The sequence below is a fragment of the Hemitrygon akajei genome, chromosome 5 (genome assembly GCF_048418815.1).
Source record: "Hemitrygon akajei chromosome 5, sHemAka1.3, whole genome shotgun sequence".
Lineage (NCBI taxonomy): Eukaryota > Metazoa > Chordata > Chondrichthyes > Myliobatiformes > Dasyatidae > Hemitrygon > Hemitrygon akajei.
This window is the reverse complement of record NC_133128.1, coordinates 7,822,017-7,894,105: the sequence shown is the minus strand read 5'-3', so window position 1 is coordinate 7,894,105 and position 72,089 is coordinate 7,822,017. Positions and strand designations below refer to the sequence as shown.

Below are 72,089 nucleotides of genomic sequence, written 5' to 3'. Positions count from 1 at the left end.
GGTAAGTATATAATGGTCAAGTATTTGGAGGACAGACGATGTCACCATGTACTACCCTGAGACTCATTTTCTTGCAGGCATTCACAATAGAACAAAGAAATACAATAGAATCGATGAGAAACTACACAAAACACTGAAAACAATGTGCAAAAGAAGAAAACTACAAATACAGAAAAATCAAGAAATAGTAAATAATAAATAGTACTGAGGATATGAGTTGTAGAGTGCTTGAAAGTGGGCCTATAGTTTGTAAAGCATTACACTGACTGCTACAGCACCGTGCCATGCCTTATTCCAGGAGGGAGGATGTTTTCCAAAATTTAGCATTATGGCACTGTTGGTCAGACTGTCTGTGATCGCTGGTAGGACGGGACACAAATGTGGAGAAACAGCAGACTCTGTCACAGTGACCACTGGCCATGACTTGACCCCAGCAGCAGAGAACTGGCAGACATCAACGGAAACAGGAGTTTAGAATAACAACAGAGTTACACTGAGACAAATTTTTCTACACAAACACAAGGACTCAGCTTTCAGAACTAATCAAGAGTCCAAATTAAATAATCATAAAATGTAGAAAATCCATGCCAATCACAATTAACCTGACAAGATTAAAAGACAGCACAAGCTGTAGAGGCCCATAGGGGTTCACAATATGGACAGAATGAAATCCATATGGAGATGAAAGGCCCTGGGTGCACTTGGAGCACAAATGCAATTTACCTCAATTCAAAAGATTCAAAGGTTCATTTATTATCAAAGTATACAGCTCTGAGATTCATCTTTGCCAGATAGCCACAAAGCCAATGAGAAAAGATTGGCAACACAACTTCAAACTCCAAATCCCCCCTCCCTCACACAAAAAAACCAACAAACACAGAACAGGAACATCGCCCCCCCCCCCCCCCAAATCCACCTCCCTGCACAAAAAACCGAGAAAGATCAGGTAAAAACACAGAATATTTAAAAATGTAAAACTGAAAAGAAGTCCGTAGTCCAAGTCCATATCCATGTCCGTATCCAAAACGCAGAATAACCTCGATAACAGCGGCAGGCCACACAGTCTCCCCTCTCTGGCAGCAGAGCTACGTTTTGATGTACATGTGACAGATAAAACTAATCTAATCGGACCTAATTTTGAACCCTTCCCCGCAACTGAATTAAACAGAGCTTCCCCTAATCCCACATTTTCCAGGAGCTGTTTCCCCAGATCTGTTAATTCTACGTTGACTGGAATATCCTCCAAATCTGGCCTTTACTGCTGCCCTCCCCTGATTTGGCAATTTTCTGGAACTCACCACGAATTCCCAAATGGTGAAAGCCGTTTGCTAATCCTCGGCTCACTGACCTAGCGGCTTTAAGATGGTGTTGGTGAACCTCAGGGCCTTTGGACTAGTTCAGAATGCTACCAGCTTGCTTTTATTGTTTGCATGATGGGTTTATTTTCTCTCTTCACATTGTGCATTTGAAGCTCTTCTTTCTTTTGGGTATCTTTGTTTTGTGGCTGCCTGTTAGGAGAAAAATCTCAATGTTGTATTATGCATCCCTACTTTGTAATTTGAAGATCCCCCTGTAATTTTACAATGTCATCAACACCAGATGTGTTAGTATAATCCCCCTATTTACTATTCATCGTCCTTTTCCCTCACCTACTATTTTGTTCTAGTCTTCCCATTCCTTCCCAGTCCTGAAGCAGGCTCTCAGCCTGAAACCATCAACTGTTTATTAATTTCCATAGCTGCTGCATGACCTGCTGAGTTTCTCCAGCATTATGTATGTGTTGCTCTGGATTTCTAGCATTTGCAGACTCTCTTGTGTTTCTGGTTTACTAACTATGCCTTGGGCATTCACATTCAAAGTTCAAAGTAAATTTTTTATCAGAGTATATATCTGTCACTGGCGGCGTAATAGCATTACACTAAACACTATGCTCCCATGCCATCGTGCCGTCACCTTTCCCTCTCCCCACCATACTGTGCTCTCTTGGGCTAATATAAAATATATGAAATAGATGTGAAAGGAAACTATTCGTCAATTCAATCCTGATCAAGGAAATACTTCAAGAGTTGAATCAAGATATTAGGAGAACTTTGGAACTGACTATCAATTTGCCATCATCATGTGTAGATTTGAGGCAGTGGTTTGAGAAGATATGAGTCAGTTCATAGAATGACAGGAGAAGAGAATAAGATAATACATGACTAAAGAACTTCAGGTGATCCAAATAAGACTATAGACTATAAGATATAGGAGCAGAATTAAGCACATTCACTCCTTTGAGTCTGCTTCACGAATAAGAGGGAGATGGAAGTGTTTCTTTTTCTCAAAAGGTACTGTATCTTCCTCAAAATTGATTGTCTTTATAAATTTTAAAGTTTAGCTTTATTTGTCCCCTGTACATAAATACTTACAGTGAAACGTGTTGATTGTGTCAAAACAAATCGGTGAGGATTGTGCTGGGTGTCGCCACATAGCATGCCTACAGGTCACTAACCCTCACCCATGCATCTTTCAAATGTGGGAGGAAACCTACGTGGCTGTGGGTAGTACATACAAACTCCTTACAGACAGTGGTACGGTACGGACCCTACAGCTGGTGCTGTAAAGCAATGTGCTTACCGCTGTACTACTGAGCCTCTCCAGTTCGAAATCAGTTGAAAGTATAGACAGAGAAATGGCATATGTAGTTTAACAGATGGAGGGTGAGGTGTTGCATTTTGGGAGGTCAAGTATACTGGGAATGTACTGTGTACAGTAAATGACAGAACTTTTAGGAGCATCAATATACAGAGTTTGGTGGCAGGGTGGAAACATGTCTCTACCAAAGGAGGTATAAGGTGCTTTTCCCTCCACAAGCCTGCAGGACACCCTTGGGCAAGATGTGGCATCTGCTTAGCCCTCTGATCAGGGTCACATGAAGCTGTGGGAGCAGGTGGTGGATGGTTGTATGAGCAGCTGGTGCATATCACAAGTCCAGGTTATGTGGCCATTTACACCAGGAAGACAATCTCTGAAGAGTATTGATCATGGTTGGGGTCACCTATCCTGTAAAGACACTGCCCAGAAGAACCACTTCTGTAGAAAAACTTTGAAAACCAATCATGGTCATGGAAAAACCCTGATCACCTACATCACATGGCATGGCACATAATGAACAAATGAATATTGCTCATGTAAAGGCCATGATCGTCTACGTCATATGACCTGGCCCATAATGAGTGTAAGAACATTGACATACACAGGCCAGTGCAATATTTGTGTTAACAACCAACACAACGTAAAGACATTAGGGACATTTGAGATTCTCTTAGATAGGAACATTAATGATAGAGAAATGGAGGGCTGTGTGGGGTGTCTGTTAACTTCGTGTTAAATATTGTTTGATCACATCATATAATCCTGTGATATTTTAAAAGAGCTGTCTTTGAACAGATGTGAAACACTTCCAGTTGTGCTGGGAGCTGACTGTACTTTCAACACACACAAAATGCTGCCATATTTGGGTTTGCAGATGACACCACTGTCTTAGGCCGAAACAAAGGTGATGACAAATCAGCATATCGGAGGGAGATTGAAAATCCGGAAGAAGGTGGTGTGAGAGAACAGCGCGGCCAAGGGCGACATCCTTCAGAGGCTTCACTCAACTATTTCTTTCACTTCTTTTATGTCTTCTTTTTCTTTCGGTTGTGGTTCTGTTACTATTGCAGCCTGTGATCTACTGTTCTGTGCTGGTGATCCGGGTTCTTCTGGTGTGGTTTTGGTTCGATTGAGCGCAATGGCGCTCTACAGTCTCCGAGGGTCTCCCGTCCATTCTGCTCTCCAATGTCCGTGTAACCCCTGGGTCGCCTCAGGCATCGCTCAAACTCGTTCTCGTCTAGGGGGAGCAGCCTTCGGCCCCGCCAAACTGGGTAATCAGCTGGTGTGGATGCTGTGTGATGTCCCCGCCTCGCCCAAAAAACAGACAGTACACCTTATGCGATTAAATGAGTACAATTTATAAAGATTACTATAACTAAGCAATTACTAACGATACAGTATATATGAAGAAGAAAAAAAAAGAAAAGGCGCCAAACTTATCAAAGTCCAAACCACTTCGTGCACAACCGTTGGAGCTCAATTACTGAAGTCTTCTGGCATTCGATCCCCTCCGAACTCCTCGACCCGCCTCCTGGGACCACCCACGGTGGTCGACCAGACGCTCCACACTCCTCTGTCTCAGTCTCCTCTCCTCACTGAAAACCTTGGGCCGGGGACCCCCGCTCGGGGTCCGTTCCGTCGCCCAGCTTCCAGCATCCCGTCCTCTCTCTCTCACTCCATCGCGCCGACTCCCCAAAATCCCCGCCAACAATCAGTTTACAGTCCCAAACAAGCTTCCAGCACTTATCATAACAAAGACGCCAGCATTCCTACTTTTAACAAAACAAAGACGCCATTTTGATTACATACACAGTAACAAAGAAAAAGAAGAAACCCCCTTTACATCCGCTTCCTGGACAATAAATTGGACTACATCCGACTCCGATGAAATACCCGGTGTGAGTACAGAGTCTGCTGTGCGTATGTTTTCACAGAGACAGGGCTCACTGATGGAATTTCAGACGCCGCCGTTCAGCTGGACGGGCTCGCCTTGTTTCGTGCGGACAGGGACGCAGCTCCCTCCGGTAAGACTCGCGATGGTGGCTTGTTTGTTTACATCAATACAGAATGGTGTAAGAACTCTGTGCTGGTTTCCAGACACTGATCATCGCTAGTGGAGTTTGTGGCTGTTAGGTGCAGACCATTTTATTTGCCACAGGAATTCACCTCTTTTCTTATATTCGGTGTGTACATTCCCCCCAGTGCTAATGCTGTAACTGTATGGGGCATTAGCGAACTGCAGAACGCGCACCCTGATGGACTGTTTATTGTCGCCAGTGATTTTAACCATGCGAACCTTAAGTCAGTGCTCCCCAAATTCCATCAGTACGTGGACTTTGCAACGACGGGGGAGAACGCGTTGGACCTGGTTTATACAAACATCCCTGACGTGTACCAGGCAAAGCCCCGCCCCCACCTCGGTTACTCAGTTGCTCCAGACCAAGCAGGTGAAAACCTGGCCAGCAGGAGCCATCTCTGCTCTTCAAGACTGCTTTGAGCACACTGACTGGCACATGTTCAGGGAGGCTGCAACCGATGGCGACTCTACCAACTTAGAGGAGTACACAGCATCAGTGACCAGCTACATCAGCAAGTGCATTAATGATGTTACTCTGTCCAAGACCATCACTATACGTGCCAACCAGAAGCCATGGATGACCGCAGAGGTGCGTGCGCTGCTGAGGACCCGTGACTCCGCCTTCAGAGCAGGCGACAAGGCAGCCCTAACAACAGCAAGGGCCAAACTGTCCCGAGCCATCAGAGGGGCAAAGCGTGCTCACGCCCAGTGAATCCACAGCCACTTCCAGGACAGCGGTGACATGCGGCGCATGTGGAAGGGCATCCAGGACATCACCAATTACAAGACATCACCTGACTGTGCAGGTGATGCCTCCCTCCCAGATGCGCTGAATAACTTCTACACCCGGTTTGAGGTGGAAAATGACGTGGCGGCGAGGAAGTCCACCCCTCCTGCGAATGACCAGGTGCCGTGTCTCTCTGTGGCCTATATGAGAAGAACCCTGTGCAGGGTCAACCCACGGAAAGCTGCTGGACCAGACAACATCCCTGGTAGAGTGCTCAGAGGATGTGCAGACCAGCTAGCAGATGTTCTCACTGACATCGTCAACTTCTCCCTGAGCAGCGCCACCGTTCCAATGTGCTTCAAGGCCGCCATCATCGTCCCCGTGCCGAAGAAGTCTTCAGTGTCCTGCCTAAATGACTACCGTCCCGTTGTACTTACATCCATCATCATGAAGTGTTTCGAGAGGCTTGTCATTAGGTGTAGCAAGACCCTGCTGCCCCCCTCACTGAACCCCTTGCAGTTTGCGTACCATCCCAATCGCTCAACAGATGATGCCATTGCCATCACCCTCCACCTGGTCCTAACCCACCTGGACAAAAAAGACACATACATTTGAATGCTGTTCATAGACTTCAGTTCAGCATTCAACACAATCATTCCTCAGAAACTGATTGGAAAGCTGAGCCTACTGGGTCTGAACACCTCCCTCTGCAACTGGATCCTAGACTTCCTGACTGGGAGACCTCAGTCAGTCTGGATCGGGAGCAGCATCTCCAACACCATCACACTGAGCACGGGGGCTCCCCAGGGCTGTGTGCTCAGTCTACTGCTGTTCACTCTGCTGATCCATGACAGTGCTGCAACACACAGCTCGAACCATATCATCAAGTTCGCCGATGACAAGACCGTGGTGGGTCTCATCAGCAAGAATGACGAGTCAGCTTACAGAGAGGAGATGCAGTGGCTGACGGACTGGTGCAGAGCCAACAACCTGTCTCTGAATGTGAACAAAACAAAAGAGATGGTTGTTGACTTCAGGAGGGCACAGAGCAAGCACTCCCCGCTGAACATAGAAGGCTCCTCAGTAGAGATCGTAAAGAGCACCAAATTCTTGGTGTTCACTTGGCGAAGAATCTCACCTGGTCCCTCAACACCAGTTCTATAGCAAAGAAGGCCCAGCAGCGTCTCTACTTTCTGTGAAGTCTGAGGAAAGTCCATCTCCCAACCCCCATCCTCATCACATTCTACAGGAGTTGTATTGAGAGCATCCTGAGCAGCTGCATCACTGCCTAGTTTGGAAATTGCACCATCTTGGATCGCAAGACCCTGCAGTGGATAGTGAGGTCAGGTGAGAAGATCATCAGAGTCTCTCTTCCTGCCATTATGGACATTTACACTGCACGCTGCATCCACAAAGCAAACAGCATTATGAAGGACCCCATGCACCCCTCATACAAACTCTTCTCCCTCCTGCCATCTGGGAAAAGGCACCGAAACATTTGGGCTCTCACGACCAGACTGTGCAACAGTTTCTTCCCCCAAGCTATCAGACTCCTCAAAACCCACAGCCTGGACTGACACCTTACTGCCCTATTGTCCTTTTTATTATTTATTGTAATGCCTGCACTGTTTTGTGCACTTTATGCAGTCCTGGGTAGGTCTGTAGTCTAGTGTAGTTTTTCTCTGTGCTGTATTTTACGTAGTTCTGTCTAGTTTTTGTACTGTGTCATGTAACACCATGGTCCTGAAAAAACGTTGTCTCATTTTTACTATGTACTGTACCAGCAGTTATGGTTGAAATGACAATAAAAAATGACTTGACTTGAGCTGGGAAGCTTCAAGTGAAATGTGCGGCCTTTCATGAATGTGAAGCCTGGAGGTGGGGTGTGTGCACATGATCACCTCCATTTCTCGCCGATCCTGCTGATTAAAGCACTGAGGGAGACTGAAATCATCGAGGCGAGTGCAGAAGGCGAAGCGGGTGTTCAGCACTGTCTACCAACCTCTCGCCTGCTGCTGCTGGAGGTAGGTGTCTGCATGTGATGAGCTCTCTCTCCCTCATTTGCTGCTCCCAAGGGAAGGTCCTTGTGTTTAAATGAAATCTCTCTCTCCCTTGATGCTGTCGGAGGATGGTGCTGGAGGAAGTTTAGTTGATGAGGTTTGTAGAATGGACTCTGTAGTTCACACTACAATCTCTAGTTTCTGGTCATTCCTTTATTCAGTTGTTATTTTGGGTGATTTTGAATTGGGGCAGCCTGCAGATAACGAACACTGAGCTGAACTGAATATTTCTGGATTCTTTTCAATTTCATATTCTGTTTTTCGTTTGTTTTTGTTGCCATTTGCACGATTTGTTTCTTTAGCGTGGGGGGAGGTGGTGTTGAGGTCTTCTTTGAATGTTTTTTCTTTGATTTGTTGCTGTCTATGCAGAAGACAAATCTCGGTTTGTAACTGCATACATACTTTGACAATAAATTCATTTGAACTTTTGAATCTTTGCTATCACAACAACAACTTCTCTCTCAATGTCAGCAAAACCAAGGCGATGATTATTGACATCAGGAGGAGGAAAAGATGTCACAGGAAAACAGCGTCCATCATCAGGGGCCCTCACCTCCCAGGACACGTTCCCTTCTCACTGCTGCCATCAGCAAAACGGCACAGGTACCTCAGAACTCACACCATCAGCTTTAGGAACAGTTATCCCTCAGCCATCAGGCTCTGGAACCAGTGGGGAAAACCTGATTCAACTTCACTTGCCCATTACTGAAATGTTCCCACAACCTATGGATTCACTTTCAAGGTCTTTTCATCTCATGTTCTTGATATTTATTGCATTTTTTTTTCTCTTTTGCAATTGCACAGATATGCACTCACTTTCAAGGACTCCTTGTCTAATGTTCACAATAACTTAACTAAATAGAACTATAACTGTAAACAGGATCAATGGACAACAAACTGCAAATACAACCATAAATAAATAAATATAAATAAAGAGCATGAAATAACAAGATAAAGTGTCCTTAAAGTGAGGCCATTGGTACTGGCAACACCAGAAACTGAATCTCTGCATCTCTGTATCAGTGCCATATGTCATGAAATTTGTTATGTAGCTGCAGTTAACTGCAATACATAATAATTTTAAAAACTAAATTAGAATAAGCAATATATATATATATAAAAAATAAATAAGTAGTGCAAAAAGAGAACAAAAATCAGTGAGGTAGTGTACATGGGTTCATTATCTGTTCAGAAATCTGATGGTAGAGGGGAAACATGGTTCTTGACACATTGAGTGTGTATCTTCAGGCTCCTGTACCTCGTTCATGGTAGCAATGAGAAGAGGACACTTCCTGGGTGATGGGGGTCCTTAATAATAGATGCTGTCTTCTTGAGGCATTGCCTTTTGAAGATGCCCATTGATGCTGGGCAGGCAAGTGCCTATGATGGAGCTGGCTGAGTTTACAAGTTTCTGTAGTTATTTCCAATCCTGTGAACCCAAGTCACTCATATTGTAACAGTGTTACATTGACATTTCTACCTACCATCCCCCCCAGATACCTAGAACATAGAAGATAGGAATCTACGGCACATTATTGGCCCATTGGCCCACAATGTTGTGCCACCATGCAACCTACTCTAGAAACTGCCTAGAATTTCCCTAGCACATAGCCCTCTATTTTTAGGCTACAGCAGCATAAGACCACATTGGTCTTGGGGGGGGGGGGGGGGGGGGAGGGGGATAAAGGGTGGTGAGGGGCTTTGGAAAGGAGTAGCTAATGTGTATGTGAGGGGGGGTAGATGGCTTAATGGCTGAAGGTATTGATCTGCCTGACAACTTAGGGAAGTAACTATGTTTGAGTCCAGCAGTCCCGTTGCAGATGCAGCATAGCCTCTTCCCAAATTGGAGAGGAACTAAGAGTTGATAATATCCTTCATGATATTGCTGGCCATTTACCATCACCTTTCTGAATATAGTTTGTCTTTGATGGCAGGTAGACTATATTGCAATATGCAGTTTTAGCTTCCCATCACAGAGCTTCCTGTAATGTCAGCTTCGGTAATATTATTCTGTATATGTTGTCTGTATTGGTATTTGTGAATAGCATCTCCACCACGATAAACAACCCCAACTCCAATCAATAGGTCATGTCATCCGAATGCTGAACTTACTTCTCCCCAGACAGAGAAGACCATAAGCCATAGAGGCAGAATTAGGTCATTTGGTCCATTGAATGTGCTCTGCCATTTCATCATGGCTGATCCATTTCATTCTCAGTCTCACTCTCCTGCCTTATTGCCATATCTTTTCATGAATCTAACAACATCTGCCATAAATCTACCCAATGACTTGGTATCCACAGCTGCCTGTGGCAATGAGTTCCATGTATTCACGACTCTCTGGCTAAAGAAATTACTCCTCACCTCTGTTCTAAATGGACATCCTTCTATTCTTGTCTTTGACACCCTCACAATCAGAAACATCCTCTTCACATCTACTCAATAGAAGCTTTTCAACATTCAATAGGATTCAATGATATTTCCCTCGTTCTTCTGAATTCCAGTGAGTACATGTGGAGAACCATCAAATGTTCCTCATATGATAAGCCGTTCAATCCCAGAATCATTTTTGTGAACCTTCTTTGAACCCTTTCCAATATCAGCACATCCTTTCTTAGATAAGGCGCCCAAAACTGCTCACAATACTCCAACTGAGCCGTGACCAGTGCTTTATAAAACCTTGACATTACATACTTGCTTCTATATTCTTAATCCTGTCAAAATGAATGCTAATATCGCATTTTCCTTCTTCATCACTGACTCAACCTGCAAATTACCCTTTAGTGAACCCTATGTGAGGACTCCAAGTCCCGTTACACCTCAAATTTTTGAATTTTCTTTCCATTTATAAAATAGTCTACCCTTTTTTCCTTCTACTGAAGTGTATGAGCATACACTTCCCAGCACTATTACATCTGCCACGTCTTTGCCCATTCTCCAATTGTGTTTGTCTTTCTGTGCCTCTCTGCTTTCTCAACACTGTGTGTCCCTCCACCTATCTTTGCATCATTAGTAAGCCTGGCCACAAAACCATCAATTCCATTATCCAAATCACTGTCATATAATGTAAAAAGAAGCGGTGCCAGCACAGACCCTATGGAACACCACCAGTCACCGGCAGCCGGCCAAGAAATGCTCCCGTCATTCCCACTCTTTGCCTCCTGCCAATCAGCCAGTGCTCTATCGATGCTAGATTCTTTCCACGGTTTCATAGCTTGATAAGCAGCCTCATGTGTGACACTTTGTCAAAGGCATTGTGAAAATCTAAGTACACAATATCCACTTATTCTCCTTTGTCTATCCTGCTTGTTATTTCTTCAAAAAATTCTGACAGATATGTCAAGCAAGATTTTCCCTTCAGGGAACCCTGCTGACTTTGGTCTATTTTATCATTTGCCCCCGAGACCAAGACACCACATTCTTACCAATTGATTTGAATATCTTTCCAACAACTGAGGTCAGGCTAACTGGCCTATAATTACCTTTTACTGTCTCTCTCACTTGAAGGGTGGTGTGACTTTTGCAATGATCTACCAGAACCATGCTAGAATCCATTAATTCTTGAAGGATCATTACTAATGCCTTCACAATCTCTTCAGCCACCTTCTTCAGAACCTTAGGGTGTAGTTTATCTGGTCCAGGTGACCTATCTAACTTCAGACCATTTAGTTTCTCAAGAACCTTCTCCCTAGTAATGGCAACTTCTACCTCCTGACACATTTGAATTTCTAGGATTATGCCAGTGTCTTCTACAGTGAAGACTGATGCAAAGTACGTAGTCAGTTCTTCTGCCATTTTCTTGACCCTATTACTACCTCCCCAGCATCATTTTCCAGCACCCCTATAACTATTCTTGCCTCTCTTTTACACTTCACATTTATGAAGAAACTTTTGGCATCCTCTTTAATATTATTGACTGACTAACTTCTTATTCAATCTTTTCTTTCTTTATTACTTTTTCAGTTGCCCATTGTTGATTTTTAAAAGCTTCCCAATCCTCTAAATCCCCTTAATTTTTGCTCTCTTTTATGCCCTCTCTTTGGCTTTTGTTGGCTTTGACTTCTCTTGTCAGCCACAGTTGCGCCATCTTGCCTTTACAATACTTCTTCTTCTTTAGGATGTATATATCCTGCACCTTCCGAATTGCTTCCAGAATCTCCAGCCATTGTTGCTCCACCGTCAACAACATCAGTAAGCCAAAAGAACTGATTGTGGACTTCAGAAAGGGTATGATGAGGAAAAATACACTAGTCATCACAGAGGGACCAGAAGTGGAATGTTCCTACGTGTCAGTATCTCTGAGGATTGGGAGGCTTTAAACTAATTCGGCAGGGGGATGGGAACAGGAAAGATGGCGAGAAGATCCAAACATCAGAGGAGCAGTGGGACTTAGGTGTCCTCCTGCAAGACTCCCAGAAGGTTCAACATGTACAAACAAGCTGGAGGAACTCAGCAGGTTGGACAGCATCCGTGGAAACGAGCAGTCAACGTTTTGGGCCGAGACCCTTCATCAGAGTTCCTCCAGCTTGTTTGTACGTGTTGATTTGACCACAGCATCTGCAGTGTACTTTGTGTTTACTCCCAGAAGGTTAATTTGCAGGTTGAGTCTGTGGTAAAGAAGGCAAGTGCAACATTGGCATTTATTTCAAGGGGAGTAGAATATAAAAGCAGAGATAATGCCAAGCCTTCGCAAGACACTAGTCAGGCCACAGTTGAAGTATTATCATCAGTTTTGGGCTCTATATCTCAGAAAAGATGTGTTGTAATTGGAGAGAGTCCAGAGGAGGTTCATAAGGATGATTCAGGGAATGAAGGGGATAACATATAGAAGACCCTATTGTTTCCACCTCCACCACTGTTGCTGGTGCCCATTCCACGCACTCACCACTTTTTTGCGTTAAAAAAACTTAGCTGATACCTCCTCTGTACCTACTTCCAAGCACATTAAAACTGTGCCCTCTTGTGTTAGCCATTTCAGCCCTGGGAAAAAACCTCTCACTATCCACATGATCAATGTCTTTCGTCATCTTATACACCTCTCATCCTCCGTCACTCCAAGGAGAAAAGGCCAAGTTCACTCAACCTATTCTCATAAGGCATGCTCCCCAATCCAGGCAACATCCTTGTAAATCTCCTCTGCATCCTTTCTTTGAGGTGACCAGAACTGAGCACAGCATTCCAAGGGGGTCTGACCAGGGTCTTATATAGCTCTAACGTTACCCCATGGCTCTTAAACTCATTCCCACGGTTGGAGAAGGCCAATGCACCATATGCCTTCTTAACCACAGAGTCAACCTGCACAGCAACTTTGAGTGTCCTATGGACTCAGACCATCTAATCCTCCACACTGTCAAGAGTCTTACCATTAATACTATATTCTGCCTTCATACTTGACCTACCAAATAAACCACCTCACAGTTATCTGGGTTAAACTCCAGCTGCCACTTCTCAGCCCAGTTTCGTATCCTATCAATGTCCCGCTGTAACCTCTGACAGCCCTTCACACTATCCACAACACCCCCAACATTTGTGTCATCAGCAAATTTACTAACCCATTCCTCCACTTCCTCAACCAGGTTATTTATAAAAGTCACAAAGAGTAGAGGTCCCAGAACAGATCCCTGAGGCACACCACTGTTCACCGACCTCCATGTAGAATATGACCCATCTACAACCACTCTTTGCCTTCTGTGGGCAAGCCATTTACATCTACTGCTCTACCTTCATCAATGTGTTTAGTCACAGTCTCAAAAAATTCAATCAGGCTTGTAAGGCACGACCTGCCTTTGACAAAGCCATGCTGACTATTCCTAATCATATTATGCCTCTCCAAATGTTCATAAATCCTGCCTCTCAGGATCTTCTCCATCAACTTACCAACCACTGAAGTAAGACTCACTTGTCTATAATTTCCTGGGCTACCTCCACTCACTTTCTTAAATAAAGGAACAACATCCGCAATCCTCCAATCCTCCGGAACCTCACCCGTTCCCATTGATGTTTCAAAGATCATCGCCAGAGGCTCAGCAATCTCCTTCCTCGCCTTCCACAGTAGCCTGGGGTACGTCTCATCCGGTCCCGGCGACTTATCCAACTTGACACTTTCCAAAAGCTCCAGCACATCCTCCTACTTAATATCTACATGTTCAAGCTTTTCATTCTGCTGCAAGTCATCACTACAATCACTAGGATCCTTTTCCATAGTGAATACTGAAGTAAAGTATTCATTAAGTACCTCTGTTATTTCCTCAGGTTCCATACACACTTTCCCACTGCCACACTTGATTGGTCCTATTCTCTCACGTCTATCCTCTTGCTCTTCACATACTTGTAGAATGCCTTGGGGTTTTCCTTAATCCTGCCCGCCAAGGCCTTCTCATGGCTCCTTTAAGCTCCTTTCTGTTAGCCTTATAATCTTCTAGATCTCTAACATTACCTAGCGCTCTGAACCTTTTGTAAGCTTTTCTTTTCTTCTGGACTCGATTTATTACAGCCTTTGTAAAGCACTGTTCCTGTACCCTACCAGAACTCCCCTGTCTCACTGGAATGTACCTATGCAGAACTCTACACAAATATCCCTTGAACATTTGCCTTGTACTTGCTGGAATTTAGAAGAATGCGTGGAGATATCATTGGAACCTACCGAATGTAGAAAGGATGTGATAGGGTGGATGTGGCTATTCAGAACTGGAGGGTAAAGCCTCAAAACTGAGGGGTGACCCTTTAGAACAAAGGTAAGGAAGATTTTTTTTTAGCCCAAATACTGTATCAGTGGAATGCTCTGCCACAGACTGCAGTGGAGGCCAAGTCCGTGTGTGTATTTAAGGCAGAATTTGATCGTTTCCTGATCGGTCAAGGCATCAAATGATATGGTGAGAAGGCAGGTGTGTGTGGTTGAGTGGGATCCAGGATCAGCCATGATGGAATGGGCTGAATGGCCTAATTCTGCTCCTATGTCTTATGGTCTGATGACTCTCAAACCAACCTCCACATATATGCATGTTAATATGTGATATGACTCCATTATTACAGAATGCAAAGGGTTAAACTTCAGACAAACCCTGAAACTGAAGGGAAGTAGAATCACTTCCTGCAATAGCTGGTCTGTTTATGCATTCCTGAACAAAATAGTTTCTCTCTCCGAGTAGGAAGAATGGAGACAGGGGTGTTAGCAGAAGAGCTGACCTGTAGTGTGTGTCTGGGGTTGTTCCAGGACCCCGTGGCATTGCCCTGTTTGCACAGTTTCTGTGCAAAATGTATCAACGATGCCTGGGGCCATCCAGAGATTCAGGGTGAAGTCAGCTGCCCTCAATGCCGTCAGGCCTTCAGCCCCAGACCCAGCCTCGTGAAAAACCACACGCTGCAGAACATCGTGGAGAAATACAACCGGCACCCGCCCGTCGCTGCCACTTCTGCCCAGACGGCCCCCGTGATGTGTGAGTACTGTATCGACACTCCGACCCAGGCCGTGAAGACCTGCCTCAAATGTGAAACCTCCTTCTGTTCCCTCCACCTGCAACCGCACTTGACGAAGCAGATTTACAAAGAGCACTGTTTGATCGAGCCCACAGCCGACCTCACACGGAGACAGTGCCCAAGTCATCGGAAGGCCCTCGAGTTCTACTGCGAGAAAGACGAGGTGTGTGTGTGCGTGTCCTGCACCATCGTCGGGAATCACAAGTCCCTCAGTCTGGAGCAGGCGAAGGACAAACTAAAGGTGAGTCCGGTTTTGGAGAAACGGGAAACAAGAGTAAATACTTTCCTAGCCTCTGCGTCCCAGACGTCAGCATTAGGATTAGGAAGTTAATTGCACTTCTTCAGCCACTGGTCTGGCCATCCAATGTCCTCTTCACCATCAGCTCAGATTACGTGCAGGTGCTGGGGACGTGGCCTGGATTTGTCGACACGTTCAACAAGAATTGGCTGGAGCAGACTAGGAAAGTAAAACAGAAACTGGGATCGTGGGGAGTGCACACCCTATAAATAACTACGTGGAACCTGCTTTAAGGTGCTCTCAGGGCTGTTGAACTTGACGCAGCTGTGGCCACTCCTCTAACACTGGAATCACCCGAGCTGTCTTCACATGTATTTGGGGATCCAGATGTTGTGGATCAGGCGTGCTCCAGTGCCCAAGTGTCTGGATAACAATGGCCCACCTTTGTGTGTGGCTCCATCAGGCTGAGTATGGAGCCTGAATATAATGTGGGTGCCATGTTTTGTAACTCCAAAACATAAAACTAATTGAATGAAAAACACAAAGAACCCGGGGATAAATGTGTTTACTTCATTTATAGTTTTAGTGAGGTGTGTCCATTGTCACTGACAAATTGTTTTGAAACACCAGTCCTTGAGAAGAGGCTTCTCAGCACACCAGCAGTGTGTGAGATTGTAGTAGAGGCTACTGGGAACACCTCTGGTCACTTTGTAGTGGCATCCACTACTACCAAGGCATTTGTGTCCAGCAAAATTCACATGACTCCTCTTCCAAGGAGATGAAGTCTACTCCCAGGAATAGAGAGGCTGTTGGCACCTTCTGTACGTGTTGGCATCCTGAACAGCGCATGGCAAGTGGCTTGATCCTGTGGTCTTGGGAAATCCAGCACTGCTTGAATTTTCTCAGCACACTTACATAATCCTTGTGCATCAAGGGTGTGATCAGATTGAGCAATGCTTGTTTTAAAGAATTCATAATTGTCATGTCATGCACTGAGCCCATAATCTTCTCATCTTTTTAAGTCTGTTTTGAGATTATGGAGATGTTCCTTGTCATCCTTACTGGTAACAATGATGTCATCCAGGTAGTACCAAGTGCCTGGTCCATAGGTTTCTGCCAGAGTGCAGGTGCAGATGCTTTCCCAAAATTAAGCTTATTATAGCGATAAAGCCCTTTGTGAGTGTTAATGGTGAAAAACACTTTGGGCTCTTCTTCCATCTCCATCTGTAGGTAGGCCTCAGCTAAGTCCACTTTGCTAAAGTGTTACCCTCCTGAAAGATTTGTTCCTTGATCCTGGGCAGAGGGTATAGATTTACTTCCTGTGCTGGGTTAATGGCGAGCTTAAAATCACCACAGATCCTGACAGATCCATTCTTCTTGGCTACTGGGACCACTAGCGTTGCCCATGGGCTCTGCTCCAACTTGGAGAGAATAGCTTCAGCCTCCATGGGATCTAGCTCATTGGTTACTTATCACAGATTGTATAAGGAACTGGATGGGCTTTGTAGAACTTGGGTGTGGCATTTTCATTTAACACTATTTTACCAAAGCAGTACACACAAATGCTGGAGAAAATCCACAGGTCAGCCAGCATCTATGGAAATGAATAAAGAGTTGATGTTTTGGGCTGAGCCCATTCTTCTGGACTGGAAAGGAAGGAGGAAGACACCTGAGTATAAAGGTAGGGGAGGGGATGGACAATAGATAGAAGGTGACAGTTGAAGCCAGGGAAAGGTACAGGGCTGGAGAGGAAAGAATCTGATAGGAGAGGAGAAAGGACCATAGGATAAAGAGAATGAGGAGGGGCACCAGGATTAGGTAATTGGTAGGTGAGAAAAGGTAAGAGACCAGAGTGTGGAAAAGAAGAAGAGGGGAAGGGGATAGAAAGTATATTTTTACTGAATGGAGAAATCTATGTTCATACCATCAGGTTGGAGGCTACCCGGTTGGAATGTAAGATGTTGCTTGTCCTCCCTGAGGTTGGCCTCAATGTGGCACAAGAGTAGACCATGGACTGACATGATGGAACGTGAACGGAAATCAGAATTAAAATATTTGGCCACCAATATTTTCTGCTTTTGGTGAATGGAGTGGAGGTGCTCGATGAAGTGGTCACCCAATTTACAACAGGTCTCACTAAGGCCACCTCGGGAGCACCGGCCACAGGAGATCTGCAGATGAAGTGCTGCATCATCTGAAAGGACAGCTGGTGCCTTGAATGGAGGTGAATGGGCAGTTATAGCATGTTGGCCGCTTGCAGGGGTAAGTGCTGGGAGGCAAGTTAGTGGGACGGGACTAATGGAGAAGGGAATCGTGGAGGGAGGGCGGGGGGGGGGGGTGGGTTGGAATGTAGGATCCCTTTGGAAATAGCAGAAGTTGCAGAGAATGATGTTTTGAATCTTGATGCTCATGGGGTGGTGGTAAGGACAAGAGGAACTCTTACACTGTTTTGGCAGCGGGAGCGAAGGCATTTCACTACTCGGGGTAAAATAGAGGCAAGACTGTGCAGGCACGTGACGTCAGCCAGTAGAACAGGAAAGGTTTAAAAAGAAGACCGCCATATCCAGCGGGCAGCGTTCGGAGTGGGCAGCAGAGTGAGAGGTAGCAGAGTGGTAGGCCTTTGCATTAACGGGCTTAGGTCGTAACGAGGCGAGGTAGGTCTACCTGTGTTAATTGTGGAAAGGAGGAAGTATGTGTGTGGGGGCAGTTTTCAGTGCTTGGTGTCAGATGTAGGAAGTCCTGGAGTCTCCCAGCCTCCTGGATGGCCATATCTGCACCCCGTGTGTCGAGCTGCATCTCCTAAGGGACCGCATAGGGAACTGGAGATGCATCTCGATGACCTTTGTCTGGTTAGGGAGAGTGAGGAGGTGATAGAGAGGAGTTATAGGCAGGTGGTCACACCAGGGCCACAGGAGACAGACAAGTAGGTCACAGTCAGGAGGAGGAAGGGGAAGAGTCAGGTACTGGAGACTACCCCTGTGGCTGTACCCCTTGACAATAAGTACTCCTGTTTGAGTACTGTTGGGTGGAGACAGCCTACCTGGGGGAAGTAACGGCGGCCATGCCTCTAGCACAGAGTCTGGCCCTGTGGCTCAGAAGGGTAGGGAAAGGAAGAGAAAGGCAGTAGTGATAGGGGACTCAATAGTTAGGGGGTCAGACAGGCAATTCTGTGGATGCAGGAAAGAAACTTGAATGGTAGTTTGCCTCCCAGGTGCCAGGGTCCAAGATGTTTCAGATCGCATCCAAGATATTCTGCAGAGGAAGGGAGAACAGCCAGAGGTCATGGGATATATTGGTACCAATGACATAGGTAGGAAAAGGAAAGAGGTCCTGAAAACAGACTACAGGGAGTTAGGAAGGAAGTTGAGAAGCAGGACTGCAAAGGTAGTAATCTCGGGATTACTGCCTGTGCCACGCAACAGTGAGAATAGGAATAGGATGAGGTGGAGGATAAATGCGTGGCTGAGGGATTGGAGCAGGGGGCAGGGATTCAGATTTCTGGATCACTGGGACCTCTTGGGGCAGGTATGACCTGTACAAAAAGGACGGGTTGCACTTGAATCCCAAGGGGACCAATATCCTGCCGAGGAGGTTTACTAAGGCTACTGGGGAGAATTTAAACTAGAATTGTTGGGGGGTGGGAACTGAACTGAAGAGACTGGGGAAGAGGTGGTTGGCTCACAAATAGAGAATGCTTGGAGACAGTGTGTGAGGGAGGATAGGTAGGTGATAGGGAAGGGACGCGTTAAGACAAACTTTGAGAAGTGTCTATTTTAATGCAAGGAGTATTGTGAACAAAGCGGATGAGCTTAGAGCGTGGTTCAGTACTTGGAGCTATGATGTGGTGGCCATTACAGAGACTTGGATGGCTCAGGAACAGGAATTGTTACTTCAAGTGCCAGGTTTTAGATGTTTCAGAAAGGACAGGGAGGGAGGCAAAAGAGGTGGGGGCGTGGCACTGTTATCAGAGATAGTGTCGCAGCTGCAGAAAAGTTGGACGTCATGGAGGGATTGTCTATGGAGTCTCTGTGGGTGGAGGTTAGGAACAGGAATGGGTCAATAACTTTACTGGGTGTTTTTTATAGGCCGCCCAATAGTAACAGGGATATTGAGGAGCAGATAGGGTAACAGATCCTGGAAAAGTGTAATAATAACAGAGTTGTTGTGATGGGAGATTTTAATTTCCCAAATATCAATTGGCATCTCCCTAGAGCGAGGGGTTTAGATGGGATGGAGCTTGTTAGGTGTGTTCAGGAAGGTTTCTTGACACAATATGTAGATAAGCCTACAAGAGGAGAGACTGTACTTGATTTGGAATTGGGAAATGAACCTGATCAGGTGTCAGATCTCTCAGTGTGAGAGCATTTTGGAGATAGCGATCAATGTAAGGCTATCAGGCAGGAAATTGGAAGCTTATATTGGGAACTGAAGTTCTCGGGGAAAAGTATGGAAGAAATGTGGCAAGTGTTCAGGGGATATTTGTGTGGAGTTCTGCATAGGTACTTTACAATGAGTCAGGGAAGTTATGGTGGGGTACAGGAACTGTGGTATACAAAGGCTGTAATAGATCTAGTCAAGAAGAAAAGAAAAACTTACAAAAGGTTCAGAGAGCTAGGTAATGTTAGAGATCTAGAAGAAAATAAGACTAACAGGAAGGAGCTTAAAAAGGATGTTAGGAGAACCAGAAGGGGCCATGAGAAGGCCTTGGTGGGCAGGATTAAGGAAAACCCCAAGGCATTCTACAAGTATGTGAAGAGCAAGAGCATAAGACATGAAAGAATAGACCTATCAAGTGTGACTGGGAAAGTGTGTATGGAACCGGAGGAAATAGCAGAGGTACTTAATGAATACCTTACTTCAGTGTTCACTATGGAAAAGAATCTTGGTGATTGTAGTGATGACTTGCAGCAGGCTGAAAAGCTTGAGGATGTAGATATTAAGAAAGAGGATGTGCTGGAGCTTTTGGAAAGCATCAATTTGGATAAGTCGCCAGGACCTGAAGAGATGTACCGTAGGCTACTGTGGGAGGTGAGGGAGGAGATTGCTGAGCCTCTGACGATGACCTTTGAGTCATCAATGGGGATGGGAGAGGTTCCAGAGGATTGCAGATGTTGTTCCTTTATTCAAGAAAGGGAGTAGAGATAGCCCTGAACCAGTGAGGTTATAGACCAGTGAGTCTTAATTCAATGGTTGATAAGTTGATAACTGGTAAGTTGATGGAGAAGATCCTGAGAGGCAGGAATTATGAACATTTGGAGAGGCATAATATGATTAGAAATAGTCAGCATGGCTTTGTCAAAGGCAGGTCGTGCCTTACAAACCTGATTGAATTTTTTGAGGATGTGACTAAACAGATTGATGAAGATAGAGCTGTAGATGTAGTGTATATGGATTTCAGCAAGGCATTTGATAAGGTCCCCTATACAAGACTTATTGAGAAAGAAAGGAGGCATGGGATCCAAGGGGACATTGCTTTGTGGATCCAAAACTGGCTTGCCCACAGAAGGCAAAGAGTGGTTGCAGACAGGCCATATCCTGCTTTGAGGCCAGTGACCAGTGGTGTGCCTCAGGTATCTGTTCTGCGACCCTTACTCTTTGTGATTTTTATCAATGACCTAGATGAGGAAGTGGAGGGATGGATTACTAAATTTGCTGATGACACAAAGGTTGGGGGTGTTGTGGATAGTGTGGAGGGCTGTCAGAAGTTACAGCGGGACATTGATAGGATGCAAAACTGAGTTGAGAAGTGGCAGATGGAGTTCAGCCCAGATAAGAGTGAGGTGGTTCATTTTGGTAGGTCAAATATGATGGCAGAATATAGCATTAATGGTAAGACTCTTGCCAGGCCAGAGGGGCCTTGGCTTCTGAGTCCATTTGACACTCAAAGCTGCTACACAGGTTGACTCTGTGGTTAAGAAGGCATACGGTGCATTGGCCTTCATCAATCGTGGAATTGAGTTTAAGAGCTGAGAGGTGTTACGTACCCCGTAACTGGGTGTCTGTCCAGCAGAGAAAGAAGAATCCGTTGGAGTCTGGTGGTACCAAACTAAAGGTGTTTATTAGTAAACTACACAATACAGTATCAAAAATGCAAATATACATATAAAACAAGTTAGCAATAATAAACCTAAAAGTGTAGGAATAAAAATAATCAATAATAAACAAGCTCTATTGATGTCTAGGGGTAAATGAATTGTCATAGGAAAGTATAGAGTTCAGTTCATAAATGCTGAGGTAGTTATGGTTGTTGTATTGAAATCGTTGGAGAGAGAGCGAGCGAGATGTAACAGCAACAGCTGCTGCGGCAAGCAAACCTTTTGTGGCTTTCTTAATCCGTCGTGTCGTTGTGGTCATTCAGTTATGATCCCTCTGGTCTTCAGCTAGACCGTTCTTCTGTGGTGGACTCGTCACTCTGGCATGAGTGGACACACACACAAGTCCCGCCCTGCTGTAACACTGTGAGTTTTACTGACCGATCTCCTGGTTCGGTCTCCGAAGCCCCCACCTTTCTGTGGGTTCCCAACACTCAGTCAGTGTCCACTGGTGTGTCTGAAGGGTGTCTCTCCAGATCTGTCTTTTATCGCCACTCAAGGGATCTCAGCTATCCATCAACTCTGAATGACTGTGTCCATCAAATCAGGCCACTCCTCCTATCTCCTGAGGAATGTTAACGAGCAAAGTAAAGTCCTTGTAGTGAAAGGTAAATAATCCAGGAAGAGTCATAATACAGTAAATCAATAGTCTCTCTCCCCTCTTATCTGTAGCAGATGTTCTCGCCTGGGCTTTATCTCTCTCTCTCAATAGCAGCATAGCAACAGCAATAGTTTGTAGTTCTTGGGGGGGGCAAATGGTTAACTCTGCACCCCATTGTCCATCAGATCTGTCCATCACTCATAACAGAGGTAATGTTGCAGCTATATAGGACCCTGGTCAGACCCCACATGGTTAACTGCTCAATTCTCGTCTCCTCACTACTGGAAACCATAGAAAGGGTGCAGAGGAGATTTACAAGGATGTTGCCTGGTTTGGGGAACATGCCTAATGAAAAAAGGTTGAGTGAGCTCAGCCTTTTCACCTTGGAGTGACGGAAGATGAGGGGTGACCTGATAGAGGTGTATAAGATGATGAGAGGCATTGATCGTGTGGGTAGTCAGAGGCTTTTTCCCAGGGCTGAAATGGTTGCCACATGAGGACACAGGTTTAAGGTGCTGGGTGTCACGTACCCCGTAATTGGGTTAACAAACCAGCAGAAATGGAAAAAACTCTGGAGTCTAGTATTACTATAAACTAATAGTGTTTATTAGTAAACTAAACAATACAGTAATATAAATGCAAATAAATCAAACAGGTTAGCAATGATATAGATACATATGTGTGTGGAAATAGGAATGAAACTAGGCTCTTTCAAACCTAGGGGTAAATGAATAGTCTTACGATGCGATGAAGAGAGTTCAGTTCAGTTCAAGGTAGTTCGTGGAGTAATGTTGGAAAGAGAGAGAGAGAGGTGAGAGGTGAGCTGTTGCCGTCGACCTTCCCATTGTCTTCCGAAATCCTGTTGTAGTCACCGACTGTGACCATAACACGTACAACTGTCCTTCAGTGGTGGAATTATCACCCAGGGAAGGGTGGACACACAAATAATTCCCCACCGGTCACACCTTTTCACACTGTGAGCCACTGCTCGATTTTCCCAAATCGATCCTCCAAAACCCCACCTTCACGTGGGTGCCCAAAGCTCGTTCAGTGTCCGACACTGTGTGTGCCTCGTGGTGTGTCCTGGTGTGTCTGTCTGTGTAACAGTAGATCTGCTTTTTATCTCCACATGTTGCCGACACCAGCTGTCCATTAACCTGCTCCGCCATCCTCTTTCTGCGGACTCTCTACAGGCAGGCAAGTGACTTTGGAGAAAGGTGAACAATCAGCAGAGGAACCATAACACCATTCTTGTGAGCAGTTTCTGTCTGTCTCTCTCTCATTGTGCTAGATGCCTCCCCCTCTCTCTCTTAATAGCAGCACAGTTCATAGGGTCTCTCCTGGACCCCTTTCCAATTTAGGGTGACCCCTAACACTGGGGAGTAGGTACAGAGCAGATGTCGGGGTAAATTTTTTACTCAGAGGGTGGTGAGTGCATGGAATGGGCTGTTGGCAGTGGTAGTGGAGGTGGATACGATAGTGTCTTTTAAGAGACTTTTGGATAGGTACATGGAGCTTAGAAAAATAGTGAGCTATGAGTAACCCTCGTGATTTCTAAGGTAAGGAAATGTCAGCACAACTTTGTGGGCCGAAGGGCCTGTATTTTGCTGTAGGTTTACTATGTGTTTATGTTTCTATGTTAAGATAGGGTGAGTGTGGATGTTTGGGAAATGATGTTTGGGTGAGGGCTGCATCAATGGTTCTGTCTCTGATGTCCTGGAAAGGAAAGCCTCATCCTGGGATGAAGGAACTGTGAAAAGGGAAAAGCAATTTTTCAGGAGACAAGGTTAGAAGAAGCTTATTCAAGTTAGCCATGGTGATTGGTAAGTTTATAAAATATGTCAGTTGACAGTTTGTCTCCAAAGATGGAGATAGAGAGATGGAGAAAGAAGATGGAGGTATCAGAAATGTGCCAAGTGAAGTTAAGGGCAGGGTGGGAGTTGGAGGCATAGCTGATAAAATTGATGAGCTCAGCTTGGCACATGAAGCAGCATCCATGCAGTTGTCAATGTAGTGGAGGAAGAGTTGTGGAGCATTAGTGAGAAGGGCTTGGAACATAGACTGTTCTAAGTAGCCAATGAAAAGGTAGGTATAGCTGGGCCTTTGTAGGTGCACATGGCTCCTACTTGAATGTGAAGAAAGTGGGAGGAGCTGAAGGAAAAATTGTTGAGGATGAGGACCAGTTTGGCAAGACGGAGGATGGTGGTGGCAGAGGGATTTGGTTGATTCTTATATTAATTTTTCCAAACCATCCTTGAACACTGCTGTGGCATCATCAAGTACTTTTTTTAAGTCACTCTCTGTTGAATCTATTGCAGAGGATGTGGCATGCAAATTGTGGATGGATCTTCAATCAAATTTTAATTGGTAATGTCATTCCACTCTTCAAGAAGGGAGAGAGACATGAGAAAGGAGAGTATGGGCCTGTTAGTCTGACCTCAGTGCTTAGGAAGATGTTGCTGTTGATAAATAAGAATGAGGTCTCAGGATACCTCGAGGCACATGATAAAACAGGCCATAGTCAGCATGGTTCCCTCTAGGGTAAATTCTGTTTGACAAATCTGCTGGAATTATTTGAAGAAATAACAAACAGGATAGACAAAGGAAAATCGATTAATGTTGTGTACTTGGATTTTCACAGGGCATTTGACAAAGTGCCACACATGAGGCTGCTTAACAAGCTACGAGCCCATGATTTTACTGGAAAGATTCTGTCATGGATAAAGCAGTGGCTGATGGTGGGAGGCAGACAGTGGGAATAAAGGGAGCTATTTCTGGCTGGCTGCTGGTGACCTGTGGTGTTTCACAGGGGTCTGTGTTAGAACCAATTTTTTAATGTTGTAAATGATTTGAATGATAGAATTGATGGCTTTGTTGTAAAGTTTGCAGACGATATGAAGATAAGTGGAAGGGCATGTAGGTTTGAAGAATTAATGAGGCTACAGAAGGACTTAGATTAGGAGAATGGGCAAAGAAATGGCAGATGGAATACATTGCCGGGAAGTGTGTATGGTCTTGCATTTGGTAGAAAAAAATGAAAGGATTGACTATTTCTTAATTGGAGAGAACATTCAAAAAAACTGAGGTGCCAAGAGACTAGGGAGTCCTTGTGCAGGATTCCCTAAAGGTTAATTTGCAGGTTGAATCTGTGGTGAGGAAGGCGAATGTTAGCATTGGTTTCAAGAGGACAAGAATATAAAGGCAAGGATGTAAAGTTGAAACTTTACAAAGCATTGGTGAGGCCTCACTTGAAGTGCTGTGAGCAGTATTGGGCCCCTTATCATAGAAGGGATGTGCTGAAACTGGAGAGGGTTCAAAGGAGGTTCACGAAAACGATTCCAGGATTGAATGGCTTGAAATATGAAGAGTGTTTGTTGGCTCTGGGGCTGTACTCACTGGAATTCAGAAGAATGAAGGATGACCTCATCGAAAGCTATCGAATGGTAAAAGACCTTGATAGGATGGATGTGCAGAGGATGTTTCCTATGGTGAGAGAACCTAAGACCAACGGGCACAACCTCAGATTAGAGGGGTGTCCTTTTAGAATGAATGAGGAGGAATTTCTTTAGCCAAACACTGGTGAATCTGTGGAATTCGTTTCTACAGGCAGCTGTGGAGGCCAAGTCTTTATGTATATTTAAGGCAGAGGTTGATAGATTCTTGATTGGTCAGGGCATGAGGGGATACAGGGAAAAGGCAGGAGACTGAGGCTGAGGGGAAAATTGAATCAGCCATGATGACATAGTGGATCTGAATCAATGGGCCAAATGGCCAAATTCTGCTCCTGTATCTTACGGTCTTATGGTAGTGCTCTCAGCCACTTGTTACCCCACAATGCTGGCCCTCTTGTTTTTATCACATACAAGCTCAATTTGGTCTGTTGTTTATTGTATTTCACTGTGACACATGCCATTCCCACCGGAGTTACCTTTCCTCCAGTGTAAGTCCTTTGTTGGATACCTGCAGGCTTCAGTTTAGTATCTTTGAAATGCCGATCACATTCACTTTGTTGGATGACTGAAACAGCTGAGTCAGTGTCCAATTCCATTTTCATTAATTTGCTGTTCACTTCTAGTGTAAGCCATATTGCTTGTCTGTTGTTGTTTTCACACTGTAACTCTAAAGGCTACTTAGTCCTGTGTCACTCTCATCATTAGATTTTTCAACAGCATGCAGATTAGTTGCTTTAATAGTGAAAGCTAATTTCAAGCTTAATTGTCATTCCACCATCCATGAATACCCATGAATACAGCTGAACAAAACAGTATTACTCCAGGACAAAGGTACAGCACACAATATCAACAGTCATAAATGGCACAAGGCACATATCACACATTTAAGACAGCAGTAAAATATAGTCATGAGAAAAGATATATAGTCCAAGTCCCTGAGTCCATGAATATTGCAACAGGCTACATTCAAACACAATACAGCTTGTCTTCTGCTGAATGAACACTAGGGGCAGCACTGACACTGCCAACATGGATGCTGCTCCCCACCACCTCTGTGCCTCTCTCCTGGACAGCTGCAGACAGGAGATATCACAGCTTGAGTCCTAATCTGAGGCCTCATTCCCCTGCTGCCCGCCAATAAACCATTGAACCAGACATTCTATATACCACGTTACCAACGTCCAACAGGGCCTTTTGATCACAAAAAAAGTGATTAAGACAAGTGCTCACTGTTAGACTGTACACCGTCTTTACACACTGACTCCAACGCCTCTCTGATGCAGGCAACAGCACGAACTGCACCTTGTCCAGCTCCTTAAGATTCTCCGCCAATGAGCAAGTCACTGCTGGGCTAGACCTGCGTTACCTTAAGTTCTTAAAATCCAGCAGGGACTTCTGATTGTAAAAAAAAAAAAATGCCTGAAAAAGATAGTAACACCTTTGGTTGGCTCCGTAGAAGCTGCTGCATCTGAGCATACTGCCATCTTACCAAGATGTGATTCATGCTGTCCTCGTCTCAATGGCGGCGTCCTCAAAGGATCACACAAGAGTGTGCCAGCTTTCATTCTGAGTTCCCCCAGAGAAACTTGCCGACTGAGATACTTCTGTTTTTTTTATTTTCCAGGAGAAGTTGAAGAACAGTGTTGAGAATATTCAAACGATTCAGAAAGAATGGTCACGTGAACAGGAAGATCTGAAGCAATCAGAAATCAAAGTAAAGGTAGGGAAAACATGCACAACTGGATTTAAAGAGGATTTTCTTTGGAGCGGTGGATATCAGAATTAGAATCAGGTTCATTGTAACTGACATAGATGATGTGAAATTTGTTGTTTTGTGGCAGCAATACAGTGCAAAGATATAAAATTATTACAAATTACAAAATAAATATTGCAAGGAAAGGAATAATTAGGTAGTGTTCATTTGTTCATGAACCAGTCAGAATTCTGGTGGCAGAGGGCAAGAAGCTGTTCCTGAATCATTGTGTGTGTCTTCAGGTTCCTGTACCTGCTCCTTGATGGTAGTAACGAGAAGAGGGCATGTCCCAGGTGATGAGGGTCTTTAGTGATGGATACCGGCTGAATGGTGAGGAGGGTTGTTTCCATGATGGAGCTGGCTGGGTCTTGAAGTAGAGAGAATGGGAAAGCTGAACCACTTGGTCTGTATCCTGGATGATGTTGTGATCATCATCTGTTTGCCATGGGAGTGATCAGTTCATCCCCATGAAGACATTGGACATGATGCCCTGACTCACCCGGGCATTTCTGAACCTCACTAGTGAGGCTAGTGAGGTTACTCAGGAAATACAGTGAGGCTGAGGGAAGGAAGGAAGGAATTTGTTCTGATAAAGCCAGAACATCGGAGCATAAACCCTGGCCTTTCCTGGTGCTCACAGAGTCAGGTGGACTGACAGTTGGCCCGTGATGTATCAAACTGATTAAGCTAATGGTACCTAATCCCTTCTACCTGCACGTGGTCCCCCTCCCATCATCCTCTGCATATTCAGGTGGCCATCAGAGAGCCTCTTAAATGCCCCATAGTATTTCTGTAAACCAGGGGATCTTGAGAAATGGCTCAGACACTTTGAGAGATTTAGGACTGCAAGCAGTCCACTTGGGCTTCAGAACAGCATCAAGCAAGCACACTGATATACTACATGGGAGACAAAGCATATAACATCATGGATGGTTTAGGACTGACAGATGCTCTAAGAAAGGAGTATAAAATGGTGCAGGAGAATTTCAAAGAAAATTTCACAACAAAGTGGCAAAGGGCAAAGTTCGACTCCAGAAAACAGGAGCCAGATGAAAGTGTAGATGACTTCATCACAGCATTGCCTGCCCTGTCAGACAACTGTGCATATGGAAATCTGAGAGATGAGCTCATTAGAGACAGACACGAGAAAATCTGCAGATGATGGAAATCCAAAGCAACACCTGATGCTGTCTGGCCTGCTGAGTTCCTGTGGCATTTCGTGTGCAACTTTGGACACAGGATTGTTGCCAGGCTACTAGATACCAAATTGGAAGAGAGACTTCAGTTGCAGGCAAATCTGACACTAGAGAAAGTTTTTATGATGGGCAGAGTGAGATTGTTCATCAGCAGCAGGCAGAACTTGGGAACAGATACGATGCTGAGGTAAATCTAGAAGGTGTACGAAAAGAAGGGTACAAACAAGGTGCAGTCGGAAAACTACGGAAAGAGGTGACAGCAGAGCTTAGCTCAAACAAAACAGAGAAGCGAAATAAAGAGCTGGTAAATTGTCCAACTGGAGGAGATGCATCAAGGATCTAGTAAAAGAAGTGAAAGGCATTAGATTTGGCCATTATAAAAGCCTGTTTCACTCAAAAACGGTTTTCAGGAGGTGAAAGAAGGCCATGATTCAGAGAAAGAGAGAGCTTTCCTTGGGCACTATATTCAATTAGACAGTGCTGGAGTACTGTGGTTCATTTGCAAAATGAGGTAGTGATGTTCAAAATGGACACTGAGTCATCCCCAAGTATCTGTTCACAAAAGAAAACAGGCATTACGCTAATCCCAGCAAAGGAAGCGCTCATGGGACCAGGGAAACATCAGCTCAGTGTGAAAGGAATGTTATTACTTCCATCTGTAAAAATGAGAAACACTTAAAAGAGGATGTCTATGTTGTTCAGGACCTCTTCTCACCACAACATGTCATCGAGAAGTTTAACTTCATTGCAAGGTAGGATTTGCTAAACAATGTTCAGTGACAGGAGGAATACCCAGAATTGTATTGTTCACTACCCTGGGGGTACTGAAAGATGAGTGCTTTATCTAATTGAGGCCAGGAGAGAGGCTCTACTGTCTGACTACAGCGAGGTGTATACCAGTCCCATTGGTATGGGAACAAAGTCAAAGCTAAACTTGAGAGAATGGAGGCACCTGGCAGCTTAACTAGAGGGCATGGACTGATTGATGGTTTGTGGGTATTGTTCCTGTCCCCAAGCCAGATGCCACAGTGAGGATCTGTAATGATCATCTAACAAAACCCAATAACACAGTGAGGTGGGAGATGTCTATTCTGCCCTCTGTTGAGCACACATTGAATATGCTGGGTGCAGCAAAGTCCTTCACCAAACTAGATGCATACTCAGGATTCTGGCAGATCCATTTAACTCCTTGAGTCCCAGAAGCTCACAACCTTTATCATGCCTTATGGACACTAAGCCTTCAAGAGATTCCCTTTTGGCGTCTCATCAGCCGTTCAAGTCTTTCAGATGAGGATGAGTCAAATTTTGGATGGATTGGAATGAGTAGTCTGCCACATGGATGGTATACGCATCTTTGGAGGCTGAAGCGAGGAACTTGACAACTGAGTGGAAGCTGTCTTGGAGAAACCGAAACAGGCTGGAATCACCCTAAGCAAAAAGAAATGTGAATTTTCAACAAGTACGAACAAGCTGGATGAACTCAGCAGGTCGGGCAGCATCTGTTGAAAGGAGCAGTTAATGTTTTGGGCCGAGATCCTTCGTCAGGACTGAAGTAAGGGGCAGGGGTCCTATAAAGAAGGTGGGGGGAGGAGGAAAGTGTAGGTGAAAAACCAATCAGAGGAAAGATCAAGGGGTGGGGAAGGGGAAGCAAGGAGGGGATAGGCCGGAGAGGTGAAGAAGGAATGTAAGGGGAAAGCACTATGTGTAGTAGAAGGCAGAATCATGAGAGAGGAGATAGGCAGCTAGAAGAGGAGGCAGAGTGAAAGTGTGATAGGGGAAGAGAGAGAGGGAGGGAATTACCAGAAGTTGGAGAATTTGATGTTCATACCAAGGGGCTGGAGACTACCCAGACGGTATATGAGGCGTTGCTCCTCCAACCTGAGTTTGGCCTCATTTGGCAGTAGAGGAGGCCATGTATGGACATATCTGAATGGGAATGTGAAGGAGAGTTGAAGTGGGTGGCAACTGGGAGATCCTGTCTGTTGTGGTGGACGGAGCGGAGGTGCTAGAAAAAAACAGAAAAAAAAACATATTCTTAACACTTATTTTCTCTTATTATTGACATACTGCTTAGCTTTGTTAATCGGTTATTTGCTAATTTAATTCTTTATTGTATATAATGACACATTGACTTAATGTATCTTTTTTTGTTAATCTTCAATAATAATTAGTAAAAAGATTTTAAAATGAAATGAAATAAATTTCAGTTGAATAGCCTGCATGCTGCTGTGCTCTCTGCACTCTCCCTCAATATCAAGCACAACCGTATTAATAAAGATATTGATGGCCTATCTTCTCATTTTATATTCTTATAAACTTTGCTCCTGCCTCCCTTCAGACCCCACACTCCAGTGAAAACAAGTGTAGTTTGTCCAACCTTTCTTTATAGCCCATTCCCTGTGATCCAGGCACTCTCCACGTGCTTCCTATAATGGGGATGACCAAAGCTGAATGCAGTACTCTGGATGCAGCCTAACCAGAGTTCCACAAATCTGCAACAAAACTTTCTGACTCTTAAATTCGATGCCTTGACTAATAAGGGAAAGCATGCTGTACACCTTATTTACAAGCCTATCAGCTTGCATGGCTATTGTGAAGGATATCAAGGTTTTAGGATATTGTTGAATATTGATAAACATATGAGCTTATGAACATATATTACATGTTACAAAAACAAAATGAAAAAAGAACATGAAGCACATGTGGGGATGGGGGTGGGTGTCGGAGAGAGAAAGAGTGGCAGGAGAAAGGAAGGAGGAACCAAGAGACTGAACCAGCATGGTTTGGACCTCTTGTAACAAATTGCTAACATACTATTCAAATTTCATTACTTAAATTAGCCAATAAGTGTCCTGATTCATGTAATGTGATACCTAAAAAGCTTACAGAAAGTTACAGAGGAACTGTAACCACTAAAAAAAACACTGAACAATTACGTATGCATAGGTAATTATATAAAAATACAAACAAACATAAGAAAGTTAAACTACATGGAAAATAACAATTATATAGACCAACCCAACAATGTCCAAGTACATTTTAAACACTGTATAACTGTAATTCTTCCCCCTTCCTTTCCAGTCCTGAAGAAGGATCTCAGCCTGAAATGTCGACTGTTTATTCCTTTGCATAGATGTTGTCTGACTTGCTGAGTTCCTCCAGCATTTTTGTGCTTGTTGCTTTAGCTTTCCAGCGTCTGTAGAATTTCTCATGCCTAAAATCATAAGTTGTTGTTGTGGTTGGATCTTCAGAGACACAGTAAGGAAATGAAGGAAAAACTATCGGCAGCTTTCTCAGAATGGAGGAAGCAGTTGGAAGACGATGAAAAATTGGCACTGAAGATGATCAATGAAGAAGAGAATCGAGCACTCTGCCAGATCAAGAGCTCCTCTGATTCACTGTTGAAGAAAATGGAAGAAATTCAAATAATAGACAAGGAAGCCCAGGGTCAAGTGCAGGAGGATCCTCTCTTCTTCATTCAGGTACTCATTGTGATCCATCCATCTACACACAGTAGCCACTGCATTAGGTACACCTGTACACTTGTTCATTAATGCAAATATCTAATCAGCTAATCATGTGGCAGTAACTCAGTGCGTAAAAGCATGCAGACATGGTCAACTGACCTGCTATGACGCTGCCTTTTCCTAGGGTGCCCTCTTAGCTGTGTGAAGCACCACAGATCTTAAATTATTTGAAAGGAGGCAGAAAAATAGAGAAGTGAGTTTAAATCAAAATATAGTCGAATCGTATGTAAATAATAATTATTATGGATATTTATAAATATACACAGATGCTTCAAAAATGGTAATGGTAGATTAGGGGGTAGGATTAGTAGTGCCTGAAAAAGCAGGTGAGGATGCATGATGATTTCTCAGTGTGTACAGGTGAAATGACAGCTGGACTGTGACCTTTACAGAGGGTGGAGGAAGTGAGACTGATGAGAGTTGTAAAATTGTCTATTTCAAGCACAACTATCAGGAGTCAAGAAGATTTCCATCCTGAGGCAGGACCAGACATTATGTGTGAGACAATACAAACCTTATCTGGATTTAGAGCGCAGGGACTCTGTATGTGTTTTATGTGGATTCCAGCACATGTTGGTATTGGAGGGAAAGAGCAAGAGAGTAAATTAGGGAAGAGACAACTAGATAAATAGATGGCAATATTCAAATAAATTACAGTAAAGGAGAATTGAAAAACATTGTTAAAAGTGGAATCAAAAATGTGGAGAAAATCGGATGAAGAGAGAACAGGAAGGTATCTTTATACCATCCAGAAAGAAGTGGGGTGGTCAAGGAATGCAGGAAAGAGGAGGTGATGATATAGTATCAAGATTGAAGTTTGGCACACAGGGTTAAACAGAACATTGTTTTTAACGAAGAAACACAATACTGTAATGGGAGGCATGAGCTTTGTAATAAGTAGAAACGGTTCAGCATGTACTGGTGAGGTGTCCAAGGTATAATTAAGAGAGGGGATGGTTGATTTTAAAGTTATCATGGAATAAAATACAATTTAACATTAATGATATTTTGCACAATAGATGACAGGAACATTGCTTTAAATATGTAGTGCAGAATACAGGTGTTCTTGTAGAATTTGATACAATATGTAGGATTTCAATATCCTGACTAACACTGCAATTTAGAAGAAGGCAGTAATGCACCTTCAAACTGTTTGCCAACCACCATAAAACCTCAGAAGAAGAGCTGAGCTGCTTCATTTAGGGACACGGACTCACTCTGAAAGTTCTCCGCGCTGAATTATAGATCCACTTCTTTTCATTGATTTTAATTGACTTCTTGTTTTTTATTGACAGGATGTGAAGCAGCTTCTTTCAAGGTGAGTCTCATTGTGTGGAACGTGCTGCTGGTGATGGGATTTATTTATCAGTTATTTATTGATTATAATGATTTGTTTTTGATGTATTTTGCATAGTTTGACTTCAGTTGCACATTGGCTGTTTGCCTATGTTTATGCATAGTTTTACATTGATTCTATTGTGTTCCTTTGTTCCTACTGTGAATGCCTGCAAGAAAATGAATCTCAGGGCGGGATATGGTGACATGTACGCACCTTGATAATAAATCTGTTTTTTGAACTTTGAAAATAGGTCCTGAGTTATTCAAGACTTTGGCAGTCCTCCTCTTTTGTTCTGTCTCTTGTTCATAACTTTCCTGGTTTTGTTTAACCCTCTGATTCTCTGTGATCCTGTGCTTGGGTGCGAAGATGTAGTATGACACACTGCTAAAACCACTATCTGAACAACAGCACAGGATCAGAAAAAGTTGCAGAAGTTTGCACACTCAGCCGGCTCCATCATGGGCACTGGCCTCCCAAGCATTGAGAATATCTTCAAAAGTTGGGCTTCAAAATGGCAGCATCCATCATTAAGCACCCCTGTCACCCAGGACGTGCCCTCTTCTCATTGTTACCATCAAGGAGGAGATACAGGAGTCTGAAGTCACACACTCAACATTTTAAGAACAGCTTCATCCCCTCCACCATCAGATTTTTCAACAGACAGGAACCCATGAACATGATATCATTATTTTTGCTCCCATTTTGCACTGCATATTTTATTTATATATGAGTAATTTATACTTTTTCAAAGCATGGCACTATACTGCTGCTGCAAAACAACAAATTTCATGACATTAGTCGGTGATAGTAAACATGATTCTGATTTTGATATCTAATTACTACATTTTACAAATTCTTTCCAGATAACAGTTTGTGTTATTTTTATCATTACAGATATTCACAACTTGCTGTTTTCAACCAGGCTACTGACAAAAAACAGGAGAGAAATGTTGAAAGGGTATTTGGTGGTTGTGGCTTCTCTTTTGGTTCGTCGCAGATGGAGCCCAAGAGGTACTCCAACCATCCATACTCTCTTTCCAGATTAATCGAGGACAACTTACAATGTTTGATTAACCTGCGGATCAGTCCGTCTTTGGACTGTGGGAGGAAACTGCAGCACCGGGAGGAAACCCACACACTCTCTCAGGAGACATAAAAACTCCTTAGAGAGGACATTGTGCTTGAACTCTGAACTCCGACACTGAGATATAATAGTGTTGCACTACCCACTACACTGCCGTGGTGCCCATGGCTACTTTACTGACTACTTACTTCTCATTCTTTAAATTTCAGAAACTTTGAAGCAAGGCAGATTTTGAAAATCCCTAAGAGCCAAATGGTATAGCCCCAACTCCAGCCAAATTAATCCTCTGGGTCATTGAGGCACACAGGTTTTCAAACCATGACTAGGTTGTAGTCCTCTTGAAGGATCTCAGCTCAATAATAGTTTTTTTTAAACAGCTGCTGGATTGTGATGTTTAGAACCAGGGTTCTTTCAGATATCAGAATCAGACGTTAATCGCCAAGTACCTATGCACATACAAGGAATTTACTTCCGGCAGATGTTGTCTCTCTGCTCATAACAATAATAATGATAAATATAAATGAAAATATAGATTATACATACAGGTAGTGCAATCCAAGTAATAGTTAGCCGACAGTTAACCGGCAGTTAACTGTTCAGCAAAGTGACCGCAGAAGGGAAAAAATTCTCCAGTGCCTATTAGTCTTAGTCTGGAGGGATCTGAAGCGCCTACCAGACAGAAGCAGATCAAACAGTCCATGCGCAGGATGGGAGGAGCCCTTTATGATGTTCCCCGCCCTCTTCTTCAACCTGGAAGAGTACAGGTCCACAATAGGGGGCAGGGAGGCTCCAATGATGCGCTCGGCAGTCCTCACTTTGCACTGTAGTCTGGTTCTATCCTGCTTGGTGGATTTTTGGACAAATTTGCCCAAAACTTGGTGCTTCATGATAGTTTTATTCAGCAGTAATAGAAGAAAGAAAGTTGAAAAGATGGAGTGTAACTGAGGATGTAGGCAGACAGGATACAAAAGAGATGGTGGCACTGTGTGGTCAGTTCGTTCCATTCAATTTCACAGATACGAGTCAATCAAACAGATCGCCCCTGTTTAAATAATGCAACACCAAGAGAAGCTTCCAGAGCTTTCCAGAATCATACCAATACGACAATGAACAATTGCATAGGCATATTGTGATCACTAGGAAACATACTAGTTTCTCACTATAGGAAGTATCTTCTCTATGTCCACTCTATATAGGCCTTTCAATATTCAATAGGTTTCAATGAGCTCTCCCCTCATTCTTCTAAATTCCAGCGAGTCCAGGCCCGGAGCCAGGAAGCGCTCCTCATATGTTAACCCTTTCATTCCCAGAACCATTCTCATCAACCTCTACTGGACCCAAAGCACAGCCCTGAATTCCTTCCAGCTTAATGAAGTCTTATCCCCTGCACACCAAAGATATTATCCCTGTCCGTCAAAGCTGTGCCATGTTTTTTAAGTTGTCATCTCTTTAAAAATAATAATAACAGCAATAAAAATAGTACTTTATTGACTCAAGTAAGAAATTCTTTCATTAGGGCAGCAACATTTCAAAACATACTTAGCAGTGTACAAACTTAACTAATAATAACAATGCAAAATAATAATACGCACAATAATAATGTACCAATGTGCAATAATAAGGTACAAAATAATAAAGCAGACTGTTGTAGTATGATGTCTGTTCTCTTGTTGCACAGAGATGAACTGTTATTTTGCTTATTGCACTTGGTAGGAAAGACTTCCTGTAACGATCCTTCTGACAGTGGAGCTGAATGAGTCTGTTCTAAAGGTGCTCAGCTGCATATTCACTTGGTCATGGAGAGAATGTACCAGATTGTCCATAATAGATAACAGTTTGTTCAGTAACCTCCTCTCCGCCACTAACTCAAAAGAGTCCAGGTTGTAGCCAAGGTCAGAGCCAGACTTGTTGCATATACTCAATCTTTATTCTTCTCAGCAACATTATCCTCACACTGTTTGTAGTCATCTTGGAATGAATGCAAATTGTAGTGTATGGTCTGAAATTCCATTCTTCACCCTCTCCTCATTTCCATCTTTCTCGTTCCTCTTTTAAGTAATCCTAAACACTGATGTCTTCAACTGAGTTTAAGAAAATTCATCCTGGTGCCTCCTGAAATAGCTTGGCATCAGAATCAGGTATACTATGTCATGAAATTTGTTGTTTTGCAGCAGCAGTACATAAAAATAACAAAAAACCATATATTACATGTGTATTTATTTATATGATATTAAGATAGGTGGAAGAGCAGTTAGTTTTGAGGAAGTATAGAGGCTACAGAAGGACTTTGATTAGGAGAAAGGGCAAAGTAGTGGCAGCTGGAATATTGGGAAGTGTATGTTAATGCACTTTGGTAGAATAAATGAAAGGGGTGATTATTTTCCAAATGGAGAGAAAATACAAAATATTGAGCTGTAATGGGACTTTGGAATCCTTGTGCAGGATTCCCTAAAGGTTAATTTGCAGATTCAGTCTGAGGTGAAGAAGTCAGGTGTGATGTTAGCATTCATTCCAAGATGACTGGAATATAAAAGCATGGATGTGATGTTGAAACTTTATAAAGCACTGATGAGGCCTCACTTGGATTATTGTGAGCAGTTTTGGGAGCCTATCTTAGACAGGATGCGTTTAAAGGAGGTTCACCAAAATGATCCAGGATGGAATGGCAGGTCATAGGAAGAGTGTTTGATGACTCTGGGCCTCTTTTCACTAGAATTCAGAAAAATGAGCGGTGACTTCATTGAAACCTATCGAATGGTGAATGGCCATGATAGAGTGGCTGTGGAGATGTTTCCTGTGGTGGGAAAGTCTATGACCACAGGACACAGCCTTGGAATAGAGTGGCATCATTTTAGATTGCAAATGAGGGGGAATTTCTTCAGTGGTGAATCTGTGGAATTCTTTGAAACAGATGGCTGTGGAGACCATGTCTTTGTATATTTAAGGCAGAGGTTGGTAGATTCTTGATTGGTCAGGGCATAAAGAGATAGGAGGAGACGGCAGGTGGTTGAGCTGAGAGGAAAATTAGATCAACCATGATGAAATGGCCAAGTAGACTCTGTGGGCCAAATTGCCTAATTCTACTCCTATATTTTATGGTCTAGTTTAAAAATTAAATTAAGGAAATAGTGCTAAGAGAGCAAAACAGAAGGAAGTATATAGTGAGGTAGTGCTTTGTCCTTTCAGAAATCTGTTGGTGGAGGCGAAGCAGCTGTTCCTGAAACGTTGAAAGTCAACAACCTTGCACTCTGTTAGTAAGAAATTGATTGTGGACCTCAGGAAAGGGAAGTTGAGGGAGAAAGCCAGCCCTCATTGAGGGATCAGCAGTGGAAAGTTTGAGCAGTTTCAAGTTCCTGGGTGTCAACAGCTCTGAAGATCTATCCTGCGCTTAACATTCGTTACAAAGAATACTATATTTCACTCGGAGTTTGAGGAGATTCGGTACATCATCAAAGACTCTTGGAAATACCTCTACATGTCCCATGGGAAGTATTTTAAGTGTATAGTTACTCTGGGTCATTGGTAGAGAATTCTGAGGGCATTGAGTTTTTTGCTTTCATGTTTTAATCTCTGCATTTTATAAATTATGATTCTAATATATTGTTGCACTTTGTTATTTTATAATTAGGTTTTGTCTAGTTTACATATAATTTCAATTGTCCTTGAATACATTGAATTAATTCTCCTCGAGATCTTGCTGGCAGCCAATTAAGTATCCTTGGAGTTATGTCTCTTATCAGAAACTTTACTTGTAAGCTTGATAAAAGTCTGTGTTTTACTCAGCTGGGCACAGACTCTTTTGTGCCCTGGAGTGCATTTAAAGGGGCAGAGCTAACCCCATAGGTCTCAGTCATGTTGATCCTTGCCTAGTGAAGTTCTAGCAAAATTATTCTGAGTTATCCAAGACCTTGAAAGTTCTACAGTTTTGTTTTGTCTCTATTGATCCTAAAATTCCTTGGTTTTGTTTAACCCTTCTGATTCTCTGTGATCCTGTGCTTGGGTGCGAAGATGCCGTATGACACACTGCTAAAACCACTATCTGAACAACAGCACAGGATCGGAAAAAGTTGCAGAAGTTTGCACACTCAGCCGGCTCCATCATGGGCACTGGCCTCCCAAGCATTGAGAATATCTTCAAAAGTTGGGCTTCAATATGGCAGCATCCATCATTAAGCACCCCTGTCACCCAGTATGTGCCCTCTTCTCATTGTTACCATCAAGGAGGAGATACAGGAGTCTGAAGTCACACACTCAACATTTTTAGAAGAACTTGTTCCCCTCTACCTTTAGAATTTTGAAGAGGCCGGAAACTCTTGAAAATATTCTTGTTCCCTTTTTGCACTACTTATTTGATTAATTCATACTTTTTTAAAGCACGGAACATCACTGCTGTTGCAAAATAACAAATTTCATGACATATGTCTGTGACATTAAACATGATTCTGTTATCTAATTACTTAATTTTTCTGATTCTTATTTGCTAATTAACTGCTGTTTTTCATCTATCCTGTTATTCCAGATAACAGTTTGTGTTATTTTTATCATTACAGATATTCACAACCTCCTGTTTTCAATATAGTTCCTTTCAACAAACAGGAGAGAAATGTTTCGATGGCATTTGATGATGGTGGCTCCTGTTTCGGTTCATCGCAGATGGAACCCAACAGGTACTCCAACCATCCATAAATCCCTGCCCAGATTAATTGAAGACAACTTACGATGTTTGATTAACCTGCGGATCAGTCCGTCTTTGGACTGTGGGAGGAAACTGCAGCACCGGGAGGAAACCCACACACTCTCTCAGGAGACATAAAAACTCCTTAGAGAGGACATTGTGCTTGAACTCTGAACTCCGACACTGAGCTATAATAGTGTTGCACTACCCACTACTCTGCCGTGGTGCCCATGGTTACTTTACTGACTACTTACTTCTCATTCTTTAAATTTCAGAAACTTTGAAGCAAGGCAGATTTTGAAAATCCCTAAGAGCCAAATGGTATAGCCCCAACTCCAGCCAAATTAATCCTCTGGGTCATTGAGGCACACAGGTTTCCAAACCATGACTAGGTTGTAGTCCTCTTGAAGGATCTCAGCTCAATAATAGTTTTTTTTAAACGGCTACTGGATTGCGATGTTTAGAACCAGGGTTCTTTCAGATATCAGGAAATTTGCACAAAACTTGGTGCTTCATGATATTTTATTTTATTCAGCAGTAATAGAACTAAGAAAGTTGAAAAGATGGAGTGTAACTGAGGCTGTAGGCAGACAGGATACAAAAGAGATGGTGGCACTGTGTGGTCAGCTCGTTCCATTCAATTTCACAGATACGAGTCAATCAACCAGATCGCCCCTGTTTAAATAATGCAACACCAAGAGAAGCTTCCCGAGCTTTCCAGAATCATACCAATACGACAATGAACAATTGCATAGGCATATTGTGATCACTAGGAAACATACTAGTTTCTCACTATAGGAAGTATCTTCTCTATGTCCACTCTATATAGGCCTTTCAATATTCAATAGGTTTCAATGAGCTCTCCCCTCATTCTTCTAAATTTCAGCGAGTCCAGGCCCGGAGCCAGGAAGCGCTCCTCATATGTTAACCCTTTCATTCCCAGAACCATTCTCATCAACCTCTACTGGACCCAAAGCACAGTCCTGATTTCCTTCCAGCTTAATGAAGTCTTATCCCCTGCACACCAAAGATATTATCCCTGTCCGTCAAAGCTGTGCCATGTTTTTTAAGTTGTCATCTCTTTAAAAATAATAAGAGCAATAAAAATAGTACTTTATTGACTCAAGTAAGAAATTCTTTCATTAGAGCAGCAACATTTCAAAACATACTTAGCAGTGTACAAACTTAACTAATAATAACAATGCAAAATAATAATACGCACAATAATAATGTACCAATGTGCAATAATAAGGTACAAAATAATAAAGCAGACTGTTGTAGTATGATGTCTGTTCTCTTGTTGCACAGAGATGAACTGTTATTTTGCTTATTGCACTTGGTAGGAAAGACTTCCTGTAACGATCCTTATGACAGCGGAGCTGAATGAGTCTGTTCTAAAGGTGCTCAGCTGCTTATTCACTTGGTCATGGAGAGAATGTACCAGATTGTCCATAATAGATAAGTTTGTTCAGTAACCTCCTCTCCGCCACTAACTCAAAAGAGTCCAGGTTGTAGCCAAGGTCAGAGCCAGACTTGTTGCATATACTCAATCTTTATTCTTCTCAGCAACATTATCCTCACACTGTTTGTAGTCATCTTGGAATGAATGCAAATTGTAGTGTATGGTCTGAAATTCCATTCTTCACCCTCTCCTCATTTCCATCTTTCTCGTTCCTCTTTTAAGTAATCCTAAACACTGATGTCTTCAACTGAGTTTAAGAAAATTCATCCTGGTGCCTCCTGAAATAGCTTGGCATCAGAATCAGGTATACTATGTCATGAAATTTGTTGTTTTGCAGCAGCAGTACATAAAAATAACAAAAAACCATATATTACATGTGTATTTATTTATATGATATTAAGATAGGTGGAAGAGCAGTTAGTTTTGAGGAAGTATAGAGGCTACAGAAGGACTTTGATTAGGAGAAAGGGCAAAGTAGTGGCAGCTGGAATATTGGGAAGTGTATGTTAATGCACTTTGGTAGAATAAATGAAAGGGGTGATTATTTTCCAAATGGAGAGAAAATACAAAATATTGAGCTGTAATGGGACTTTGGAATCCTTGTGCAGGATTCCCTAAAGGTTAATTTGCAGATTCAGTCTGAGGTGAAGAAGTCAGGTGTGATGTTAGCATTCATTCCAAGATGACTGGAATATAAAAGCATGGATGTGATGTTGAAACTTTATAAAGCACTGATGAGGCCTCACTTGGATTATTGTGAGCAGTTTTGGGAGCCTATCTTAGACAGGATGCGTTTAAAGGAGGTTCACCAAAATGATCCAGGATGGAATGGCAGGTCATAGGAAGAGTGTTTGATGACTCTGGGCCTCTTTTCACTAGAATTCAGAAAAATGAGCGGTGACTTCATTGAAACCTATCGAATGGTGAATGGCCATGATAGAGTGGCTGTGGAGATGTTTCCTGTGGTGGGAGAGTCTATGACCACAGGACACAGCCTTGGAATAGAGCGGCATCATTTTAGATTGCAAATGAGGGGGAATTTCTTCAGTGGTGAATCTGTGGAATTCTTTGAAACAGATGGCTGTGGAGACCATGTCTTTGTATATTTAAGGCAGAGGTTGGTAGATTCTTGATTGGTCAGGGCATAAAGAGATAGGAGGAGACGGCAGGTGGTTGAGCTGAGAGAAAAATTAGATCAGCCATGATGAAATGGCAAAGTAGACTCTGTGGGCCAAATTGCCTAATTCTACTCCTATATTTTATGGTCTAGTTTAAAAATTAAATTAAGGAAATAGTGCTAAGAGAGCAAAACAGAAGGAAGTATATAGTGAGGTAGTGCTTTGTCCTTTCAGAAATCTGTTGGTGGAGGCGAAGCAGCTGTTCCTGAAACGTTGAATGTCAACAACCTTGCACTCTGTTAGTAAGAAATTGATTGTGGACCTCAGGAAAGGGAAGGTGAGGGAGCAAGCCAGCCCTCATTGAGGGATCAGCAGTGGAAAGTTTGAGCAGTTTCAAGTTCCTGGGTGTCAACAGCTCTGAAGATCTATCCTGCGCTTAACATTCATTACAAAGAATACTATATTTCACTCGGAGTTTGAGGAGATTCGGTACATCACCAAAGACTCTTGGAAATACCTCTACATGTCCCATGGAAAGTATTTTAAGTGTATAGTAACTTTGGGTCATTGATGGAGAATTCTGAGGGCATTGAGTTTTTTGCTTTCATATTTTAATCTCTGCATTTTATAAATTATAATTCTAATATATTGTTGCACTTTGTTATTTTATAATTAGGTTTTGTCTAGTTTACATATAATTTCAATTGTCCTTGAATACATTGAATTAATTCTCCTCGAGATCTTGCTGGCAGCCAATTAAGTATCCTTGGAGTTATGTCTCTTATCAGAAACTTTACTTGTAAGCTTGATAAAAGTCTGTGTTTTACTCAGCTGGGCACAGACTCTTTTGTGCCCTGGAGTGCATTTAAAGGGGCAGAGCTAACCCCATAGGTCTCAGTCATGTTGATCCTTGCCTAGTGAAGTTCTAGCAAAATTATTCTGAGTTATCCAAGACCTTGAAAGTTCTACAGTTTCGTTTTGTCTCTTTTGATCCTAAAATTCCTTGGTTTTGTTTAACCCTTCTGATTCTCTGTGATCCTGTGCTTGGGTGCGAAGATGCAGTATGACACACTGCTAAAACCACTATCTGAACAACAGCACAGGATCGGAAAAAGTTGCAGAAGTTTGCACACTCAGCCGGCTCCATCATGGGCATTGGCCTCCCAAGTATTGAGAATATCTTCAAAAGTTGGGCTTCAAAATGGCAGCATCCATCATTAAGCACCCCTGTCACCCAGGATGTGCCCTCTTCTCATTGTTACCATCAAGGAGGAGATACAGGAGTCTGAAGCCACACACTCAACATTTTTAGAAGAACTTGTTCCCCTCTACCTTTAGATTTTTGAAGAGACAGGAAACTCTTGAAAATATTCTTGTTCCCTTTTTGCACTACTTACTTGATTAATTCATACTTTGTTAAAGCACGGAACATCACTGCTGTTGCAAAATAACAAATTTCATGACATAAGTCAGTGACATTAAACATGATTCTGTTATCTAATTACTTAATTTTTCTGATTCTTATTTGCTAATTAACTGCTGTTTTTCATCTATCCTGTTATTCCAGATAACAGTTTGTGTTATTTTTATCATTACAGATATTCACAACCTCCTGTTTTCAATATAGTTCCTTTCAACAAACAGGAGAGAAATGTTTCGATGGCATTTGATGATGGTGGCTCCTGTTTCGGTTCATCGCAGATGGAGCCCAACAGGTACTCCAACCATCCATAAATCCCTGCCCAGATTAATTGAAGACAACTTACGATGTTTGATTAACCTGCGGATCAGTCCGTCTTTGGACTGTGAGAGGAAACTACAGCACCGGGAGGAAACCCACACACTCTCTCAGGAGACATAAAAACTCCTTAGAGAGGACATTGTGCTTGAACTCTGAACTCCGACACTGAGCTATAATAGTGTTGCACTACCCACTACTCTGCCGTGGTGCCCATGGTTACTTTACTGACTACTTACTTCTCATTCTTTAAATTTCAGAAACTTTGAAGCAAGGCAGATTTTGAAAATCCCTATGAGCCAAATGGTATAGCCCCAACTCCAGCCAAATTAATCCTCTGGGTCATTGAGGCACACAGGTTTCCAAACCACGACTAGGTTGTAGTCCTCTTGAAGGATCTCAGCTCAATAATAGTTTTTTTTAAACAGCTACTGGATTGTGATGTTTAGAACCAGGGTTCTTTCAGATATCAGGAAATTTGCACAAAACTTGGTGCTTCATGATAGTTTTATTCAGCAGTAATAGAAGAAAGAAAGTTGAAAAGATGGAGTGTAACTGAGGCTGTAGGCAGACAGGATACAAAAGAGATGGTGGCACTGTGTGGTCAGTTCGTTCCATTCAATTTCACAGATACGAGTCAATCAAACAGATCGCCCCTGTTTAAATAATGCAACACCAAGAGAAGCTTCCAGAGCTTTCCAGAATCATACCAATACGACAATGAACAATTGCATAGGCATATTGTGATCACTAGGAAACATACTAGTTTCTCACTATAGGAAGTATCTTCTCTATGTCCACTCTATATAGGCCTTTCAATATTCAATAGGTTTCAATGAGCTCTCCCCTCATTCTTCTAAATTCCAGCGAGTCCAGGCCCAGAGCCAGGAAGCGCTCCTCATATGTTAACCCTTTCATTCCCAGAACCATTCTCATCAACCTCTACTGGACCCAAAGCACAGCCCTGAATTCCTTCCAGCTTAATGAAGTGTTATCCCTGGACATCAAAGATATTATCCCTGTCCCTCAAAGCTGTGCTGTGGTGTTTTTAGGTTAGTAGCTCTTTAAAAATAATAACAACAATAATGATAATAGTATTTTATTGACCCAAGTGAGAAATTATTTCATTACAGCAGCAACATTTAAAAACATACTTAGCAGTGTGCAGACTTAACTAATAATAATAATACACTCAATAATAAGGTACAAAATAATAAAGCATACTGTTGTAGTATGATGTCTGTTCTCTTGTCGCACAGAGATAAACTGTTATTTTGCTTATTGCACTTGGTAGGAAAGACTTCCTGTAACGATCCTTGTGACAGCAGAGCTGAATGAGTCTGTTATAAAGGTGCTCAGCTGCTTATTCATTTGGTCATGGAGAGGATGTACCAGATTGTTCATAATAGATAACATTTTGTTCAGTAACCTCCTCTCCACCACTAACTCAAAAGAGTCCAGGTTGTAGCCAAGGTCAGAGCCAGACTTGTCGCATATACTCAATCTTTATTCTTCTCAGCAACATTATCCTCACACTGTTTGTAGTGTGTGGTCTGAAATTCCATTCTTCACCCTCTCCACATTTCCATCTTTCTCTTTCCTCTTTTAAGTATTCATAAACACTGATGTCTTCAACTGTTTATTCCCTATTATCCTTAGAAATCCCTATTTTTGCTTCCTTTTTGCACTACTTAGTTAATTTAATATGTATATATAATTCATATTTTTTAATGCATGGAAGAGCACTGCTGCTGCAAAATAACAAATTTCATGACATAAGTCAGTGATATAAAACATGATTCTGATATCTAATTACTACAGTGTGGCACTAACCTCTACACTACCGTGGCACCTGTGGTTATTTTAACTGGCTATTTACATCTCATACATTAACTTTCAAATTCTTTGAAGCAAGATAGAGTTTTACAATCTCTAATCTCGATTGAGAATGCTGGAGTACTCATTCAGATAATTAATGATGGACTAAACAAATCTTAACCAACAATGAAGGTGGAACGAAGATTTAATTTCTTCCACGAGGGAGCATGATGACATTAAGCTCCCATGGGACGGGAGGCCTAGGGAGAAAGAAAGCCTCCGGGTCCAACGTATAATTCTCCGTAACTTCTGTCACCTCCAATAAGATCCCACCACCAAGCACATCTTTCCCTCCCCACCCCCCCCCACCTTTCTGCTTTCTGCAGGGATCGCTCCCTATGCAAATCCCTTGTCCATTCGTTCACCACCCCCCCCCCCATCCTTCCCACCGATTTCCCTCCCGGCACTTATCCTTGTAAGCGGAACAAGTGCTACACCTGCCCTTACACTTCCTCCCTCACCACCATTCAGGGCCCCAGACAGTCCTTCCAGGTGAGGCGACACTTCACCTGTTTGTCTGCTGGTGTGATATACTGCATCTGGTGCTCCCAGTGCAGCCTTCTATATATCGGTGAGACCCGATGCAGACTGGGAGACCGTTTTGCTGAACACCTACAATCTGTCTGGCAGAGAAAGCAGGATCTCCCAGTGGCCACACATTTTAATTCCACATCCCATTCCCATTCTGATATGTCTATCCATGGCCTCCTCTACTGTCAAGATGAAGCCACACTCAGGTTGGAGGAACAACACCTTATATTCTGTCTGGGTAGCCACCAACCTGATGGCATGAACATTGATTTCTCTAACTTCTGTTAATACCCCCCTCCCCTTCTTACCCCATCCCTTATTTATTAATCTCCCCCCCTTTTGTCCTCTCTCTTTATTTTCTCTCTGCCCTTCTCATAATCACTCCTTGCCTGGGCTCCATCTTCCTTTGGTGCTCCCCTCCCCCTTTCTTTCTCCCTTGGCCTCCCGTCCCATGATCCTTTCCCTTCTCCAGCTGTGTATCCCTTTAGCCAATCAACTTTCCAGCTCTTAGCTTCATTCCTCCCCCTCCTGTTTTTTCCTATCATTTCAGATCTCCTCCTCCCCCTCCCACTTTCAAATCTCTTAATATCTTTCAGTTAGACCTGACGAAGGGTCTCGGCCTGAAACGTCAACAGTGCTTCTCCCTATAGTTGCTGCCTGGCCTGCTGTGTTCCACCAGCATTTTGTGTGTGTTGCTTGAATTTCCAGCATCTGCAGATTTCCTCGTGTTTGCATCTGACTTTAGATTCTGCTTTTCAGAATTCATGGTGAATTGGATCATATTATGATAACTTGCTCCTAAAGGTTCTTTTACCTTAATGTCTTTAATCAATTCCGGTTCATTGCAGAACACCCAATCCAGAATATCTGATCTCCTAGTGGGCTCAGCCATGAGCTGTTCAAAAAAGCAATCTTGTAGGCATTCTAGAAACTCCCCCTGTTGCAATCCAGCACCAACCTTACTTTCCCAATCGAACTGCATATTGAAATCCCCCAAGACTATTGTAAACTTTGCCCTTTTAGCATGCATTTTCTATCTCCCATTGCAAATCTGTAGGCAACATCCTTACAACTGGGGGTCTGTATATGACTCCCATCAGAGTATTTTCATCCTTGCAATGTCTTAGCTGTATACACAATGATTTAACACCTTCTGACCCCATGTCACCTCTTTCTAATGATTTGATTTCATTTCTTACCAACAACGCAACTCCACCCCCTCTGCCTTCCTGCCTGTCCTTTTGATACAATGTGCATCCTTGGACATTAAGCTCCCAGGGATAATCTTCTAGCCATGATTCAGTGATGCCTACAACATCATACGTGCCAATCTGTAATTGTGCTAGAAGTTTATCTGTCTTATTCCGTATACTGCACGCATTCAAATATAGCACCCTCAATCCTCTATTAACCCTTTTTGATTTTGTCCACATTTTGCATTGCAACTCATCCTTTTGACTGCAATTTTATCCTATGATTGGGCTCTCCTTGCTAGGAGTCTCACTATATTGCCTCTGTTTGTAAACCAACTTCCTCACCTTCAGCACTATCACTCCGGTTCCCATCTCACTGCCAATTTAGTTTAAACCCACACAAACAGCCCTATCCAACCTCCCCCCAAGGATACTGGACGGCCTTGGGTTCTGGTGTAACCTGTCCCTTTTATACAGGTCATATCTTCCCCACAAGAGATCCCAATGATCAATGATGCAAACTCTTCAGTTTGCATATAAGGAGAAGGTGGGAGTGGAGGATGCTATCACGTATTTGCTGCACAAATCACTCTCTCACCTAGAGGGGGTCAGTTGTGCTGTGAGGATTACATTCCTTGACTTCTCTAGTGCCTTTAACACCATCCAGCCCAAGATCTTAAGGCACAAACTAACGGATATGGGAGTAGACCCTCACATGGTGGATTGGATAGTGGACTACTTGACAGATAGACCTCAGTATGTGCGGTTGGGAGACTGTAGGTCTGACACGGTGGTCAGCAGCACAGGGGCGCTGTAGGGAACCGTACTCTCTCCGGTCCTGTTCACCCTGTACACATCAGACTTCCAATATAACTCGGAGTCCTGCCATGTGCAGAAGTTCGCTGATGACACGGCCATAGTGGGGTGTGTCAGGAATGGACAGGAGGAGGAGTATAGGAAACTGATACAGGACTTTGTGATATGGTGCAACTCAAACTACCTGCGTCTCAATATCACCAAGACCAAGGAGATGGTGGTGGACTTTAGGAGATCTAGGCCCCATATGGAGCCAGTGATCATTAATGGAGAACGTGTGGAGCAGGTTAAGACCTACAAGTATCTGGGAGTACAGTTAGACGAGAAGCTTGACTGGACTGCCAACACAGATGCCTTGTGCAGGAAGGCACAGAGTCGAATGTACTTCCTAAGAAGGTTGGCGTCATTCAATGTCTGTAGTGAGATGCTGAAGATGTTCTATAGGTCAGTTGTGGAGAGCGCCCTCTTCTTTGTGGTGGCGTGTTGGGGAGGAAGCATTAAGAAGAGGGACGCCTCACGTCTTAATAAGCTGGTAAGGAAGGCGGGCTCTGTCGTGGGCAAAGTACTAGAGAGTTTAACATCGGTAGCTGAGCGAAGGGCGCTGAGTAGGCTACGGTCAATTATGGATAACTCTGAACATCCTCTACATAGCACCATCCAGAGACAGAGAAGCAGTTTCAGTGACAGGTTACTATCGATGCAATGTTCCTCAGACAGGATGAAGAGGTCAATACTCCCCAATGCCATTAGGCTTTACAATTCAACTGCCAGGACTTAAGAACTTTTTAAAAGCTATTATTAATGCTTTTTGAGACGGTGATTTAGATGCATATCATATTTTTTTACTGAGTTAAGTATTGTATGTAATTAGTTTTGCTACAACAAGTGTATGAGACATTGGAAAAAAAGTTGAATTTCCCCATGGGGATGAATAAAGTATCTATCTATCTAAAAAATCTGAACCCCATTTCCTAAGCCACGCATTCATTTGCCAAGTCATTCTATTCTTACACTCACTGGCACATGGCATAGGCAGCAGTCTAGAGATTACTACTCTGCAGGTCTTGTTTCTCAGCTTTCTACCTAGCTCCTTAAAATTTCTCTTTAGGACCTCCTCACCTTGCTTACCTATGTCGTTGGTGCCAATGTGCACCAAGACTTCTGGCTGCTCACCCCAGCTCTGAGAATGCCTTGGACCCCACCTGAGACATCACTGATCCCGGCACCAGAATGCAACGTGCCATCCAAGTGTCTCTACTGCACCCACAGAACCTCGTCTCTGTACCTCTGACTAAGGAATCACCTATCAACACTGCACTCCTCTTCATCTCTCTGCTATTCACTGCCACAGCACCAGACTCAGTGCCAGAGACCTGGCCAGTGTGGCTCCCCCTTGTAGGTCGACCCCCTCAATAGTAGTTAAATTTGTATACATGTTATAGAGGGGAACAGCCACAGGTGTACTCTGCATTCCCCCTTCTTCTCCTGACAGTCACGCAGTTACCTGTCTCCTGCAGCCTAGGGGTGACTACCTCCCGAAGGCTCCAATCACAAACCAGAGAAAATCTGCAGATGCTGGAAATCCAAGTAACACACACAAAATGCTGGAGGAACTCAGCAGGACAAGCAGCATTTATGGAAAAGTGTACAGTTGAGGTTTTGTGCCTAGACCCCTCAGCAGAATTGGGAAAATCAGGTTGTTGCAGGATTCCAAGGGAAAGAATTTGTAGAGAAGCCCTTAGGAGTCAGTGATCATAATCTGATAGAGTTCACCTGCAGTTTGAGAGGGAGAAGTTAAAATCAGATGTATTGGTATTACAGTGGAGTAAAGTGAATTATACAGGCATAAGAGAGGAGCTGGCCAAAATTGACTGGAAGGGGACACAAGCAGGCAGTTCATCGACAGCAATGGCTGGTGTTTCTGGGGGCAATTCAGAAGGCACTGGATAGATACATCCCAAAGATGAAGAAATATTCTAAAGAGAGAAGGAGGCAACCGTAGCTGACAAGGGAAATCAAAGACAGCATAAAAGCAAAAGAGAGGGCATATACTGTAGTATTGAAAAATTAGTGGGAAATTAGAGGACTGGAAAGCTTTTAGAAATACAACAGAAGGCAATGACCAATAAGGAGAGAAATTATGAAATATGAAGTTAATCCATCTGATAATATAGAAGAGTTTACAAAGGTTCCTTTTTCAGATACCGAGAGGCCCAAGTGGATTTAGATCAGTGGAAAATGGTGCTGGAGAGGTAGTGATTGGGATAAACAAATGGTGAATGAACTCCAAATATCTTAAGTAAGACACCAGGAGTATGCCAGAAATTCAAGCGTCAAGGGGCAGAAGTGAGTGTAGTTGCTATTGCTAAGGAGAAGGTGCTTGAGAAGCTGAAAGGTCTGAAGGTAGATGAGTCACCTGATCAGATTAACTATACCCCAGGGTTCTGAAAGAGGTAGCTAAAGAGACGGGGACTGATGCCAGCGTGGCATTGTGGCCAGTCCAACCAATCTTAGAGTTGTTCAAGAAGGTTACCAGGAAAGTTGATGAAAGAAAGACAGTGGCTGTTGCCTTCATGGACTTCAGCAAGACCTTTGACAAGGTCCCGCATGGGAAGTTGGTCAAGGTGATGTAGTAAATCAAATTAGACGTTGGTTTTGTAGGAGAAGCCAGAGAGTGGCGGTAGATAGTTGCCTATTTGACTGGAGGCATTTGACTAGTGGGAGTGCCACAGCGATTGGTGCCGAGTCCTTTGTCGTTTGTCATCTATATCAACGATCTGGATGATGATGTGGTAAACTAGATCAGCAAATTTGCAGATGACACAAAGGTTGGGAGTGTTGTGGATAGTGTGGAGGTTACAGTGGGACATCGATAGGATGCAAAACTGGGCTGAGAAGTGGCAGGGTGTTCAGCCCAGATAAGTGTGAGGTGTTTCATTTTGGTAGGTCAAATATGATGGCAGAATATAGTATTAATGGTAAGACTCTTGACAGTGTGGAGGAACAGAGGGATCTTGGGATCGGAGTCCATAGGACACTCAAAGCTGCTGTGCAGGTTGACTCTGTGGTTAAGAAGGTATATGATGCATTGGCCTTCATCAACCGTGGGACTGAGTTTAAAAGCTGAGAGATGATGTTACAGCTATATAGGACCCTGGTCCGACTCTACTTGGAGTACTGTGCTCAGTTCCAGTCGCCTCACTACAGGAAGGATGTGGAAACTATAGAAAGAGTGCAGAGGAGATTTACAAGGATGTTGCCTGAATTGGGGAGCATGCCTTATGAGAATAGGTTGTGTGAACTTGGCCTTTTCTCCTTGGAGCGGCAGAGGATGAGAGGTGATCTGATAGAGGTGTATAAGATGATGAGAGGCATTGATTGTGTGGGTAGTCAGAGGCTTTTTCCCAGAGCTGAAATGGCTAATACAAGAGGACACAGGTTTGAGGTGCTTGGAAGTAGGTACAGAGGAGATGTCGGGTAAATGTTTTATGCAGAGAGTGGTGAGTGCATGGAATAGGCTGCCGGCGATGGTTGTAGGGGCGGATACGATAGGGTCTTTTAAGAGACTCCTGGATAGGTACATGGAGTTTAGAAAAACAGAGGGCTATGGGTAATCCTAGGTAATTTCTAAAGTAAGTACATGTTAGGCACAGCATTGTGGGCCAAATGGCCTGTATTGTGCTGTAGGTTTTCAATGTTTTTATAACACCAAGACTGGGTAAAATAGGAATTATAAATTACAATACAAAATTATACATTAAAATAAATTAAGTGTGTAGTGGAAATAGAAGGGGAAAATACTGAGGAACTGATCATGGGTTCATTATCCATTTAGAAATTTGATGATGGAGTGGAAGAAGCTCTTCCTGAAACATTGAATGTATGTCCTGAGGCTCCTGTACCTCCTCTTGATGGTAGCAATGAGAAGAGGGCATGTCCTGGGTGATGGGGATCCCTGTTGATAGCTGCTACATTTTTGAGGCATCACCTTTTGAGGGTGCTTTGGATGCAGGGGAGGCTAGTGCTCATGATGGAGCTGGCTGAGCTTGCAACTTTCTGCAAATTTTTCAGATCCTGTGCAGACACCATTCCAGTGATGCAACCAGTTAGAATGCTCTCCACCGTACATCTGTAGAAATTTGCAAGTGCCTTATGTGATAACAATTCTCAAACTACTGAGGAAATATAGCTGCTGTTGTGCCTTCTCTGTAATTGCACCAATATGTTGACCAGGATAGTCATCAGAAATGTTGATGCCAGGAACTTGAAACTGCTCACCCTTTCCACTGCTGATCCCTCGATGAGGACTGGTGTGTGTTCCCTCGACTTGCCTTTTTGCAGCCCACTATCAATTCCTTGGTCTTACTGATATTGAGTGCAAGATTGCTTCTCCTGTACACCTCATCATCAGCTGATATTCTGCCAACAATAGTTGTGTCATTGGCAAATCTATGGATGGTGTTTGAACTGTTTCTAGGTACAGAGTCGTAGATGTAGAAAGAGTGTAACAGTGGGCCAGTCATGAGTCCTTGAGGTGTGCCAGTGTTGAATGTCACAAGGTTATTTCCAAACCATAGACTGTGGTCTGTCCTGGCGAGGAAGTCAAGGATCCAATTGCAGAGGGAGATACAGAGGCCCAGGATTTGGAGCTTGTTAGCTGGAACTGAGGGTATGAGGGTATTGAATGCTGAGTTGTAGTTAATAATCAGCAGACTGACGTAAGTATTAGTATTGTCCAGGTGGTCCAAGGCTGAGTGCAGAGCCAATGAGATTGTAACCACTGTAGACCTATTGTGGTGACAGGCAAATTGCAGCAGGTCCATGTCTTTGCTTATGCAGGAGTTGATTCTGGCCATAAGTAACCTCTCAAAAGTATTTAATTACAGTACATGTGTATGCCACTGGGAAGTAGTCTTTGATTACAGTAGATGTTTATGCCACTGGGCGATGGTCATTGGTTACAGTAGATCTTTATGCCACTGGGCGATGGTAATTGGTTACAGTAGATGTGTGTGCCACTGGGCGATGGTCATTGGTTACAGTAGATGTTTATGCCACTGGGCGATGATCATTCATTCCTGTAGATGTGTGTGCCACTGAGAAGTAGTTCTGCTGTTCTTGGTCACTGGTATCATTGTCACTAGGAATACAGTGTAGGGAAGTATATGGTCTTGCACATTTGCAGAAGATGTAGTCTATTTCCCAAACGGGGAGAAAATTCAGAAATTAGAGGTTCAGAGGGCCTTGGGAGCCATAGTGCAGGATTCCCTAAAGGTTAATTTCCAGGTTGAGATGGTTGTAAGGAAAGCACATGCAATGTTAATTTTCATTTTGAGAGGACTAGACTATATAAGCCAGGGTGTAATGCTGAGGTGTTATGAGGTATCGGTCATATCACTTCTCAGAATCGGAAGAATCAGAATCAGGTTTATTATCACCGGCATGTGATGTGAAATGTGTTAACTTAGCAGCAGCAGTTCAATGCAATACATAATCCAGCAGAGAGAAAAAAATAAAACCATAATAAATAAACAAGTAAATCAATTACATGTATTGAATAGATTTTTTAAAAATGTGCAAAAACAGAAATATGGTATATTAAAAAAGTGAGGTAGTGTCCAAAGCTTCAATATTCATTTAGGAATCAGATGGCAGAGGGGAAGAAGCTGTTCCTGAATTGCTGAGTGTGTGCCTTCAGGCTTCTGTATCTCCTGCCTGATGGTAACAGTGAGAAAAGGGCATTCCCTGGGTGCTGGAGGTCCTTAATAATGGATGCTGCCTTTCTGTGACACCACTCCCTAAAGATGTCCTGGGTACTTTGTAGGCTAGTGCCCAAGATTGAGCCAACTAAATTTACAACCTACTGCAGCTTCTTTCGGTCCTGCACAGTAGCCCCTCAATTCCAGACAGTGATGTAGCCTCTCAGAATGCTCTCCACGGTACAACTATAGAAGTTTTTGAGTGTATTTCTTGACATGCCAAATCTCTTCAAACTCCTTATGAAGTATAGCCGCTGTCTTGCCTTCTTTATGACTACATCAGTATGTTGAGACCAGATTAGATCCTCAGAGATCTTCACACCCAGGAACTTGAAGCTGCTCACTCTTTGCACTTCTGATCCCTCTATGAGGATTGGTATGTGTTCCTTTGTCTTACCCTTCCTGAAGTCCACAATCAGCTCTTTCGTTTTACTGACGTTGAGTGGTTGAGTGCGAGGTTGTTGCTACGGCACCACTCTACTAGTTGGCATATCTCACTCCTGTACACCCTCTCGTCACCACCTGAGATTCTACCAACAATGGTTGTATTGCCAGCAAATTTGTGGCTAGTATTTGAGCTATGCCTCGCCACACAGTCATGGATATATAGAGAGTAGGGCAGTGGGCTAAGCACACACCCCTGAGGTGCACCAGTGTTGATCGTTAGCGAGGAGGATATGTTATCACCACTCCGCACATATTGTGGTCTTCTAGTTAGAAAGTTGAGGATCCAGTTGCAGAGGGAGGTATAGAGGCCCAGGTTCTGCAACTTCTCAATCAGGATTGTGGGAATGATAGTATTAAATGCTGAGCTCTAGTCGATGAACAGTATCCTGACGTAGGTGTTTGTGCTGTCTAGGTGGTCTAAAGCTGTATGGAGAGCCATTGAGATATTTTGAAGCCATTTTGAAGTATTGTGAGCACTAAGATAATATTCCATTGCCTGTTATCAAACATAATGATACTCTTTGTCTTGTCTCCCACAGACACCTATATGCACACTCATCTCATCCATGCTGTTAGTTAATACGACACAGGTCGATTCTAGTTGGTCCAATCAGTCAAAGTTGGTTCTGAGCAATCCCATTTCCTCCCACTTCATTTCCCAACAGAAGGATGTCCATGTAGAACAGAGATCAGGCCGAATTTCTTTAGCCAGAGGGTGATGATTTTGTTGAATTCATTACCTCGGATGGCTGTGGAAGCTTAGTCATGAGGTATTTTTCAAGTGGAAGTTGTGGTTTCTTGATTGGTAAGGGTGTCAAATGTTATGGGGAGAAGGCAGGAGAATGTGGTTGAGAGGAAAAATAAATCACCTATGATTGAATGTGGAGAGACTAGATGGGCTGAGTGGCCTAATTCTGCTCCTACAGTATGTCTTATGGTCTTGTTCTTAGTTTTAAATTCCCCTAATACCCAAGGGTATATTGATCACTGACATTCATTATGTTTCCAAAGAGCTTTCTTTACAATCAGGTTTAATATCACTGGTATACATTGTGAAATTTGTTGTTTTATGGCAGCAGTGCATTGCAATATATACTCAAAATTCAAAAAACTGTAATTTACTATAAATAGACATAACCCAAGTCCCTAAGTGCCATGCGTGTTATTGGCAAAAACAAACAGTTCTCAGCAGTCTGTAACCGAACACACGCACAATCCAGCATGTAAATCCCCAATTAAATACCAGAAGGCAGTACCAATGGGAGGCGCCAACCCTCCAGCCCAGCATGGCCTCCGGTGGCTTCTCTCCTGGATTGGTCCAACAGGCAAGCCACGGCTTGAGGCCTAGTCCTTGCTACAACTGAGGCCAAGCAGCTGGCCTGCAGACTTTTACACCATTACACATAGGAGACAGACTTGTTGGATTTTACATTGTCAATGTCCAATAGGGTCTTGCGATCACAAGAAAAACATCCAAGACAATCATTCGCTGTTAGACCACAGTAAACTGTATCTATACTGTGACTTTCAGTGGAACTGTGACACCAGGTCCTAACATGTAGATAAGTTTTCGAGGGATATGGGTCAAGAGCAGGGGAATGGTGATTGCTCAGATGGACAACTCGATCAGGCTGGCTGAGTTAGGCCTGCTTCAGTGCTCTATTACTCTCTGATTCTATAGAACAAGGAATGGTACTGCATACCTTCATTGGATCAGTTCTTGGCCCAGCACATAGGAAAGCATAGCAGCACCTCTCTCTTAGAAGTTTGTGAAGATTTGACATGTCATCTAAAATTTTGACAAACTGCAAGAGGTGTGTGGTGGAGAATATATCATCTGGCTGCATCATGGCCTGTTATGGAAACGCCAATGCCCTTGAATGGAAAAGTCTATAGAAAATAGTGGATACCACCCAGTCCGTCTTGGATAAAGCCCTCCCCACCACTGAGCATGTTTACAAAGACCACTGTCAAAGAAAAACAGCATGTGGACGATCATGGTCTTTCCATGCCCATGATTACTCTTGGCAATTTTTTCTACAGAAATGGTTTGCTATGCCTCCTTCTGGGCAGTGTCTTTACAAGATGGGTGTCCCCAGCCATGGTCAATACTCGTTGGAGATTGTCTGCCTGGCGTCTGTGGTTGCATAACCAGGACGTGATTTGCACCAACTGCTTGTACAACCATTCACCACCTGCTCCCATGACTTCAGGTGATGCTAATTGGGGGGTGGGGTGGCTAAGCAGGTGCTACATCTTGCCTAAGGGTAACCTGTAGGCTAGCGTGGGGAAGGAGCATCTTATACCTCCTCTGGTAGAAACATATTTCCACCCTGCCACCCAATTCCATGTTGATGCTCCTAAAGGTCCTGTCATTTAATGTACACCTGACCTCCCAAAATGCATCACCTCACCCTTGACCAGTTCAAAGATTTATTTTATGGTCAACGTATGCATGTACAATACAACTCTTAAATTTGTCTTCTCTAAAATGGCCATGAAATACAGAAAGACCGGGGGGGTTGATGAAAGAAAAGACATCAATTCCCCATCCCCCAGCATGAATAAGAAAAGAAACAAAACTTGCAGACCCCAAAATCCCCCACCCCCTCCCCGCAGAAAAAATCAGCAACAGTAAGAATTCCTGATCCCCTCGCTCACAGCAAAACAGCGACAGTCACAGTCTCAGACCCCCTCACATGCAGAAAAAAATCCGTAACGCTAACAGTCGCTGATCCCCTCACTCGCAAAAAAACGGCAATAACAATCCCCGATCACGTCACTCACAGACAAGAACACTGACACAAAAAATTAGCTGACAGCCACCCGCAAATCTGCCTCAAGGAAGAAAACACCGAAGAACTGAAGGAAGCCAATGTAAAGTACAGTCCAATAATCAAATAAGTCTTTGAATATTGGAAACATCTTTTTGTCTGTATACAAGCTGAGTGGCTGCACGAACTCAGTCCTTCCTCAAAGAGTGACCACCGACCTGGGTCCGAAAACATCGATCTGACTGCCGACCATCGTCGCCCCAGTTGCCTCCGTCGGGAGTCATTGTTGACCCCCTCCGCATTCACCTTGACGCTTCAATCTTCCCTGCCGTTTTGAGGTGGAGTCATGAATGTCTCTGGTCTGTTGAGTCCTTTTTGATCTCCTGTCTCTAATCTCCATGAGGCAGCTCTCCAGACACAACGTAGTGCTGGATCCTTTGATTGAGTTCTGAACTTTACGTCACCGGCTCCAACAGTTTCCGTAACACAAACAAGACAACAAGAACAAGCAGAAAGCATAGACAAAGTGAAATAATTGGGGAGATTAGCTATCTGGAAGATGTTGCCAGGGAGATCGTTGTTCACTGGTGCTATCTTGCCACCTCTCTGTCTACATTTTCATCTGGTTTCTAATCAGGGCAGTGCAGTGGAGTCATGGTAAGTGCATAGTTTTACAATGCCAACCATAAGATCAGGGTTCGATTTATGCTGCTGCCTGTAAGGAGTTTGTAAATTCTATAAGCGACTCTCTTGGTTTCCTCCCAAAATCAAAAGATGCATGGGTTGGGGTTAGTGACTTGTGGATGTGCTATGTGTTGCGACACTTGTGGGCTGCACCAGAACAGTCCTCACTGATTTGATTTGACACAAATGACACATTTCACTGTAAGTTTTTACATACATGGGACAAGTGAACATAGAAATCTACAGCACATTATAGGCCCTTTGGCCCACAATGTTGTGCTGACCATGTAACTTACTCTAGAAACTGCCTAGAATTTCTCTACTGCAGAGCCCTCTATTTTTCTAAGCTCCATGTACCTATCTGAGGGTCTCATTAAAGACCCTATTGTATCCGCCTCCACCACCGTAGCCGGAAGTACATTCCACACACCATCATTTCTGTGTGAAAAACTTACCTCTGACATCTGCTCTGTACCTACTTCTAAGCACTATGCCCTTAGTGTTAGCCATTTCAGCCCTGGGAAAAAGCCTCTGGCTATCCACATGCCCTCAACATCTTATACACCTCTATCAGGTCACCTTTCATCCTCCGTTGCTCCAAGGAGAAAAGGCCAAGTTCACTCAACCTATTCTCATAGGGCACACGCTCCAATCTAAACAACATCCTTGTCAGTCTCCTCTGCACACTATAGTATCCATACCCTTCCTGTAATGAGGTGACCAGAATTGAGCACAGTACTCCAAGAGGGGATGAACTAAGGTCTTATATAGCTGTAACTTGACTTCACGGCTCTTGAATTCAATCCCATGGTTGATGAATGCCAACACACCATACGCTTTCTTAAGAACGCTGTCAACCTGCGCAGCAGCTTTGAGTATCCTATAGACACGGACCTCAAGATCTCTCAGACCGTCCATACTGCCAGGAGTCTTAAAATTAATATTATATTCTGTCTTCAAATTGGACCTGCCAAAAACACTGGTTGAAAACACAGCTACTTCTCAGCCCAGTTCTGCATCCTATCAATGTCCCTCTGTAACCTCTGACAACCCTCCAGCTATCCACAACATCCCCAACTTTGTGTCATCAGCAAACTTATTAACCCACTCTTCTACTTCCTCATCCAGGTCATTTATAAAAATCACAAAGAGGAGGGGTCCCAGATCAGATCCCTGTGGAACACCACTGGTCACCATCCTCCATGCAGAATTGGGCAAGCCAATTCTGAATCCACAAAGCAAAGTCTCCTTGGATCCCAGCCTGTTTACTTTCTGAATGAACTTCGCATCGGGAGCCTTATCAAATGGCTTACTGAAATCCATATACACTACATCTACTGCTCTACCTTCATCAATGTGTTTTGTTACATCCTCAAAGAATTCAATCAGGTTCGTAAGGCACGACCTGCCCTTGACAAAGCCATGCTGACTATCCCTAATCAAATTATGTCTCTTGAAATGCTCATAAGTCCTGCCTCTCAGGATCTTCTCCAACAACTTGCCCGCCACTGAAGTAAGTCTCAATTTTCTATGATTTCCTGGGTTATCTCTACTCCCTTTCTTGAACAAGGGAACAACATTTGCAATCCAGCAATCCTCCGGTACTTCCCCTGTCCCTATTGATGATTGCCAGGGGCTCAGCAATCTCCTTCCTCCCCACGGCAGCCTGTGGTATACTTCGTCTGGTCCCAGCGACTTATCTAACTTAATACCTTTCAAAAGCTCCAGCACATCCTCTTTCTTAATGTCTATATGCTCAAGCGTTTCGGTCCACTGTAAGTCATCACCACAATGGCCAAGGTCTCTTTCCCAGGTGAAAATATTCATTAAATACCTCCGCTATCTCCTCGACTCCATGCACACGTTTCCACTATCACACCTGATTGGCTCTGTTCTCACACGCTCATCCTCTTGCTCTTCACATAGTTGTAGAATGCCTTTGGGTTTTTCTTAATCCTGCTCACCAAGGCCTTCTCATGGCCCCTTCTAGCTCTCCTAATTTCATTTTTAAGCTCCTTTCTAGCAACCTTGTAATCTAGAATTCTATCAGTACCTCGTTTCTTGAACCTTTCATAAGCTTTTCTTAACTAGATTTTCTACATATTTTGTATACCATGTTTCTTCTATCCTACCATCCTTTCCCTGCCTCAATGGAACATACCTATGCAGAACTCCATGCAAATGTTCCCTGCTTATCTACATATTGTATCAGGAAACCTTCCTGAACTCTCCTAACAAACTCCACCCCATCTAAACCCCTTGCTCTAAGGAGATGCCAATCAATATTAGGAAAGTTAAAATCTCCCATCACAACTATTATTATTGCACCATTCCAGAATCTGCCTCCCTATCTGCTCCTCAATGTTGCTGTTACTGTTGGCGGGAGGTCTATAAAAACACCCAGCAGGGTTATTGCCACCTTTCTCTTTCTGACTTCCACCCACACTGACTCAGTAAACCATCCCTCCATGACTTGCTACTTTTCAGCAGCCATGACACTATCCCTAATTTGCAATGCCATGCCTCCACCTCTTTTGCCTCCCTCTCTGTCCTTTTTGAAAGATCTAAAGCCTGGCACACTCAGCAGCCGTTCCTGCTCCTGAGACATCCAAGTCTCTGTAATGGCCACAACATTATAGTCCCACATATTGATCGATGCTCTAAATTTATCCGCCTTGTTTATGATACTCCTTGCGTTAAAGTAGACACATCTCAAACTATCAGGCTGAGTGTGTCTTTGCTCTAACATCTGCCGATCCTTCCTCACAAACTCCCTACAAGCTGTCTCTACTTGTGCTCCAACCTCCCCATCTTCTGCCTCTTCACTTTGGTTCCCACCCTCATGCAAATCTAGTTTAAACTCTCCCCAATAGCCTTAGCAAACCTCCCCGCCAGGATATTGGTCCTCCTCAGATTCAAGTGCAACCTGTCCTTTTTGTACGGATCACACCTGCCCCAGCAGAGGTCCCAATGATCCAAAAATCTGAATCCCTGCCCTCCTGCTCCAATCCTTCAGCCACACATTCATCCTCCACCTCACTCTATTCCTGTACTCATTGTCACGTGGTGCAGGCAGCAATCCCAAGATTACTACCCTTGAGCAAACACGAGGAAATCTGCAGATGCTGGAAATTCAAACAACACACACAAAATGCTGGTGGAACACACTACTTTCAAATCTCTTACTATCTTTCCTTTCGGTTAGTCCTGACAAAGGGTCTCGCCTGAAACATTGACAGTGCTTCTCCCTATAGATGCTGCCTGGCCTGCTGTGTTCCAACAGCATTTTGTGTGTGTTGTTACTACCCTTGAGGTCCTGCTTCTCAGCTTCCTTCCTAACTCCCTCTCTGCTTTCAAGATCTCCTCCCTTTTTCTACCTTTGTCCTTCACATGTACCACGACCTCTGGCTGCTCACACTCTCATTTCAGGATATTGTGGACGCAGTCAGAAACATCATGGACCCTGGCACCTGGGAGGCAAATTGCTATCTGTGTTTCTTTTTAGTGTCCACAGAATCGCCTGTCTGTCCCTCTGACTATACAGTCTTCTATTACTGCTGCCATCCTGTTCCATTCCTTACCCTTCTGAGCCACAGGGCCCGACTCAGTGTCAGAGGCATGTCCACTATTGCTTCCCCCAGGTAGATCATCCCCCCAACATTACTCAAAATGGAGTACTTATTGTTGAGGGGGACAGCCACAGGGATGCTCTTCACTGATGTTATCCCTTCCCTTTCCTGACAGTCACCCACTTAGCTGTCTCCTGTGGCCCTGGAGTGACTACCTGCCTGTCTGCACCTGTCTGTCACTTCCTCACTCTTCCTAACAAGCCGAAGGTCATCGAGCTGCAGCTCCAGTTCCCTAACCCAGTCTCTAATGAGCTGCAGCTCGATGTATCTGGCCCAGATGCGGCCAACAGGGAGGCTGGAAGTCTCCCAGATATCCGACATCTGACACCCAGAGCAGAAAACTGGTCAGAGGAAAAAAGAGATATGAGGGTAACTTACCTCATCTAGGCCCGTCCTCGCCAAAGCCCTGCTACTCTGTCTCACACTACTCCAATGACCGCTGTGCTAGTCAGAGTCTCACTTTTATCATAGAACCTCCTCAGCAGTTACTGCGACTGTGCACTTCTCCCAGTCAAATCCAATGAAGCTAATCTTTATCTTTGAGCTATATCCCACGTTCTTTGACAACCTTCCTTACTATCCACAACTCTGGAAAATTCTGTGCCACCTGCAAACCTGCGACATGGGATATAGAACTGTACTGTCAAAGGTAAATTTATTCAGAGAGTAATGAGGAATGGGATTCAAGGAGACCTTGCTTTGTGGATCCAGAATTGGCTTGCCCACAGAAGGCAAAGGATGATTCTGCATGGAGGACGGTGACCAGTTGTGTTCCACAGGGATCTGTTCTGGGACCCCTCCTCTTTGTGGTTTTTATAAATGATCTGGATGAGGAAGTAAAAGGGTGGGTTAGTAAGTTCGCTGATTGCTGATGTCACAAAAGTTGGGGGTGTTGTGGATAGCCTGGAGGGCTGTTAGAGGTTACAGCAGGACATCAATAGGATGCAGAACTGGGCTGAGAAGTGGCAGATGGAGTTCAACCCAGATAAGTATGAACTGTTTCATTTTGGTAGGTCAAAATTGAAGACAGAATATAATATTAATGGCAAGACTCTTGGCAATGTGGAGGATCAGTGAGATCTTGGGATCCATGTCGATAGGACACTCAAAGCTGCTGTGAAAGTTGACAGTGTTGTTAAGAAGGCATATGGTATGTTGGCATTCATCAACTGTGGGATTGAATTCAAGAGCTGTGAGGTAATGTTACAGCTATATAAGAACTTGATCACACCCCACTTGAAGTACTGTGCTCAGTTCTGGTCACCTCACTACAGAAAGGATGTGGATACTATAGAGAGAGTGCAGAGGAGATTTACAAGGATATTGCCTGGATTGGAGAGCGTGCCTTATGAGAACAGGTTGAGTGAACTTGGCCTTTTCTCCTTGGAGCGATGGAGGATGAGGGGTGACCTGATAGAAGTGTATAAGATGATGAGAGATACCCAGAGGCTTTTTCCCTGGGCTGAAATGGCTGACACAGTTTTATGATGCGTGGAAGTGGGTACAGAGAGGATGTCAGGGGTAAGTTTTTTACACCGAGAGTGGTGGGTGCATGGAAGAGTCTCTTAAGAGCCTCTTAGATAGGTACATGGAACTTAGAATAATAGAGGCCTATGCAGTAGGGAAATCATAGGCATTTTCTAGAATGGGTTACATGGTCAGCACAACATTGTGGGCTGAAGGACCTGTAATGTGCTGTAGATTTCTATAAGTACCGAAATGTCACCAGATATTACCGTGACATTCATTTTCTTGCAGGCATTTCCAGTAAAATAAAGAAATAAATAACATTTATGATAAACTATACATAAACTATGACCTACAAGTAACCAACGTGCAAAATAAGACAAATCGTGCAAATTAATACAAAAATATGTTGTAGAGGGTTTGGAAGTGAGCCCATAGGTTGTGGAATCAGTTCAGAGTTGAGGTGAGTGAAATCATCCATGCAGGGGTAGGTACTGGAGCCTAATGGTTGAAGGGTACTAACTGTTCCTGAACCCGGTGGTGTGTGACCGAAGGCTCCTGTACCTCCTTGATGGCAGCGGTGAGAAGAGAGCCTGGTCTGGATGGTGGGGATTCTCGATGATGGATGCTGCTTTCCTGCAACAACACTCCTTGCAGATATACTTCGTAGTGGAACGGCTTACTTGTGGGCTGTATCCACTACATTTTATAGGCTTTTCCGTTCATGGGCTTTGGTGTTTCCAGACCAGATCATGACACAAACATTCAGGATACTCTCAGAAAGCAATACATGACATAAACTTCCCTGGATTACTCCATCTACAAAGAGACTGGCGATGCAACACAGACAGGAGTTGTGTTGGTAATCACTTGCACCACTTCCACTTTCTGAATATCAATGAACTGTTAATGAAGGCAATGTTTACTCTTGCATTACAGAGCCACAGAGCCAAAGCGTGTAACCCTGAACATGTCTGCTGTCAGGACTGTTATGCAGAATAAATTTGGGGAATACCAGAAGTACCAGACAACCATATTGCAGACACTAGGTGAGGAAAATCAAGGCACATTTATCTCAGTTAAACTCCGTCTGCCATTTCTCAGCCCATTTCTGTAACTGATCTATTTCATGCTGTATTATTTGACAGTCTTCCACACTATCCACAACTCCACCAATCTTGGTATCATCTGCAAACTTACTGACCCATCCATTTGCATATCATCCAGGTCATTCATATACATCAAAAACAGCAGAGGTCCCAGTACAGTACCCAGCGAAACACCACTAATTACAAACCTCCACCTGAATAAGTCCTTTTAGCCACTATCCTCTCTCTTCTACACGCGTCAGTTCTGAATCCATACAGTTAATTCACTGCGACCCCAGTGCATCTTAGTCTTCTGGATTAACCACTCTTGAGGGACTTTGTCAAATGCTTTACTGAAATCCATGTAGACAACATCCACTGTCCTACTTTCATTAATCTCTCATTATCTTGTCAAAAAAGTCATCCAATTTGGTAAGACACAACCTGCCCTTCATAAAGCCTGCTGCCTCTCCCCAATTAGGCCATGAGTTTCCAAATGCTCATATATCCTATCCCTAAGAATTTTCTTCAGCAATATCCTGACAACCTGCGTGAGACTCACTGGTCTATAGTTCCCAGGATTTTCCCTTGTTCCCTTTTTACATAAAGCTGCAACAATAACCACTGGCCAGTCCTCTGGTACCTTGCTTGTGCCAAGAGAGGATGTGAAGGTACTGGTCAAAGACCCAACAACCTCATCTCTTGCCTCCTTCAATAACATGGGCTAAATCCCATCATGCCCTGGAGACCTTTCAAGTGGAGGTCTGTAATTAGTGGTGTTTTGCTGGGTACCGTACTGGAACCTCTGCTGTTTTTGATGTATATGAATTACTCATTAGGAGACCCAACACTTCTTCCTCCTTGACCTCTAAAATGCCCTAACACATTTGTACACTCAGCACTAATCTGAGTGGTAAATACTGAAGCAAAGTACTCATTAAGTACCTCACTCTCATTCTCCACATCCAAGCAAGTGGCCCTTCTACCTTTATCCTTGAGTGTTCACACCTGTCTCTAGTTACCCTCTTGCTCTTGATGTATGTATAAAGCACCTTGGGATTCACCTTAATTCTTCTTGCAAAAGACGTCATGGCCCCTGCTAGCTTTCCTAATTCCTTTCTTTAGTTCTTTTCTGGCTTCTTTAAACTCGTCGTGTGCTTTGTTTGATCCTAACTTCAGAAGCTTTACATATTTTTCCTTTTTCTTCTTGACTAAATTCATTTCCCTTTGGACGTCCAAGGTTCTCTTGTCTTTCCTTCTTTGTCCTTCCTTCTGGCAGGAAAATACTTTTCCTGTACTCTGTACAATTGATCCTCAATCACCCTACACATGTCTAATATGGACTTGCCCAGAAAAAAGGTGTTCCCAATTAACTCTTCTTTGTTCCTGACTGATGCCCTCATAATTTGCCCAACACCAATTTAAAACTGGACCTATCCTTATCTATGGCTATCCTGAAAGTTAAGGGATTGTGTTCACTCTTCCCTAACAGTTCACCCACTGAACAATCAGTCACCTAGCTAGGCTCACTATGAAACACCAGGTCCAGCAGGGCCACTCCTGTCATTGGACCAAACACATATTGATTTAAAAAATATTCCTGAACGAGTTATGACCCATCTAAACGCCTTGCAAAAAGGTCCCAGTTTATATACTTCCTTAATCTGATTATATTTCTGTTTGTCAATGTCCCAGTGGCTACTGGGGAGTCTGCAGTAGAATCTAATCAGTGTGATTGCAACCTTTCCTATTCCTGGGTTCTACCCAGTGTCTGACCCCTCCATATGTCCCTGATTAATACTGCATCTCCTCAACCTTTTACCTCCTTCTCTCTCCTTTCTAAAACATTGAAAACCTGGTAAATTAATCTCCCATCCCTGCCCCTCTCTCAGCAAAGTTTCAGTAATGGCTGCAACATCATCATTCCATGTACTGATGCATGCTCATCACGCTGAACCATAATACTCCTAGCATTAAATCATACACACTTCAAACCATCAACTAACTTGTTTTTGTTGTTCTGTTATTGAACACCCAGTTCACCAACCTCTCACACCTTCCCTTGTTTTAACTTGCTGCATGATTTTCCGAATTATGGGATGTGACAACAAGGAGATACAATTATTGTGTCCTCATTTATTTTATCTTCTCACCACCCCTTGGTGTGCCTCCTTCCCTCTCTCCCATGGACCACTCTCCTCTCCTATCATATTCCTTCCTCTCCAGCCCTTCATTTTTCCCACTCACCCAGCTTCTACTGTCACCTTCTAGCTAGCCTCCTCCCCTTCCCCTCCAGCTTTATATTCTGGCATTTTACCCTTTCCTTTCTGGCCCTGATGAAGGGTCTTGGCCCAAAGCATCGACTGTTTATTCATTTCCATAGATGCTGCCTGACCTGCGAGTTCCTCCTGCATTTTATGTGTGTTACTCTGGATTTCAGCAACTCTTGTGTTCTGTTATTGTTTTATAGAACATAGAATAGTATAGCACATTACAGGCCCTTTGGCCCACAATGTTGTGCCGACCCTCAAACCCTGCCTCCCATATAACCCCCCCCCACCTTAAATTCCTCCATATACCTGTCTAGTAGTCTCTTAAACTTCACTAGTGTATCTGCCTCCACCACTGACTCAGGCAGTGCATTCCACACACCAACCACCCTCTGAGTGAAAAACCTTCCTCTAATATCCCCCTTGAACTTCCCTCCCTTTACCTTAAAGCTGTGTCCTCTTGTATTGAGCAGTGGTGCCCTGGGGAAGAGGTGCTGGCTGTCCACTCTATCTATTCCTCTTAATATCTTGTACACCTCTATCATGTATCCTTTCATCCTCCTTCTCTCCAAAGAGTAAAGCCCTAGCTCCCTTAATCTTTGATCATAATCCATACTCTCTAAACCAGGCAGCATCCTGGTAAATCTCCTCTGTACCCTTTCCAATGCTTCCACAACCTTCCTATACTGAGGCAACCAGAACTGGACACAGTACTCCAAATGTGGCCTAACTAGAGTTTTATAGAGCTGCATCATTACATTGCATCTCTTAAACTCTATCCCTCGACTTATGAAAGCTAACACCCCATAAGTTTTCTTAACTACCCTATCTATCTGTGAGGCAACTTTCAGGGATCTGTGGACATGTACCCCCAGATCCTTCTGCTCCTCCACACTACCAAGTATCCTGCCATTTATTTTGTAGTCTGCCTTGGAGTTTGTCCTTCCAAAGTGTACCACCTCACACTTCTCTGGGTTGAACTCCATCTGCCACTTCTCAGCCCACTTCTGCATCCTATCAATGTCTCTCTGCAATCTTCGACAATCCTCTACACTATCTACAACACCACCAACCTTTGTGTCGTCTGCAAACTTGCCAACCCACACTTCTACCCCACATCCAGGTCGTTAATAAAAATCACGAAAAGTAGAGGTCCCAGAACAGATCCTTGTGGGACACCACTAGTCACAACCCACCAATCTGAATGTACTCCCTCCACCACTACCCTCTGCCTTCTGTAGGCAAGCCAATTCTGAATCCACCTGGCCAAACTTCCCTGGATCCCATGCCTTCTGACTTTCTGAATAAGCCTACCATGTGGAACCTTGTCAAATGCCTTACTAAAATCCATGTAGCTCATATCCACTGCACTACCCTCATCTATGTGCCTGGTCACCTCCTCAAAGAACTCTAACAAGCTTGTTAGGCACGATCTGCCCTTCACAAAGCCATGCTGATGGTCCCTGATCAGACCACGATTCTCTAAATGCCCATAGATCCTATCTCTAAGAATCTTTTCCAACAGATTTCCCACCACAGACTTAAGGCTCACTGGTCTATAATTACCTGGACTATCCCTACTACCTTTTTTGAACAAGGGGACAACATTCGCCTCCCTCCAATCCTCCGGTACCATTCCCGTGGACAACGAGGACATAAAGATCCTAGCCAGAGGCTCAGCAATCTCTTCCCTTGCCTCGTGGAACAGCCTGGGGAATATTCTGTCAGGCCCCAGGGACTTATCAGTCCTAATGTATTTTAACAGCTCCAACACCTCCTCTCCCTTAATATCAACATGCTCCAGAACATCGACCTCACTCATATTGTCCTCGCCGTCATCAAGTTCCCTCTCAGTGGTGAATACTGAAGAGAAGTATTCATTGAGGACCTTGCTCACTTTTGTTATTGAGCATCCAGTTCCCAGACCCTCTCACACCGTAACTCGGAAAAGGTTAAAGGTTAGAGGCCAGACTAAAACTGGTCACTGCTCATCCAGGTTTGGGGGTTCAGTTCATGGCTAAGAACCCGAACTGGTCAAAAAACAATGAAACAATGAAGGAACAGCAATGAAGAATTCATCTGTACAGACAGAGGTGGAGGACGTTCATTGTCGCCCTAAATGCCAATAGCATAATGGACAGGTGTGTGTGCTATAGATGCTGCCTGACTGCTGAGTTCCTCCAGCATTTTGTGTGTGAGGTTCTGGACTTCCAGTGTCTGCAGACTTCCTCATATTTATTTTCTGTTTATTTTTCATTTCAGTGTGCTGTTAGATGATGAATTAATTTTGGATGAAGAGGGATTTCCTTAGAAAATGCTCAATGCTGATTCTTAGAAACCGCATTACTACTGCAACTGAAGTTCTGCACCTTGGATTCAAGAGATGGAACTACAAGCCCCTTTACTTTGTCTATTGCTTTTCTTCAGATTTTCGGATGTGGACTGAGTAGGGTTTTTCACAATATTCTGATGTGTCCATTTGAAGCCGTGTTGAGGGTAAACACCTCACCATCAGATTGAGTAGATTCATTGTATAGGCTTGATCATCTCAGATAGTGAAGGTCTTTGGTACAGGTTTCACTGGGGTGGAGATATTATTGGTGAGAGGTCTTCATTGGTCAGTCGATCAGTAGGTTAAGGATTCAAGTCCAGTTGCATTCAAGGAACGAATATAGCAGAGTTTTAAAGAGAAGCCACGGTGTCCCTTCACTAAAATATATCATTGTCACGGTGCGTGCTGGCAACGACTAAACCCAGTTGCGGAGGAACGACAGACTCTCATGTAGAAACAGAAACAAGAGATTAAACTTAAGAATTCCAGTGGAACATCAGTGGCACAACCGAGCAACACTGAGACAAATCATTCTCAATGCCAGGACCCAGTGATGAGTGCTAATCACAGTAGGTAGAAAACCCGTGCCGGAAACAATGCCCTTGACAAGATTAAACAGAAAGTACAAGAGCTTAATGATTCTAGTTAAGACAACTATTATTGAATATAGGTGCTTGAGAAAACTCGAAGCTGAACACTTCTTGGTTTCTCAAGCCCCGCTGCAGAGGCCCCCAGGGTTCATGATAATCGTCTTGTCCAAATGCTATTTTTGCTTCTGAGAGCCTTCTGTGTACAGAGTGGGTGTGACACTCTCCACATAATAGTAGTGACCAAACTTGGAAATTGCATTACTGGAGGTAAATGGTAATGGAGTGGGAGGGGAAGAGGGAGAGGGGAAAGGATAGTTAAGGAGGTTAAGAGATTTATACAAAATACGAATAGGAAAAGACAGATATTAACTGTCACTTGGTCAAAATTACTCTTGTATACCAAGTACAAAATGCTAGAAGAACTCAGCAGGTCACTCAGTGTCTGTGGTGAGGAATAAGCAGTCGACGTTTGGGTCTGTGATGCTTTCAGCCAGAGTATCAACTGTTTATTCCACTCTGTAGATGCTGCCTGACCTTCTGAGTTCTGTCGGCATTTTGTCTTTATTGCTCAAGATTTTCAGCATCTGCGAAATCTCTTATGTACCATTATCACTTTTAGAGTTAAACTTTGATTTCTTTCAGAATTAAAGAGCAAGTAATTTTTGTCTGAGCTTGATTTGTTTTCTGTGTGTCCCTGTGCAACGATATTCATGGTGGAGCCTGATCTACGGCAGAAGTGATGTCATACCACATGGCCATTGTAGACCATCTCTGTAGCCCACCTTATGATCAATGTGGCAAGTGACTAGAGGGTCAGCTGCTTCCATCCTTCTGGAGTGCTGCAGGGCTTGTGCCAGCCCTTCGACAGGGCCTTTTCTGCAGTGCTCTGCATTATGGGAATGTTCACCCACCATTGCTGGCTGTCTTGCCTCAAAATCCCCAACAATTCATTTGCAATGGGAAAATATGAGGGTGAAAAATAGGGACAATGTGAATTCTTTGCCCTGGGAATCAGGGAAAGAGTGGAGCAAATTCCAATAGCATTATCAAATAAAACAGCACAGGAACAGGCCCTTTGGCCCACGAATTTGTTCAAAGTTCAAAGTAAATTTATTATTAAAGTACATATATGTCACCATATTGTAAATAATTTGGAAGATGTGTAGCTCAGGTGGTTGATGGTCGGTTTAAGTTGTTCTCCGATCTTGGCAATTTACTTACAAATGGTTTGTGACCATAGGAGAAGACATCATCAGAGCCCTTTTGATTGTGGAGTGTTCTCTGAATGCTTGGCCTTTATTCTGTTAACAAACACGTAGACCTCGATTCTATTTATGAGCCCATGCAGGCAAATTTCCTGACCACAGCACACAAAGTTCACCACACAGCCAATCAGCGACGTGATTTCCTCCCCACATCACAATTGCATTTCTGAAATGACGTCTAGTCAACTGATTGAGAAGTATAGAATGGTCAGGCATTCGGAGGACACGCCACAATCAACAGCACACTGATCATGTCTTCCCTCTTGGAGTCAAACCTTCGCAAGTAAGTTGGCAAGATTGGAGAACATCCCAACCCAACCATGTCAGCATCTCCTGTACTACCCTGAGATTCATTTTGTTGCTGGCACCCACAACAGAGCCAAGAAATACAATAGAATGAATGAAGAACTGAACACGAAGACTGACAAGCAACCAATGTGCAAAAGAAGACAAACCGTGCAAGTGCAAATAAAATTAATGATAGTAATAAATAATACTGAGTACATGAGTACTGCAGTCCATAGGTTGTGGAATCAGTTCAGAGTTGTGTTGAGTGAAGTTATCCACACTGGTTCGGGAGTCTGATGGTTGAGGGTAATACCTTTTCCTAAACCAGATGGTGTGGGTACTGAGTCTTCTGTATCTCCTTTCCAATGGCAGCAGCGAGACGAGAGCATGACCTGAAGGTTCTTGATGATAGATGCTTCTTTCTTGTGGCAACGCTACCTGTAGATGTGCTCTGTGGTGGGAAGGGCATTTCCTGTGATGCTCTGGGCTATATTCACCCCTTTTGGTTGGCTTTTCTATTTTCAGCATGTTTCCATTGGTGTTGTGTTAATCTAAATTAATTAAACTAGAAATTAAATGTCTAATTAATGCCTGCTGCTGTGAAAGATTTTCTTTGTTGGACTCTTTCTTTGTACCCTTCAGCTCATAAATGAAATTTTCATTTTTGAAATCTTTTTATTGATACATAATCTTCTACAGCTATAAAATGATACAGAACTTCAACAAGTTGATATATATTCAATTAATGAAGCTGAAAAAAATTATAAAAAAGTATAATATATGATCATGAAAAAAATTTATAAGGAAAAGAAAGAAAGAAGAGAACCCCAACTTACTAAAAAAAGGAAACCCCACTAACTACAAGAGAAAGAAAAAGAAAAAAGAAAAAAAACCCATTAGGAATCAACTTCCGGAGCAATTCGACTTACCATCGTCCATATACATAAAAAAAGAATCATCAACCGCAAATTCATGTTTATATAAAACAAAATTGGAAGGAAACCATATAAAATAATTCAAATTAAATGATAATATTTGGCAAAAGAGCCCCATCTTCTCTCAAAATCAAATCAAGGATCAAAAGTTTTACTTCTGATTTTTTCCAAACTGAGACATAACATTACTTGAGAAAACCATTGAATTAATGTTGGGACAGAGGTATCTTTCCATTTCAATAAAATAGCTCTTATTGCCAAACAATGTAACAAATACAATTACATGTTGGTCTGAAGATGAGATACCCTGAATATGATGCGGAACTATTCCAAATAGAACAGTTAATGTATTAGGTTGTAAATTAATTTTCAGAGCTTTAGAAATTGCAGAAAATAAAGATTTCCAAAAGGATTTTAATGAAGGACATGACCAGAACATATGAGACAAAGTGGCTGCTTCAGTTTTACCCCTATCACAGTAATTGTCTATGTTAGGAAATATTTTAGATAGTCTCTCCTTTGTTAAATAATGACAGTGAACAATTTTAAATTGAATTAAACAATGATTGGCACATATCGAAGAAGAATTGACCATTTTCAGAACTCGCAACCAATCTTTGTTAACAAAGGTCATATTAAGTTTTCTCTCCCAATCTCGTTTAATCTTTAGTGAGAGGTTATCTTTTTGTAGTAAAAATAAATTATAAATTCTACCAATAGAACCTCTTACTAAAGGATTCATATTCAAAATAGTATCCAACAAATCAGACTCTTACAAATATGGAAACTTAGATAAGTATTTTTGTAAAAAATGTCTAACCTGAAAATATTGCACAAAGTGTGTATGAGAGAGAGAGAATATTTACTAATTAACTCTTAAAAAGTCATCAA

General features: G+C 43.3%; 1 protein-coding gene across 1 annotated transcript; it reads left to right on the top strand.

The window, feature by feature from the left end:
- The first annotated feature begins 14,606 nt into the window (after nt 1–14,606).
- Nucleotides 14,607–70,803, top strand: LOC140727467 (E3 ubiquitin/ISG15 ligase TRIM25-like). The gene is made up of 9 exons (XM_073044794.1): nt 14,607–15,218; nt 26,985–27,080; nt 31,561–31,791; nt 33,132–33,154; nt 34,070–34,186; nt 38,810–38,926; nt 43,113–43,229; nt 63,370–63,479; nt 68,051–70,803. Exons 1-9 carry the CDS (start codon nt 14,655–14,657, stop codon nt 68,059–68,061), a joined length of 1,386 nt encoding a protein of 461 aa, XP_072900895.1. The 5' UTR covers nt 14,607–14,654; the 3' UTR covers nt 68,062–70,803.
- The last annotated feature ends 1,286 nt before the right edge of the window (nt 70,804–72,089 follow it).

Bases quoted from the DNA above. Each gene is read 5' to 3' on its own strand.
- LOC140727467 (XM_073044794.1), top strand. From the start codon at position 14,655: ATGGAGACAGGGGTGTTAGCAGAAGAGCTGACCTGTAGTGTGTGTCTG. The intron at 27,081-31,560 runs GTAGGGAAAACA...TTGGATCTTCAG, and splicing joins AATCAGAAATCAAAGTAAAG to AGACACAGTAAGGAAATGAA. The intron at 34,187-38,809 runs GTACTCCAACCA...TTATCATTACAG, and splicing joins TCGCAGATGGAGCCCAAGAG to ATATTCACAACCTCCTGTTT.